At 44.5% G+C, this 61,086-nt stretch overlaps 2 protein-coding genes and 1 long non-coding RNA gene across 4 annotated transcripts; 2 read left to right on the top strand and 1 right to left on the bottom strand.

The window, feature by feature from the left end:
- Positions 1-1,415: 1,415 nt before the first annotated feature.
- On the top strand, positions 1,416-7,366 carry LOC120720800 (butyrophilin-like protein 1). 2 transcript variants are annotated; one of them, XM_040010578.1, is made up of 6 exons: positions 1,416-1,825; positions 1,885-2,237; positions 3,584-3,916; positions 4,260-4,604; positions 4,758-4,856; positions 6,494-7,366. In XM_040010578.1, exons 2-6 carry the CDS (start codon positions 1,916-1,918, stop codon positions 6,904-6,906), a joined length of 1,512 nt encoding a protein of 503 aa, XP_039866512.1. In that variant the 5' UTR covers positions 1,416-1,825; positions 1,885-1,915; the 3' UTR covers positions 6,907-7,366. The 2 variants fall into 2 exon arrangements, with proteins under 2 accessions (XP_039866512.1, XP_039866514.1); XM_040010580.1 differs by lacking the exon at positions 4,260-4,604 and having other exon boundaries at positions 1,419-1,825.
- A 7,261-nt stretch (positions 7,367-14,627) lies between these two features.
- Positions 14,628-38,781, bottom strand: LOC120720798 (myelin-oligodendrocyte glycoprotein-like). The gene is made up of 3 exons (XM_040010577.1): positions 38,636-38,781; positions 15,098-15,418; positions 14,628-14,989 (listed from the first exon to the last, which is right to left on the bottom strand). The coding sequence occupies exons 1-3, from the start codon at positions 38,778-38,780 to the stop codon at positions 14,928-14,930; spliced, it is 528 nt and encodes a 175-aa protein (XP_039866511.1). The 5' UTR covers position 38,781; the 3' UTR covers positions 14,628-14,927.
- Positions 38,782-46,560: 7,779 nt separating this feature from the next.
- Positions 46,561-54,379, top strand: LOC120720799. The gene is made up of 3 exons (XR_005693043.1): positions 46,561-46,571; positions 53,460-53,465; positions 54,195-54,379. It is a non-coding gene; the product is annotated as an uncharacterized LOC120720799 (long non-coding RNA).
- Positions 54,380-61,086: the final 6,707 nt, after the last annotated feature.

Genomic DNA, 61,086 nt, shown 5'->3' with positions numbered 1-61,086 from the left:
GGGGGAAGGACACGAGTGGATTAATTGGACATAACAAGACAAGGGTTAAGCAGGAAATAACATGAACACAGGTACACAATGCTAACACAGTACAGAGGGAACACAGAAACCAAACCTTAAGAACCAGAAAACCGTAATCAGAGTTAAATTGAAACAAAAGATAATAACAATCAAAGCAAAACCACTGAGTCCACACACTCAGGACCATGACAGAATGTTTTGTGTTAAAATTGTGAATATGTTTTACTGACACAGTTATATTGGATATCAATATAATAGTGACATCATGATATTTATTGCTTTTTTGCTTTATTGCTAATAATGATGTAATTTTTTTACTGTACAGTGATTAAAACCCAGGGAAAATCATGGAATTTGATAACCATGTTTATTTTGCAGGCAACCACGGAGCTTGTGAATCAGGTAAACTGTACTTTGATCAAATAATTTCATTTTCTGGGACATCTATCCATCACCTAAACTTATTTGTTCCACTGTGTCACATCATTTACATGCTGCTGAGAGTGGTCACAGATAAAAAAAAAAAAAAAGAGACTCTGCTCTTTTAAAAGGTTAAAAAGGTCATTAAAGTCTGCTTACTCAGCTCGGACTCCTGCGTAATAGTGGATGGGAGTCCAATTACGTACTGTAGGGCTGATTATGAAATTTAGAAAAACAAAACAATAGCATCAGGAAGTAACATTCAGCTTATGGTGTGAAAAATAACTTAAAATAATCTTCAGAAGTTTTCTAATGACTCTGCGGTGGTTGGCTGCATCAGCAGGGATGATGAGACAGAGTACCGGGCTGTGGTCGACTCCTTTGTCACGTGGTGTGAGCAGAATCATCTGCAGCTCAACGTGGCAAAGACCAAGGAAATGATCGTGGACTTCAGGAAGACCAGGAAACACTTGACCCCTGTTTCAATCCAGGGGGTCAGTGTTGAATTTGTGGAGGACTATAAATACCTTGGAGTACACATTTTACAATAAACCCCACTGTTGTGGGGATGGAACTGGACTCCCTCAAGGTGGTGTCGGAGATGTTGTCCAAGATAAAGACAATGTTGGATAACACCTCCCACCCACTACATGATATGCTGGTCAGTCAGGAGCTCGTTCAGTGAAAGACTGAGATTACAGAAAAGCACCACTGAACGACACAGGAAATCTTTCCTGCCTGTGGCCATCTCCCTGCATCCACCTAACACACTGTTTACTGCAACAGCTACACATGTTTTTTTTCAGCTATTTATTAATAGGTGACTTTTATGTATATATGTCTGTATATATTGTACTATTCTTAGTTAGTGTATTGTCTGTCTTTGTTAATGTTTGTTTATAATGGAGCACTGTAACGAAAAATAATTTCCCCTAGGGATCAATAAAGTATTCTGATTCTGAAAAATAACAACAGCATTGAAGCAAAAAAAAAATAAAATGGAAGACGCTTTTACTAATTGAGTTTAAATAAACTACAGCTGTTTTCTTTTAAATTGATGCCAAAGACAAGAAATGACCACCAACATACTGTGATTTTCCCTTTGCACAACAATGAGTAATTGTTGAACACAAAAAGCCCCACACCTTTCACCACTAATATCCAGGCTCCCTCTACCAAACGCATTATCACTGATATCTGCGACATACGGAGACTTCCTGTTAAAACGAAAGTAAACTTTGTGCGTGGGCGTGTTTGGGAGCTGCAGGTGTGTCCAGGTGTGGGTTCGTTGGGTCAGCAGAGGATTTAACGGGACTTTGTGTCGGTTTGAGTTGTTTTTAAAGGAGGATGAAGACGCTGGTGGTGTTCCTGCTCCTCATGAACGGTAAGAAAGTCTCTGTTTAACCTGCAGCAGCTCCGCAGACAGTCCTCTGTGACCGGAAGTGTTACACTCAGGTGCAGCTCGCTCCTCTGTATGAAGGTGTATGAAGAGGAAAACTCTGTAATGTTGCCTTGTCAGTTCTCCAGTTATATACCTATACACCCAACAGTGATGTGGAATCGCAATGACATTGATCCCAAATCTGTCCATGTGCAACGAGAACGAGGAGATGATCTTAGAGGACAAAACCAGCATTACAGAGGACGCACATCAATGAAGCCTGATGCTATGGACACTTCTGATTTCAGCCTCACTCTGAGAAAACCAACAAAAGCTGACAGTGGCAACTACACCTGCTCCATCACAGATGGGAGCGAAGAAACAAGACTGGGAGATATACAACTGCAGGTCAAAGGTCAGCAACAGACCACAACATCTGCTGTAATTTCAGATTACATTCAGTTCTGTAGATAAAAGTCAGATTCAACATTTGCTAAAGTGTTCTGAAACACCTGAAGAAATCAAAAACAACATTTCCCACAGATCTAACCTTAGAGGAATTAGCAGCAAAGCTGAATAGAAGAGAACCTTACTGCTACAGCATTTGGAGTGTTTATTAAACATGGAGGGTAGATTGAGAACACTTAGAATGTTTTATTTACTCTAAAACGCGGAGCTACCTGGACTAATTGGACTGATAAAATGCAAGTCCTGTAGGTTTTTAACTTGTCAGCAGAAATGGATCATCACTTTTCATCCATTTAGATATGATGTGACTGAGACTTTTAGGTTGGAACCACTGTCTTAGGATATGTCCATTAGGGTTGGGCGACTGGACGAATATATCGACTTTCGATAGTTTTTACAAGGGCTATTTATTTATTTACCCGTGAGTAAGTTTGCTAATAACGATGGAGCTAATAGAAGCAGTCAACAGAAAAAAAATAATAGCGCTGTTTTAACAGCACCCTCGTTCATCTGCGAGCAGATGCACCTCTTCACCTCCTCAGAGTGCCCCCAAGTGCTTGTCGATGGAGCTGCAGAATCTGGTGATAGCTTAGCATACTCAGCCAGATGGTGGGCACCTACATGCTCGTGCAAGTTAGTTGTGTTTGAGTGCTTTGCTCGCACTATATTTCTGCACAAGTGGCACACCGCTTTGATTACATCCTTAGGTTTAAAGCCAAAGAAATCCCAAATTGGCAGCTTTATATTTTTTTCGTGCTGTCAGCGTTAATGCGCCGTCATCACGACTAACGCGATTAACAATTAATCCATCTGGAGCGCGTACTGAGTCAAAACCCCTGAAATGTCTCTGTCAATGCATTTCGGCAGTTTGTCCATTCTGTGCTCCAGATAGTTTGAGAGTGTTAAAAATGTTAATTGTGATAACCACGTTAACGGGGGGGGGGGATTAGTTTGTCCATGTTTGAACTTCTTCTGTGTTGTAAACGCACAAATCAGTCCGCGCATGCTTACATTGCCCCGCCTGTTTTTCCAAAGATTGAATTTGCAGAGGTTCTCCACTCAGGAGCCTCAGCAAACACACCCCTGATTTCGCAGTAGTTTGTAACTTTAGCAGCATTTTATCACTTTCAGTTTCCATTCAAACAAAAATGATCCAGAGACTATTATTGTATATGATTACTGGTAACAGGTGAGTCAGAGGTCAGAAATGTAGATACTCAGCTCTGCTTCAGTTACCATCAGTATGACTACAACTACATCTACTGCTGATACTTTGGTTTATTGTCCTCTCAGATAAGCAGGTGGAGGTGAGTGTGGGTGAAAGGTCAGAGTCTGTCATCCTGCCCTGCAAAACAAAACCTGACCTGCCTGAGGACGCCACAGTGGAGTGGACTCGCTCTGACCGAGAACTGAAGATTGTCCGTGTCCATGCAAACGGAAGGGACCGCCAAAATAACCAAAATGACCTTTACTGTGGCCGTGCAAAGATGAATGAAGATCTGCTGAGAACTGGAGACCTCAGTCTGACCCTGAAATACCCCACAGAGAGAGACAGTGGAGGATACATCTGCACCATCTACAGGGACAAAGACATCCTGAGACAGAAAGTCGTGCTGCAGGTCAAAGGTCAGTGCTGTAGGTCATAATAGACCTCTGGTACAGAGGAGAGATTTCCACCTCCTAAAAGACAGTTGTCTTGAGGTACTGTAGCTGTTGTTATTTGGCACTATATAAATAAAATGTAATTAAATTGAATTAGAAAACCCTGATGGGCGGTAACATAAATAAAATCTCAGATTTCCTGCTAGGTCTCTGTGATGTTGATGATGATGCTGGATTACAGAAAAACCTTTGGGATTTCAATGATCATTGAATGTTGTGTCAGTGATTAAGGTCCTTGTATTTGAAAAAAAAAACTTAGAAAAGCTGTCTTCAAACATCAGCAGTGTGTGTATGTGTGTCTTCACAGTTTCCCAATACACCTCAATTATCAAGCTGCATGTAGGGCACCCACTTGTTATGCTGCCCTGTGAGTTTCACACTTTTGAACTGAGGGACGCTATAGTGGTGTGGAGTCGCTCTGACCTCAGTCCTCCAACCGTCCACCAGCGTCAGCTTCAAGGAGACAAACTGAAAAATCAAAACCAGCGTTACAGCGGCCGAACATCCATGAAGACTGACGCTCTGGAAACTGGAGACCTCAGCCTGAACCTGACCAACCTCCAACTGTCTGACAGCGCCACCTACACCTGCTCTGTCAGAGCATTTGGGCTAGGACACCACACACTGAGAGAGGTGCAAATGCAGGTCACAGGTCAGCAACAAACAGCTGCTGTAGATACATCTCACATCATTAATATAAAATATTATATTAACAATGTTAGAATAACCATACTGGCTCTTTGAACAAGTTATAGGGCTGTTCATTAATTTTAGTTTGTTTGCTGTTTTTTGTGTTCCTCCACAGAACCGTTTCCATCCTGGGCCAAAGCTCTCCTGGTTCTCCTGGTTCTTCTTGTGGTTTCTGGAGGTCTTTTATTTCATTTCCGGCACTATTTCATGCCAGGTGAGTGTCTCAGAAAACCTTCAAACTCATTGATCAGTCACCATGTTTCTGAAGTTTTTGGCACTAAGTACAATGAACTCACTTTATCTGAATTTAGGAGAAGAAAATTGTCGAACATCCAAGCCTTCGTGTCTTTAACACATTCCTGTAGTTTAAATCATTGATTTGTTTTCATCTGGCATCATAGACAAATAAAACGGGATATCATCTGCATAGAAATGAAAAGTGTGTATAGTGTTTTCTAATATTATTACTAGGGGTGCAACAATACTCGTATCGATATTGAACCGTTCGATACAGTGCTTTCGGTTCGGTACGCATATGTATCGAACAATACAAAATCTTTTATTCTTCTGACGATGCTGTCTGTGTTGAGCGCTCAGTGGATCTGCGTTCGACTACTCCGCCTAGGCTGCACTGTCGAGCGCAGATCCACTGAGCGCAGCGCAAGCTAGCAAGACAGAAGCTAAGCTCGTTGCAACATGGCAACTGCCTCAACGCTACCCGAAATTGAACCTCCCCGACCCTCATTCAGATCTGGCGTTTGGAACTATCTTGGTTTCATCATTTCATGTGAAGTATGACCCTGATGGTAAGCGCGTCATGGAAGTAAAACAGTATGAGCATTGCGTGGCACATCCAACAATTGGTGGGAACTAGTGCATTAGTGCAGTTTGCTTGTTAGCGTGTTGACGCCGTCCAGCTCCACACACGGGGCGATCCGTGGTAACTCGTTAACGGAGATTTGCTGTGTTATGGCGTTAATGTCATTTTAAAGACATTAACGATGACAGCGCTACTGGGAGCACAACGAATATGACTGCACATTTATGCGGACATCATCCTAATGGAAGCAGACAAAAACAACAAGCACGCATGCTACAAACTTTGCCCGAGTCATTTAGACAGCTGTTAGCACATGATTCTCCTTATGGGGACCTGATATGTTTAATGTGCTGCTGAGAGTATACCCCAGAAGAAGCGTATAGTATAGCTTTTATTTTGGAAAGAGCCATTTCTCTGTAATAAACTCATTTCCAAAGATGAGGGATTTCTCGATCAGAGATTTATTTTTTTATTACTAAATTTAAAAACTGTACTTTTGAGTTGACAAATGACAAATTAAAAAAGCATGAACATTTATTGTATCGAAAAAATATCGAACCGTGACACCAAAGTATCGAACCGAACCGAACTGTGAATTTTGTGTATCGTTGCACCCCTAATTATTACCTAAGAGAAGCATGTATAATGTAAATAGAATTGATCCCAACACAAAACCCTGTGGAGCTCCATAACTAATTCTTGTTTGTGAATTCTTGTTTCCGTTACATGGAAACTGGAATCTATCAGATAGATATGCGTCAAACCATTGCACATTGTCCTCTGGTGCATTCTGGCAATATCTATAGTAAATTACTGTGATAAATGGTATCAGATACTACAGTGTGGTCTGTCAGAACAAACCACACTGCCTCATTTCCTCCTCTCTTTCTTTCCCTCCAATGTCCTGTCAGTCTTCAGTACATCTTATAAAGCCTGAAAAAGGCCAAAAAATATTTTTTTAAAAGTCTACTGTCCGGAAAGACTATTAGTAACTTCACTACAGCTCATGTTGTGCTTTGTTGTCCTCTCAGTCCCCCAGGTGGAGGTGGATTCAGGGGTGGAGTCTGTCCAGCTGCCCTGCAAAACCATAGTTTGCCTGCCTAAAGATGCTAAAGTGGAGTGGAAGGACAAAGACAACAGGAAGGTCCACGTGTATGAGAATGGCTCTGACCAGCCTGAAGAACAGGACGATAAATACAAGAACCGAACCAAGATGAAGAGAAACCTACTGGAACCTGGAGACCTCAGTCTGACCCTGAAATACCCCACAGATAGAGACAACTCCACCTACACCTGCACCGTCTACAGCAGGGAGGGAAACATCCTGATGGAGAAACAAGTGGAGCTGAAAGTCAGAGGTCAGTGCTGTAGATACAGGTCAAAGGTCAGAAGTCAGATCCATTTCATGCACCTTATTCCACTTATTCAGTCTGATGTTCTCTGATCTGTTTCTCTTGTTTAGTGTCTTAAATGCTGCCAGTGCCTCTCTTTGCTTTAAACCAACCTTTCTCTTTATTTCTGAGCTTTTTAAGGACTTTAACTGATGCATCAACCTTTATAAACCCCACAGTTGCATAAGTTGTTATTGGTTGTTAGTGAGACAGTGTATTAAATTGCTTTTCTAACTACTGCAATTTTTTGACCTTTCTGGTGGCTCTATAATGTGCGTATAATATCCTTGTAAGCTCGGGATGATCCTAACTCCAGCTCAGATCCATTTCACGCAAAAAACGAATTCCAGCATTTTTTCAACAACTCAAATCACATAGCAAGGCATGAGTTTGTTTCAGAGAAACAGAACCTCATTTATCTTTGGTCACATGATATTCTAAAGAACGATATAGGTCTAAACACGGGCTCAAATGTCTCACCAAGCTCAGTTTGTGTTTTTGTGCTACTCTCAGTCGCCCCAGGTGGAGGGTGGATTCAGAGGTAAGAGTCTGTCCAGCTAGCCCGGCAAACCAGCACTTCACCCTGCTGAGAAGCCGAAAGTGGAGTGGATGGACGTAGCTATGTGTCTCCCTCCTGTTTCTCATTCCCTGATTTAGGTTATCTTTAGGCTCCATCGCCACTTCTGTTTGTATTTCCACCGTTTAAATAAAGCTCACTCGCATCTTAAGCTGTGACTGCATCTTGGGTCCTAATTCTCACTCTTCACACCGCTTGCCCCGGCAAACCTTGACACATTAATTTCTATCGTATGAATAAATGGGGAAAAGTTGCCACCAAGAGCCCTGCAACTTAAAAACAATATGAGATCTGGACATTAGGAGGACAGGAGCTAAATTCTTGCACGCTACTAAAAGTTTTATGGGGAAAGAAATTAAATGCATGTGGGCTGTACGCATGTCCAAAACAAGTAATAACCTAATGTGAGCAGATGTATTTATGACCTGATTAACAAAACATCTTGTTAATTTATTCTGTAGGTTAAACTTACTTTAAAAAAGGAAACATCAAACCTAAATCTAATCATAGTTTACAGTGAACACTGAAGAAAATTAAACAAGTATATAACAGTGCATCAATGTTAATTATTACATTGTTTAATTTACCAGTCCTTTGGTTTGATTTGATTTGATTTTGATTTTATTGATTAGCATTCAAATTCAAATCTCAGTGAAAACAGTGAAAAAAAACAAACAAAAAACAAAACAAACAGTGAAAACAGAACAAAAATCTACCAGAAAGAAAGAAAGCATGAGACAAGGCTAATCAAAAGGTGTTGGCTGAAGCATTTGCTTATTACGCCAACCCTTTTCACAAAATATCTTTTTGTATGCAGCTCCTGTACACAGGGCTTGAAGAAAATAATAAAACAAAGCAAAAACCAAACAAACAAACAAACAAACAAAAAAAAACAAAAAAAAAAACTTTCCACCTTAGATAAGTAACTACATCAAAGCAAAAGAATCAAGAGGTTGTTTTTTTTTTTCTCCTTTTTTGCTCTTTTCATTCTTGATTTATATATTTTTCTAATACTCTATTTTTAAACATGTTTTTAAACAAGGAAAATGAACTACACCTTTTTAAATCACTGTCATAACTATTCCACAGGTTAACTCCTCTAACAGAAGCACATCTCTGCTTTATATTTGTCCTTATCTTGTTTTTTTTAAAGAAATCTGTTCCCCTTAAGTCATATTGACTCTCTCTGACTTTGAACAGCTTCAGAGTACTGGGGCAAAGCAAGTTATTTTGTGCTTTATACATTATCTGTGCCATTTTATATTCAACTAAATCATAAAATTTCAGGGTATTCAGATTAATAAACAAAATGTTAGTTGGTTCTATATAGTTTGATTGGTTTTTTTCTTTTTTGTAACTTGAAAATAGGAAGAGTGTTCGTTTTATATGCATTACCCCATATCTCCAGACAGTAAGTCATATATGGAAGCAACAGAGTACAATAAAGTGTGTATAATGTTTTTTTGTTCAGGACATGCTTTGTTTTATAGAGAATAGCAATGGTTTTTGACATTTTTGTTTTCACGTGGTTTATATGAGACTTCCAACTCAGCTTATCATCAATTATCACTCCAAGAAATTTATTTTTGTACACTCTTTCAATTTCAATTCCATTAACCCTGATTTTAGATACATTTTTCATTGGTCTAGTGCCAAAAATAATCAGTTTTGTTTTCTTTATATTTAATGATAACTTATTTACATCAAACCAGTTTTTTAATATATTTAACTCCTTTTCCGCTGTAGTCAGAAGCTGTTCTAAGTTTTTACCTGAGCAGTACAGAGTGGTATCATCAGGTTTACATTCTAGTGTCAAATTATTTTTGCACTGTCAATGTTTTTTCATAATGCTCGTTTGAAATGTGCTTTAACTTGGGAAAACTCTCCTTAGATCATTTTTACCTTCTGGCAAGAGCTCTCCTCACAACAGTACAGTTGACATTTCCTGACAGTAGTTAGTTTTATGAAATTCTTAGTCACAAAATTAAAAACTTTATTTTTATTTAACTTTCATGCTGGATTGAATGAAGCCCAGCTGAAAAATACCAGCAGCTCAAACTGAATGTGTCACATTATCAGAGGATACTCATTCATTCAATGCTGATGTAGAAAATGTACAAATGTTTTCACGCTTTGTCATAATTTGCTAAACCTTTCACTCTACTAGAATTAGAGGTGATAGGTCACAGATTAGAACACTAGTCAGTTACATTTGTGGGCTGTTCATCCGCATGAGTATTTATTCAATCAGTAAAATGAATTTGGCTCCGACTAAGAGACTAAACCTGTTCCCAACCTCATCCTGGTTCCTGCAACACTCCATTTACTGTGAACCCCAGGAAGGCGGCCAGTCCAGATGAAGTACCTGGCAAGGTGCTAATAGCATGTGCCCACCAGCTCACTGATAGGTTTGTAGCTTGAACCCATCCGCTGGAACGTTGAGGACAACATAATTACACAGCAAAGCAAGACACGAGTAGGCAAAGTTCTTCATGGTTCTCGTGCACGGGAGAGAACCGGACAAACGCCGTTCCTTCGCTTGACCCCAGTTGCTCTCGTCCGTTCTCCCGTAACACTGCTCTTTTATTGAGGTTACATGAATATGCATAGGTTCATTAACATATGACGTCTACATACAAACAAAGAGTACTTTGCCTGTGTGTGTGTGTGTGTGTGTGTGTGTGTGTGTGTGTGTGTGTGTGTGTGTGTGTGTGTGAGAGGTCCAGATGTGACCCTGTGAAGACTCCCCAAAGCTGGTGCCAGGAGCTGGTCCATCTGAACAAAAGGCTCTTATACTTAAACAGATATACGTGTGTTTGCTAAACCATATATCAGCAAGAGAAGATACGACCTCTCCTAGGAGGTGTGTGATCTATGCCAGAACAATCTGTAAGAGGAGTGAACGCACTCCCCTCCATGCTACACAGAGTTGTTCCAGACCTCCTAGGATGAGACATTCTTTCAATCTACAATTGATTATACACCTCTAAGCATATATGGTTGAATGTTTCTAAGCATAAATGACAATCAACAATACAAAACCTAACACTCACCCTCATCTTCACAAGAATCTTCAATCTCTCACAGGATCAGGCAGCCATCCCATCCTGTCTAAAATCAGCTGCAATCGTCTCAGTGCCGAAGAAGTTTCCCTTCACTGTGTCACTGTGATGGGACTCACGGCGGTAATCATGAAATGCTTTGAGAGACTAGTCCTTCAGCACATCAAGGACTACCTCCCCCCACCAGTTTGCATACCGCACAGACAGGTCCACTGAAGACGCCATCTCCATAGCCCCCCACTATGTGCTGAGTCACTTAGAACAGCATCAGAGCTACGTCGGAATGCTCTTTGTGGACTACAGCTCAGCCTTTAATAGAGGCATCCCGGACATCCTCTTCAGCAAACTGGTCACTCAGCAGAGCAGCAAACATCATCAAGGACAGTTCCCACCCTGGTTTCAACATGTTCAGCCTGCTTCCCATTTCCTCTATGAACCACCACTGTACAATACCAAATTCTATGTGAAATAACCCAACTGTATATACATAATACTATTTATTTATTTATTTATTTATTTATTACTGTGAAATGACGTGAGCATGCTCAGAGCCTGAAGGAGAACAGGTTAAAAATGAATTTAGGCTATGTGAGTGTTGAATTTCCTTTGAAGTACACCTCTCTGAACGTTCTCACAGTCGTGCCTGTTGTAGATCCATCACTCAAATTTCCTGTGGACTGCAGGAAAACACCACACATCAACACCTACCTGCTGTCTGCTGCTAAAATAGTTCTTGTACAGTTTTCTTTAACCAGTTTGTATATTTGTTTATTTGCAAATTTTAATACTGTTTCTATAGACACTAACAAGAAGAAGGTACTTAGCTTTGTTGCTGTTGGCAAAATGATTGTTCAGTGTTTCAGGAAAACAGAATTAAAAATTACATTCATGTTTTATGTAATGAATCATAACAATTATTCAGGCCACAAAAATTCACAGAGCCTACATGGTGTAACCTTCTCCTATCAAATGCTGATTTTTGGTAGTTTTTGATGAAAAATCCTAGTCAATTTAGTAAAAAAAAAAAAGGAGAAAAAAAAAGGCTAGGATATGTAAGTACAGAGTCCCAGCATTTTGTTTGTTTCTCTCAGATGCCACCACACATTAAACACTGAGGCACCAACACAAGCAGAAATGCCACTGACGATGTCAGACACTTAGTGTGTTGAGTGCCACAGGGTTCTGTGCTAGGACCAATTCAGTTTGAATTGTACACGCTTCCTTTAGGGTTCTGTCATCCTTTCCTCTGTGGTCTGAGCTGTGTTTGTGTTTCCAGGTAATCAGCGATCCACCTGTTCCACAAAGGCTCCACCAACAACGACACCAACGACTCCTTGGAGTCAACATCACCGAGGACTTCTCCTGGACCCTTCACACAGACACTGCTATCAGGAAAGCTCGCCAGCGGCTTTACTTCCTGAGGAGGCTGAGGAAGTTTAGCATGAACGCCAACATCACCTCAAATTTTTACAGGTGTGCGATCGAGAGCTTGCTGACGAGCTGCATCACAGTTTGGTACGGAAGCTGCTCTGCCAGCAGCCGTAAATCACTACAGAGGGTGGTGAAGGCAGCAGAGCACATCACTGGCACGAGGCTTCCTGCCATTCAGGACATTTATCTCCAGCGATGCCTCCGTAAAGCACACAGCATCATCAAGGACCACAGCCACCCAGCACATCAGCTGTTCTCCTTGTTACCATCTGGCAGACGTTACAGGAGCCTGTCTGCTCGGACTACAAGACTCAAGAACAGTTTCTACCACCAAGCCATACGACACCTCAACCACAACACTTAAACACACACAACACAGCACTCAGAAGCTACCTGCAGCTTCACAAGTACTCTGTTTAATCTGCACCGATCACTCCACTTTATTGTCATTGATATTTATATTTAAAAGTGCAATACTGTAATTTACTGCTGCTCATTCCTGTGCAATATCCCATCTGCCCTCCTGTCATATTTCTTTTCAAGATTTTCTTATTTAATCACTAGTGTACATATATTTATATTTATAGATACATATATATATTTAGTCATCTTTTCTCTTTGACCATGCCTCTCTAATATTTAGCTCCTTACTATTTTTCTATTTTTTTATTACTTTATTTTCTTTTATTATATTTTCTTCTACTGTATCATGCTGCTGAGTGACTGCTGCTCGTCAAACACATTTCATTGCAATGTTGACCCTGTGCTAACTTGCATATGACAAATAAAACTGAAAACTGAACAGGAAGTGAGCTCATACCTGCTTGACCCTACCATTTCCATGGAAATAGCCTTAAAACTGTTACTGCAAGGTGATTGGAGGCTTTTAGATGGCATCACACAACAAGAAAAGAGAAGCAGAGTCTGACAGCAGAGCTCACTGCTGGTTGCAGACAGCAAGTGACACTTTACAAGATAATTTTCTTTTAAAAAATAAAGCAAGTGAAGCTGAATCTTTCAGTTAATTAAATTATTTAAAAACAGTCTTGAATTGGTCTAATTAAATTAAAATGTCTTAAATCAAACCTTCAGAAACACGAGAAGTCAGATCTCTCTTTCTTGATGTCTGCTAGATGGCAGTCAGACAGAGACAGTTTCATTGTTAGTGACATTAAAAAGTCTTAAATCTAATTTCAGAACATGTAGGATCGCTTTTATCCTCAAACACATCCACCACAGAAGAAGAAAAACACTGGATCAGATTAACGGTTAGCCAGTTGTTTTTATTTGGACTTTTTCCACAGGGACAGTGCACATTCATGAACAATGGAGGAGCTTAAGATTGCTACCAATAGAAATCCGATAGTGTTTTTTATAATCAATGAAACTGTTTTTATTTTTAATATCTTGCTGCATTTTGTATACGTTCATACACAAGTTTTAAAAAACAAAACACTAAAGCTATTCTGTTATACCTGTATGCAAAAAATACACTGCACCCACAATATTTTATAGTTCAGCAACACTGATCCATCTAATAAACTTAAACCTGCACCATCCTCCATATTCTGGTATTCTAAACAGTACTTAGCAGAAATATTAAACAACCTAAATAACAGGGTTGCCATCTCCCAGCAAAAAAAAAAAAAAAAAAAAAATAGGGAACAGCCCCTCTGCCACGTAATTGACTTTAATTTAATGCATGTGTAAAACAAATACAAAGAAATCATTTTTTCTACAATAATTAAATAGATTCAACATCTTTCATTAACAGAATTGCAGACTGCACAGATGGTACCTTCCCAAAGGAAAAAGTACTATAGCTTATTAGGGTATATATAAGACTTAATAGTTACTATATACAATAATGGATTTCTATACATTTAATCAGATGATCACTTTGGTTGTAAGATTCAGATAATTATTTAATAAAAGCGAGACATTTTAAATGAGAATAAGAAAGAAATTTCTTTGTGCCCCCCTTTCCCTGTTAGTGCCCTACCTGCCCCCCTGGCAAAACTTTCCTAGACCCGCCCCTGCACAGCTATCAGCTGTCAGCTACATAGAAAAGGATCCTGGTGTTATTTGTCTCTCAGAAACAGTTCATAACTTCCCTTCAACTCATCCATGTCACCTAAAAGGTAAACCTGTTTCTCCATCACAGCTCTGATGATTCAGTAAGGACATCTCCTGGTTTCATCTTCATGTTTCCCTCTCACCACATATCCAAACCATATCATGACCAGCAGCTTTACAGCTGTGGCTCCAGCAAACATCAGCTGATACTAGAAAGTAATATTGAGTAAATTCTAGCAACAGTTTATCAAGCTTAAACGTGCTGTAGTTTATCCGCTGGTTTCCTCCTTCTGGGGCAAAGTGGGCGATAAACAAACAAGAGAGGAAAGCCGATCAGCTGATCAGTTTGATCAGTTTCATGATTGAAGTAGCAACAGGAGAGAGAGGGGGAGAGAAGAGAGAAGAAGCGGCAGCTGTGCAGCGTAAAGACACGGAATACCTCCAGCTTTGTGTCTTTTTTTCCATTCTAGCTGAAGTACGGGACAAATCATGTTCCTTTTTACCTCAATATGGAACTTTAAAGTTCGACCTCCTCGGCTGTAATTGGTCCAGCCCAGAGTCCAGAAGTCCAACTTTTTGTGCAATGGTTAGCATCTTTGTCTGCCTTTTGGGTGCTACCGCAGGTGCCTTTGATGTCGACATTGCTGTGTTTGTTGTCTTCTGCTAGCCAAGATTTATGTATATTTGAGAAGCATTTTGTACTGGACGGGAGACACGGCACAAGATTGATTGAGCATGCATCAAGACATTGATTGACAATGGTCTGCAGCCAATCAGGACGCAGAACACAATGCACTGTACAAAACAAAGAAAAAAAAAAGCATGCAAAATTGCACCCCAAAAAATCAGCGAAACAGTGAGGCTGCGAAAAGTTAACCCCGTTATAGCGAGGGACCACTGTATAAAGGTTTTGCACATGATGTCAGGCCTAAGCTGACCGAGGAGTCTGATCAATGCAGCTGTTTCTGTTCATATTGTCCCTTGTTTGACCTGCAGAGGAGACAAAAGACAGTCAGACACACGAACGATTGCCTGCCCCCCCCCCCCCCCCCACACACACACACACACACACGTGCAAACAAACACAAACCAACAAACCTTTGACTTTGAGCAGCACAGTTTTCTCTCTCCAGATCTTCCCATTCACTATACATCTGTATTCTCCACTGTCACTCTCTTTGGGGGTTTTCAGGGTCAGACTGACGTCTCCAGTTTTCAGCAGGTCTTCATTCATTTTCGTTCGGTCTCTGTAATCCCGGTCCTGTTCTCCAGGCTGGTCAGAGCCGTTCTTATATACATGGATCGTCTTTTTTGGGTTATAGCGTACCCACTCCACTTCAGCATCTCTAGGCAGGTTCTGTGATGTTCTGAAGGGCAGCTGGACAGACTCCGCCCCCTCCTCCACCTCCACCTGACAGACTGAGAGGACAACAAACACAACATGAGCTGTACAAAGTGTGATTGGTGTTCAGAGCAGCATCATGTGACTCTTGTTCTGCACTAAATGAAGCGATGGAGTGGCGCCTCCTTCAGACACACAAACAGCTCATGGAGAGAAATAATTCCATCCATCCATCCTCTTATCTGGGGCCAGGTCGCAGGGGCAGCAGTCTATGCAACAAAGCCCACACCTCCCTCTCCAGCCACCCCCTACAGCTTTTCCAGGGAAACAGCAAGGCGTTCCCAGGCCAGGTGGAAGATATGATCTCATTAGCATGTCCTGGGTCTACTCCAGGGCCTCCTTCCAGTGGAACATGCCTGGAACAACTCAAATGTCTTGATGCATGCTCAATCATCCAGGTAAGTAAATTCCAAATTCTGTTCATCTGGACATAGTGTTTTCAATGGGAAAAACGTTTCATCATCATCCAAGTGACTTCTTCAGTCTCAGCTGACTGCAAGTTTCCCCAATCTTATAAACAATACATTTGCATTCTGAGGAGCTTGGCCCATCTTCAAGAAACTTAAAGGAGTCCAGACACTTTTCTTTCCAAGCTCCTTAGAATACAATGACCTGGATGACTGAGAACAGTACAGTACATTTGCATAGTGACTGAAACTAGCACCACTGAATGAACAAGGGGCTGAGAGGTCAGGTTGTTTATTTGCAAGTTGTCATGACCATTGATCAAAGCTCACTGATCAAAGACTACTGATCATTGGTCATGAGTACCACCTGTGTTCCCCATGTGCTCCCACTTCCCTCGTTAACCCTCGGTGTATTTATGTCTGCGTCTCCCTCAGTTCTGTGTCGCGTTCTCCCTCATGCTGCGTGGATTTCCCTGTGTCTCTCTGCGAGTGTTAGTTATTGTTCCCAGTTTAAGTTTTGTATTTCTTGTGATCTGCCTTCCAGCATTAAAGCTGTGATTTTGAGTTTATCCCCTGAGTCCGTGAGTTTGCATTTTGGGTCCTCATCCTGCCTGCCACACAGCTATCATGACAGAAGAACGCGACCACGACATGGACCCAGCAACTCACAACCCCTCCGCTGAGCTCCGGGAGGATTTGATCTATACAGTGGAGTACCACTATCAGGAGTGGGAGGCGCTGCCAGGAGACGAACACCGGGAGGTCGTAGCCGTCCGTCTACAGCGGATGATGTCCGGACTCCCGTGGCTGTTCGGCGCGCTGCGCCCCCACATCCGGGACTTTCTCGTTTCCACTGTGGGCAGCTGTTCCAGCATGAAGAACCGGAAACGGTCAGAACCGGAACTATGAGGCTCACCACCGTTACACCGTCTGTTCACGCTTCGTCGGCTTCCATATCTTCGCCACCGCCTGACTGCACTACGCGGCGCACGGAGATGCCAGAGGCTAGTGACTTCAGTGAGGAGGAGCGGCAGCAGGTGTTACGGGCATATCGGGAGGACGAGCTCCGTTGGAAGCCCTGGCTCATCTCCGAGGAGGAGCTCTCGTCAGCCGCCCCACCTTGGACCAACCGTCCACCCTCGCCGCCTCGATCGGACTACTCGTCTCCTGCTTCCTGCCTGGCACGGATGTGGTCGGAGGACGAGGAGCCGGTCGCCACGGAAGGCCAGGCTTTGCCCACGGCCGCTCCAAAGAGAAACCGGCATTCCCGCCGCCGTCGCGCACCGCCACGGCCTGTTTTGCCCTCCACTGAGCAACACGAGGAAGCTGTGGGGGGCATGGATTCCGACCTCGAGGAGCGGCAGTGCGCCGCCTGCGCGCAACTGGAGGAAGAGCTACGGGAGGAGCCATGGCTCGCTCCTCACTACGGTGAGATTTTCCGCGGGACACGCCTAGCCCTTGGGGGGCCCCCGGAGTTACCTGGAGCTCCCGCCTGCCGCTCCGCCAACACTCGCCTCCTCGGCCTCTGCGACGCCACAGGAGGCTCCACCTTCCTCGTTAACGGGGCCCACGGCCAAAAGGAAACGGCGTTCGCGTCGCCATCGCATCGCCCGACGCTCGGAGGTGAGTGAAACCGTCAAGTCACTCCAAGTTACCGCTGAGCGGAAGGCATGTGAGGTGGCTACAGACTTAGGCGGTGATATGGCTAGCAATGAGCTATTCACCAAGCCGCAGGCTAGAGACAGTTCTTCTCAGTCAATCACGACTAATTCACTCACTCCTGCAGGGACCTCAGAATCCACACATAGACTGAGAGAGACTTCCACTGCTTCTCATGTTGATAGTGGGAGGGAGGTATTTCCTTTTGTGTCCCTTTCCGTGTCTGCAGTTCCAACCAAGTCTGAGTTGCCGGTGGCTAATTTCTTCCCTCCTGAGCCGGCCCTGCTCCTCCACCAGTCTCTGAATGAAGGTAACGAAAGCATAACTAGTGCTCCGGTTTGCCCAGCGACACTTGTTTCTCACGAACTGGAGACTGTGAACGCTGATCATGAACCCATATTATGCCTTCAAGATGCAAACATAACTGCAGATCATGGTGACCTGGACTTTGTAATGTCACAACACGACTTCTGTCTTCCTGAAGGTAATAAACAAGGTGATTTTGAACTGTTTTGCTCCAGCACCATTACCTCCACTCAGGAGATGGAGGCTGAGATCAGGGTTGATGTGACACCATTTTCTCCTGCCTCTATGAACTCGTCACTAGATAGGGTTTTGGCCCCGAACAATGTCGTAACCACCCTCTCTCAGCCTGAAGTGTCACCTGCTTCAGTTAATGGTTCACGTACCGTTTCACCTGTATCTGTCTCTCCACTCAATATAGTTATCACTCTGAAGCCACAGATCACTGCAGGTGCAGGTTCCAACAAACACATCCATCCAACACACCACAGTCATGCTACCACGGTGCCATTGGTTGGGTCCATACCTGTGTATTTACTGTTTTTCCAGGAGTCAGCTCCTGATGATCTAAGCCTTGTTTTTGTGGATCGAGTGGCAATTCTTGTTTTCCGTATGGTTGAACCAGCTCCTCTGAGCCGCACACTACCATCTCTTAAGTCCAACCAGCTTATGTTGACCTCTCCTAGGATCACAGAGACTGGACCAGTAACCTGTGAGCCACTTTGGACTGATGCAGACTCTGGGAACTGTGGGGATGAACAAAAAGTATTTTACCCGCATAACATAATCTGCAGTATGATCGTTGCTTTAATAATGTAACAGATAGCTTTAAGAAGGCCTTAAGATGTTATGCATACAGTTATCATGTTAACTTTGTATAAAACATTTATTTAGTAAGAAGACATACACATAGTCTCGGTGAGCCTCTGGCCTGGTAAAAGGTCAGAAGTACAACAGGCGAATTGAGAAAGAGCGTTTAAGGACAAGAGACAGTTAGTAGGTGAAGAGGCGACACAAGGAGCATGTGAGGTCAACACACACACACACATGAGGTAGAATTATTTATAGGAGAGAGGCTAGGTCATGTCTGGTTCTAACTGCAAAATTATCTCGGTAGAAGAGGAACCGGTCCTCATTGTCTCGGCAAGAAGAGGAACAAGACGAGAATTGAAAGGTGGACAGGAAGGGCCAGCCATGAAAATAGAAAATGATGTTCTTTCAAATTGGGTGAAAAGTCATTGTGGTGTTGATTTGACGTATGTATAAAATGTATCTGTGACGCATGAGGGGGCGTCAGTAAATCAAACCCTGATGCTATAAAAATCTGTTTATGCTTTGATTAAGTTGAAGATCAATTGCTGTCTGCGTACAGAGTTGTCTTCCCACGCGTGTATTCATTAAAATCATCGTTTGACTTCACCCGGCCGGATCAGTGTGGTTATTCTTCGATCACCTCTTGTATCCCTCCTCGAACTGTCTGAACCTTAACATTTTGGGGGCTCGTCCGGTGGTTGAGTGAGGGGGAGGATTGGAGAGGTGTGAACGGTGGTCCGAGGTGGTCAGACGGGCAGACACTTGGCCAGTGGTCAAAAGTGAGTGGACGCACGCCGGCGCATCATATCTAAAAAGGTAAGACACTGCCTGTTGAATTATTTCCAAAAGGTGTCAAATTGGGCTGTAAAAATTAAATGTCCGCTCACTGAAAGTACTGGTGGATGTCTGTTTTGATTTTGATTAGAATCTCATGACAGAACTGAGGATTTAAAGCAGTTGGACTGCTGAAAATGATTTAATACGGTTGGACCGTACAAAGCAGTTGGACTGCTGGAAATGATTGAATGCGGTTGGACCGCTAAAATGATTTATTGCGGTTGGACCGCGGAAAGGAAAGCAGTTGGACTGCTGATTTTAGTAGGTTAGGGAATGTGGTTATTGTTTGGATATAAGGTTGGACCTGCTTCAGTTATACACTTGTTTTGGGTGTTGATTGTTGTTTTAAAGTATTACAAAATTATTATAGGACGCCAGTTGGACTGGTAAGAAGCGCAGAGCCCGGAGTTTACGCTCCCTCCTTGTCGTGGACGCGCGACATTGACCTGTCGGCGAACAGGGTTAGTTCAGTTTGGCTTAACTGTGGGGTACAGGGCATCCTGGAATAAGCTAGTGGTTGGACCACTCTACCGTTTGGAACGGTAGCCTGCGCTTTTTTGGGCAGCAAAGGTTGGACCTTGGGTGTTGGACACTCTTAAATTGAGTTAGGTACTTTAGAGATGAGGCCAGAAACTGTTGGACAGATACTGGTTAATTGATTACAAAAAAGTTGGACTTTTTCGGTTGGACCGTTAATCTTAAAGTTTTCGAAATTGTTTAGGCGCTAAAGCTGACAGATCTGACAGTGGTTGTAAATATAAGACGTCTTTGTAATATAAAATAAGAGAATTTGGTGTGAGAGGAGGCTGTGTGTCGAGTCAGTAATGCACTGACTGCATGGTGGTATTTTTAGACGGTGTGTGTGAGCATGCAAATGAGACAGCTGATACGGAGCGCATGAGAGGATTGTGCTTTCGGTTTTGTGTGTTATGAGCTCGATAACTATTGTTTGCAAATGTGGTTAAATGTCTGTGACTAAAATGCTGGCTTAGTACATAACAACACTGTGAATAGAGTTTAAATAATTGTTGTAAATTTATGAGTGGTGACAGGGTTTCTGAGTAGAATATAAGAATAGTTTGTGTTTAGAACTAGCGTTCAAGCCAGAAGATTTAAGGTGGATTTGAAGGTTTAAAAATAATAATAATAATAAAAAGGCGTGAGGTTAGTAAAAAGGGTTACAGCCAGAAAGTGCTGTTAATTTATGAGCTGTCTGGATGCAGAGTAAATGGAGTGGTCATCCTGAGAGGATTGAATGATGCTCTAACTCTGTGGTCAAGTCAGACGTAGGCTTTAAAGCAACCATGAGCCACTAATAAGCGTGACAGATAAATGAGTATGAGTAAATTGAACTTGTTAAATAGCCTTAATAGAAGTAACTCAATGAGCACGCAATAAAGTGGACTTTTGTAGTTTACCTTACCACCGATGCTATAAAATGAAACTTAATTAGTAGCTATTTTAGAGATAACCTTTGTGATTTGAGAAAGAGAGAAAATTCAGGTTACATGTAGTAAATAAATAAGGGAATGTTAATCTCGGCGTCATTTCACACTGAAATTTCAATTGTAGGGGATCATTTGGAGGTGAATTGTGTAGGACACGGGGAGACAGAAGAATCTCCCCATGAATTTTCGGTGTGCATAGAAATTGAGGAGGCTGAACTGGAAACCTGCCTGTGTCGTTGTTTTCTTCTATTTGAGGGTTTGCTTGAAGGTTGTGAGAACGACCACCTTGATATGTGGGAGCCTTCTCGGGCAGCGCTGTTTTTGTTAAACATGTGGGAGGTGGTGCGAAACGGAGAAAGATTTGATATAATGTAAGGAGATTTCTTGGTTTTAGATTTATTAGTACGGGGTAAGCTGAGAGACGCCGGAGGGTGTGTTGCTGTAAAGTGTATAAGGGACGCACAGCGCCGCTAATGAGGTTAAAAAAAATGAAAGCACTAACCAGGGAACTTTGGGAGAGAGGTAAGTATATGGAAGTGAGCGCATTGCGCATAAGGGTTGCTGGTTTCATAAAGTAACACTTTGAGTGATTAAGTGTCAACGCTTGAGAACGCGAGGACAGCGTATAAAGTGCTGGGTTAAACTTTGTGTGTCACCGAGCAGGAGAAGAGGAGCCAGTGATTGCGAGAGCAGCGAGACGGATTCTGAAACCGAAAGTTAAGCGTGTTTGGGTGACCTAGACCTAGAAGGTGGAGTCGACCAACGTCATTTGAAGAGGTAAGTTTGTGTTTCAGAGAATGGCTGACAGCTCGGGTGCGACACCTTGTGGGAAAAGGGGATACAAACCTCTGAAGGATCAGCTTGAACAGCTTAAGAAAGCTATTCGTTTGGCTTCCCCTGGAGCATTAAAATCAGCGGAGAAGGAGTCCCAAGCGATGGAGGTTGAGGTAAGCAATCTCATTACATTCCAACAGCAAGGGCTGGGTGACAAGATAGCTCTGAGCTTGGTGTTAAAAACTGAAGGAGAGAGATGTGAACAGAGATTGAAACAATTAGAAGAGGAGTCCAAGGGACGTTCAGTGAACAGGAAAGCCAGAGGAGAAATTAAGGACCTAAAAAAAACGCATGCCAAGTGTTGTAAGTGGCTGTTCCTGTGGAGGGCAGCCTCTTCTTGGATGACAGAGGAGGAGGATGACACAGGAAAATCAGGAGACATGGTGAGTATAATGGAGTCTCTGAAACACCTGAAGGAGGAGAATAAAAAGCTAGAGGACCAAATGAAGGATTTGACTCCAAAGGTAGAAGAGGCTAACAGGTATTACACACTGAGACTATATCCTTGGGCCGAATTGGCACGTAGTGCACCACCACCACCATATGTCATGCCTGTAATGACCCTTGAAGGGGGACAAGTTCGCGGTCCAGGCGGACAGACTGGAGCTGTCCTTGGAGGAGGAGTAGATGTTGAGTATACTACTACAAGGGCAGTAGAGTGCCAGTCCCAAAATGTGGGAGAGAGAATGATAGCCTCAGCTGCAGATGAAGGCTCAACCTCGCCTCCCCGTTTGTTGGGTAGTGGAGACAGGATACGGGCCGCAGTGTCTACAGTGGAACAGCCAAAGCAGGATAGAGAGGCCGAAAGGACGTTTAAAATGGAGGACAAGATGCCACCAGGGGACACCACTAAGGGAGAACCCTGGGAAGGAGAAGTGTATGGACAAATGCATGACGCCCCACGTGCGCTTTTAGAGACATTAAAGGCATTGGATGTCATAAAGCAGAGAGTAAGGAAGAAAGTGTCAGAAGAGGAGAACGAAGACGGTGTGACTTCACCAGAAGAAGAGGACGATGAGGAGGACGAAGACGCAGAAGGAGCTGAGTCACAACCAAGTACAAGCCTAATTTTGAGGAAAAGAATGGTGAAGAGAGACCAAGCGCAGAGACGGCCCTTATTTAAGAGCTCAAAGGGAAAAGGAAAGTTGAGGAAGAGTAGAAAAGTGAGTTTTGAACAAGGAGCTGCTGACCCTGGTTTTAATCTGCCTTTAATAGCAGGCCCAAAGAACGAACCAGTCTATCGCGCATATAAGGTAAGAGATTTGGAAGCATTGGTTAAACAACTTCCACCAATAACTGAGGGAGGAGCTAGCTGGTTAAGAAGGCTGGGCGCACTGACCGAAGGAGAAGAATTAGCGCTGGGCGATTTTCGCGCTTTGGCCGGACGTTGTATGCTGGGTGGTGGGTTAGTAGATGTTGAGCAGATAGCTCGAACAGTCAGATATGCAAATGACCAGCCATACCATGAGGTGCAGAGTGACTTAGCAGATGCAGTCCGGGAGAGATACCCAACTCCTAACACTGGAGCCATTCCAAAAATTATTTGGGATCCCAAAACCACACCCAGAGAGTTTTTAGCTAAAGCAAAGGAACAATGGCTGTTAGAAACAGGAATACACCCAGGGAAGGAGGGCGAAAGTAGAGCATGGTTCCGTTCGGCTGTGCTGGCAGGGCTGCCCAACCAGGTTGCAGTTGACTTGGAAAAGAACCCAGATTTTGCCGTTGCAGACTCGGTACAGTGGGAGAGACATGTGACCCACAGACTTCAGCAGGAACAGGATTTGGCAAACAAACAAAAGAAAGAGTTGGAGGAGGCACAGGCGCAGCTGGTAAAGTTACAGCTGACAGAGGCGAGAAATAAGGTAGGCGACAGAAAGAAAGAGGATAAAGAAAGCGCAAAGAAAATAATGGTGGCAAGGCCTCAGCCTGATCCTGTGCCTGACTGGCCAGATCAGGGTCCGGGTCTCTACTCTGATGATCGTTGGCCCGCCAATGCACCAAGGCAGCGTCAACCCATAGGGAATTGGGGAACCGGTGGACCGCAGAGAGGGCGTGGTGGATCCGCGAGGGGAGGACAAAGGGCTCGGAATCTGGGGAATCCTGGCAGTGTGTCGAGGACTGCGTGTCTGAGATGTGGAGCAGATGGACACTGGGCACGAGACTGCCCTGAACCGCCGCTAAACTATCAGGGGCGAGGCTATCAATCCCAGACACAAGGAGGCTCAAGACAAAGAGCTGCTTACAGGGGAGCACATCAAGCTCCAAACCCGAATGCAGCACCAGTCGCCCAGTACCCAGTAGCTGACTGGGGCTGGGAGCAATACTGACGGAGCCCGGAGAGACCGAACAGCATGGGCACGGCAGAACCCATGCTGTCAATGACCGTGGAAGGCACTGAATTGCCCTTCCTGGTGGATACTGGAGCAACATACTCAACACTGAGAGACACACCAGACAGTGCGACACTCTCCTGTCACACAGTTAATGTGGTGGGCTTTTCCGGGATTCCGATGACTCTGCCATTGACGGATCCGGCATTGACAAAGCTGGGAGAACAGACTTTGAAACACCAATATGTGGTGTCCTCACAGGTGCCTGCAAATCTCATGGGCAGGGACCTGCTTGTGAAGCTGGGAGCCACGATCATGTGCTCACCAGACGGACTGACTGTTACTCTGCCTGGAGGAAAAGAATTTCCGTGTCTGGGATCACCTTCAAAGACTCAATATCTAGTCCAGAACTCTGAACAACCCACTGCCGAAATCTACTGGGGGAGGCTAGTGGAAGAAGGCATTCTGAGACATTATCAGCTGTGGAAACCCTGGATAATGAGCCTGGCCGTCTATACCCTGCCGCGAGATCCTTTTCACGTTACACTCTTTTATGATAGGGAAGATAACGATATCTATTGGGAACGGTTCCAGTCTGATCTTGAGGGACAGACGTGGAATGTGCGAACACATAACATTTATGTTGGACCAGAAGGTGTGGCCGCGGCTGTGAAATTTACTGATGAACAACTGCCCTGGTACAATGTGGGAGAGGACTCAGCCCCCCACATTACATTGGCGGTCCACGAGGGTCATGGGCCAAGAGATCTGGGACCGATGGTCAAGCGGGCGCTAGACAACGCCAGCTGGCAAAGCACCCAAATTCCAAATGTCTGGTATGCACCAAAATGTAAAATATATCGCATAACTTGTCTGTCCAGCGATGCAGTGATTTTAGAACAAAAAGAAATCTCCAGAATGCATGGCAGGGAAAGAATGGATCATCCTGATGCAGTAGCTGAGCTCTCAAAATTGCCTGATACTTTGTGGTCCACAGGGCCCACAGACGTAGGTTTAGCTAATTGTTCGCCTGTCCTGTTCCAGCTGAGGTCTGACACACCAATTAGTAAACCACAGTATAGGCACAAAACTGAAGCAGAGGAAGGTATAGCTGAAACCATTGAAGGGCTGTGGGAGGCAGGAGTGCTTGAGCCCTCATGGTCTTCTTGGAACACACCTATTCTGCCAGTGGAAAAACATGGGACAGGAAAGTACCGCATGGCACATGATTTGAGGGCAATAAATGCCATACTGAGGACTGACACGGTGCCTGTACCAAATCCCTACACAGCTCTGACCGCAATTACTGGGGACCAAAAGTGGTTCACATGTATTGACCTAGCGAATGCATTCTTTTGTCTTCCACTGCACGAGTCGCTCAGAGACATTTTCTCATTCACATACAGAGGCCAGAAATTTAGGTACACACGCCTACCACAAGGCTTTGCACTCTCACCAGGCATTTTCAATCAGGTGTTAAAGGAGGCATTGTCCCCGTGTCAACTGCCGGAGGGCTGTACATTGATACAGTATGTTGATGATCTTCTTATTGCAGCCCCGTCAGCAGCGGCCTGTACGGCAGCATCACTCGTGGTGTTGAACAGACTGGCGGAGTGTGGCTTCAAAGTAAGTAAGGCAAAACTGCAGTTGGTCCGACCAGAGGTAACATCTCTGGGCCGGGTGATCGCACACAGATCAGTGGGGTTAATGAACACACACAGGGACCAGATTCTGACACATCCAAAACCAAGAACTGTGAAGGAGTTGCTTTCCTTTCTTGGCTTGACAGGTTACAGCAGGCAGTTCATTCCGAACTATGCTGGCAAGACTGCCCCTTTAAGGGACCTGATCAAGAAACTAGGCGTTCGAAATCTGAAGGCGGAATTGCCTTGGACGCCGGACACAGAGACAGCGTTCATTTCGCTAAAACAGGATTTGTCAAGAGCTGCAGATCTAGCCACACCTAACTACGACGAGGCATTTTATCTTGATGTTTCAGAAACAAATGGGGTGGTAAATGGTGTGTTGTTTCAGAAAAAAGGGGGAGGTAGAGATGTGCTTATGTATGTCAGCATAAGATTAAATTCAACAGAAGCAAGGCATCCCACATGCACACAACATGCAGCAGGAGTAGCAAAAATAATTCAGAAAACAGCACACATAGTGAGGGAACACCCACTGAAAGTGCTTACCACACACAGTGTAGTTGCGTATGTGAACTCACAGGCATTCACAATGACCCCACTGACGCAACAGAGGTTGAGCAAAATTTTAGATGCGCCAAATCTGACATTCACACATAAAGGCATCAATATGGCAGATTTAATGGGGTCAGGAGAACCACATGACTGTGTTAAGAAAGCTCAAGTTGAAGCAAAAATCAGGGAAGACCTGAAGGCAGAGCCCATACATGGAGCTGAGGACTGGTTCACAGATGGATGCTGCCACAGAGATGAAGGAGGATTGAAAGCAGGCTATGCTGTAGTCTGTAGAGTAGGAACTGAGTTTCAGGTGAAAGAAGCAGGAAAAATTGAGGGACAACAGTCGGCCCAGAGAGCTGAAGTGATAGCCCTAACTCGAGGCCTGAGGTTGGCTAAAAACATGAGAGTGAACATCTACACTGACTCAGCATACGCGTTTGCGTAGCTCATGTGGAACTGGCTCAGTGGAAGAGAGCCGGGTTCAGAACGGCTACCAATGCACCCATCTGTCACAAAAAGGAGATGGAGGAACTGGAAAAGGCCCTGGAGGACCCAGACGAGGTAAGTATCATAAAATGCAAAGGCCACTCACAAGCAGACAGTATGGTGGCAAAAGGAAATCAGAAAGCTGATGAAGCCGCGAAGGAAGCTGTAGGGTACGAAGGACAAAGACAAATGGTGCAGGTGACCCCAGAAGAGGAGGTGAGTACTAACAGCATGGAGGAAGTTAGACAGGCTCAGGAGGAGACATCCCCGGAGGAAAAGGGGGTGTGGGAAAACAAAGGAGCCTGGCAAGATGGTGGTTTGTGGAGGGGACCAGATGGGCGTCCCGCTTTAACGGCCAAAATGGCGGAACAGAAGGTGAATGAGGCTCACGGGCTTGGTCACGTGGGAGTGAAACAGATGGAGAGAAATTTGTGCCGATGGTGGCATCCTGATTTGAGAAGGATGATACTGGAAAAGGCCAGAACGTGCCTAATTTGTGGGGCACACAACCCAAAGCCAGCAGTAAAACCTGAAGCCGGTAAGTTTCTCATGCCAGAAAGGCCAGGAGAAGAGGTCGTGATTGATTATACCGACATGATTGATACAGGCCCAGGTGGTGTGAGGTATTTGTTGGTGTGTGTGGATGTTCTGACTGGATGGCCCGAAGCATGGGCGACCAAACGTGAAGACGCGAAAAGTGTGATCAAGTGCTTAATCAATCATTACATTCCAAGGCATGGGTTTCCCAAGAGAATTAGATCAGACAATGGCACTCATTTCAAGAACAAAGATTTGCAAGAGGTAGAGAGGATGTTGGGAGTGCAACATAAGTTCGGGACGGTCTATCATCCTCAATCTCAGGGAAAGGTAGAGAGGATGAACCTAAATTTGAAAAACAAGTTGGCTAAAATCTGTGCGCAAACAGGGCTAAATTGGGCCGCAGCCCTGCCCATTGCTTTGATGACCATAAGATGTTCTGTTAACCAATCCACAGGTTTCACCCCTTACGAGCTGCTGACTGGGAGACAGTTTCCAGCACCCTGGACAGTGGTCCCAGTGGAGCAGCCCAGGACAAGCAACAGGTCTCATGCAGAATATTTTAATGAGTTGAAAGCTCTTGTGTCCAGCTTTACAAAACAGGTCACTTGTGAGAGACCCACGGGGAACGGAGAGGTCCCGGACGCAAAGGCGGTGTGGCTAAAGGTCATCAAGCGAAAGTGGAAGGAGCCCCGCTGGACTGGTCCGTATGAGGTGACCGCCCGGACGGCCACAGCAGTCCAGCTGAAAGGGAAAGGCGACACCTGGTACCACTGGTCGCAGTGTGCACCCGCACACGAGAGCGTGGTGGAGGAAAACTCATCTTCAAAGGACACAGGTGTCAACAAACAGAGGCAGAATAAACCCTCTCACTTGTGCAACGAGCCGACCAATAGTCCACCTGGAAGGCTGAAGAAAGAAGAGCAGCCTAGGAGGAAATCGCCTCGTCTACAGAAAGGAGTGGTAACAAACTGAGAGTTTGAAAAGGGGTGGTGTAAAGAAAAAGAGGAAAAGGGAAAGAGGAAAACAGAAACAAAGTTTTAAAATTTATGCTAAGTACAAATATACATAACACAATGCCATCCCGCGAGCCGGAGACTCGTGAGGAGAGAGGACTGATTAAAATGTTGCTTGTGATTGTCAGTTTGATGACTGTAATGATAATGATAATGGCCCTATGTTTGCTTGTCTATATTTTGCAGGGAGGCCCCCGCGAACTGTCTGAACACAGGGGCCAGTTGAATCCAGCACCAAAAGAGAAACTGTTTATTGAAACAGGACTAAAAAGGAGATCAAAACGCGAGGTTTCGGGTAAAAGGGATGAGTGCCTCAGTACATATGGTGGTTTAGAGTTGAACTATGTTAATGGGTCCACAACTTCATTCACATTTGATTTATGCGATGTTGTTAAGTGTAAAGGAGCAGATAGTGGTTGGAGAGGATATAATGTGTGGGTTTGTTGGGATTATGCAGTAAGTACACATTGTGAAAGAGGGAGTAGGCCCTTTGCAAACTGGTGTCGGAACTGGAATCAGGTAAAGGGTTACACTGGGGAAGATGGGGAAGCGTCAGAACAAGGGTCAGAGAACGTGTTAAAACTCCAAAGAGATTATAGCCCATCTAAGAATCCGTTGACTATGTCGCTGGGCAATTGGTGGCGTAAAAATTCTGTGTATTTAGTCTTGGGTGTGGAGACTGTGGGAACTGACCCGAAGGGGTTAATTAAAGTTAATTTTCTTGAAATAGCCGATCCCGTAAACCCCGTAGAGCTAGTTAGAGAAGAAAAGGAAATACACATGATTAACAACCCAATAAACGCTGGTGTACATTTTACAGGGAAAAGGGGAAACGGGTCGTCATATGGGGTACCAGAGGAACAGGAACCAAAGGATAGACGAGTCCTGGCGGTGGACTACACTAGACTGAAGCCTCAAGATTTAATTGAGCGCGCCACTGGGTTCAGTGACAGTAATCTCTGGCTGGACTGGATGGCTCTAAATGCTAGGGAACAGGAGCTAACTAACTGTGTTGCTTGTGCCTCTGCTAGACCACGTTTGTTCACAAAGCCCGCTCCACTCCATTCGGAGGACAAGTGGGGCCATGATTGCCTGTTGCGAATGACTAGAGGAGCAGTGAGTACTGGAGACTGCACTGTGTTGTCCAGTTTGTTTCCGCCAGTTGACAAGCGGACAAAGCCAGGACCATTTTTGCCGAAAAAAGATAACTATACGTGTTTTAAGTTCTCCACAGATAAAGTAATATATAACGTGGGAGAAATCGACCCAAGCTGGTGCGCTGTTACCCAGACGGGAAGAACCACAAACAATGTAAGTGATCCCAACACTTTAATTGGGACTTGGGCTAGAAGTGGACTTTACTATTACTGTGGGCACAAGACTCTTTTGGCTCGTGTTCCTCTGGGAAGTGTGGGGACGTGTGCGATGGTGAGACTAGGAGCACCTCTTATGCTAATTGGAAATCAGGTAAAAAGCATTCCACAGCACGACACACGCACATTGGCAGCGAGGCGGAAAAGACATATCCTGTCCAAAAGTGGGATTGAGGGAACACACGCTTATGACCCTAGGCTGAACTCGCCAACTTGGATTGACTCAATAGGGGTCCCCAGAGGAGTTCCAAGTGAATATAAACTCGTAGACCAAATAGCTACTGGTTTTGAGAATCTTCCAATAATTTCTGCTCTCTTTCCAGTGACCCCGAACAAAAATGTAGACAGAATCAATTATGTTCACTATAATTTGTTGAGGCTCTCTAACCTCACCAGAGACGGGATGGAAGGGTTAGCGGAGCAGATGGGTCCGACCTCATTAGTGGGGGTCCAAAATAGAATGGCCCTTGATATGTTGTTGGCGGAAAAAGGGGGTGTATGTGCGATGTTCGGAGACCAGTGTTGTACTTATATCCCGAATAACACTGCTCCGGATGGCTCAGTGACGCGAGCTTTGGAGGGGCTAAAGAGTCTCTCTAGAACCATGCACGACCACTCGGGAATTGACAACTCGCTGGAGAGTTGGATGACCTCAGTGTTCGGACGGTGGAAGGGGTTCGCTCTGTCAATTATGTTTTCTCTATCTGTATTGGTGGGTATTTTGGTGACCTGTGGGTGTTGTTTCATTCCTTGTGCCCGAAGGTTGGTGGAGAAGGTGATTGTAAAGGCAGTGGACCCTGGGGCGGTGGCCCCTATGTCCATGATGCCGATGATGGATATGGAAGTAGTTGAGTGGACTGAGGAGTGAACCGTAACATATGTATCGACCTCTGGTGTGGCATGACATAATCTGCAGTATGATCGTCGCTTTAATAATGTAACAGATAGCTTTAAGAAGGCCGTAAGATGTTATGCATACAGTTATCATGTTAACTTTGTATTTCAAGTGCAGTTATAACTATTTTAGACATATTGCATATCTGTGCTGATTTGAGTTGATGTTCAGGTTCTTTAAAGGTTTGAAGCTTCACCAGGCGCGACTGTCCAGGTGATACATGTTGAGGGAAAACTAGAACATAGAAGGAATTGCAATACAGGCTTACAATACATTTATATCAGGTTATTTTAATATCGTTTATATGCTTCATATTTTTATATTAAACTTTTAGTAGAGGTTCTTGATTAAAACATTTAAAACATTTATTTAGTAAGAAGACATACACATAGTCTCGGTGAGCCTCTGGCCTGGTAAAAGGTCAGAAGTACAACAGGCGAATTGAGAAAGAGCGTTTAAGGACAAGAGACAGTTAGTAGGTGAAGAGGCGACACAAGGAGCATGTGAGGTCAACACACACACACACATGAGGTAGAATTATTTATAGGAGAGAGGCTAGGTCATGTCTGGTTCTAACTGCAAAATTATCTCGGTAGAAGAGGAACCGGTCCTCATTGTCTCGGCAAGAAGAGGAACAAGACGAGAATTGAAAGGTGGACAGGAAGGGCCAGCCATGAAAATAGAAAATGATGTTCTTTCAAATTGGGTGAAAAGTCATTGTGGTGTTGATTTGACGTATGTATAAAATGTATCTGTGACGCATGAGGGGGCGTCAGTAAATCAAACCCTGATGCTATAAAAATCTGTTTATGCTTTGATTAAGTTGAAGATCAATTGCTGTCTGCGTACAGAGTTGTCTTCCCACGCGTGTATTCATTAAAATCATCGTTTGACTTCACCCGGCCGGATCAGTGTGGTTATTCTTCGATCACCTCTTGTATCCCTCCTCGAACTGTCTGAACCTTAACAGAACCTAATGATTGCTGGCTCAGAACTGGTGGTCACTACCACTGCTCACTTTATGGTCTTTTGTGCCAAGATATTAAGCCCTACAGACTGTTTTTCACCCGCTCTCTCTCTCTCTGGGATCGTGCCTCAGCAGCCTGCGTTTCCTCAGCTCCTAGTCCAGCCAGGGGCCTCCATAACTGTTTGTCCTGCGTCGGCTGTTGAACTCCCGAGTGTGCCTATCCGGCACCCTGCGGCGACACCACCGCTTCACGTCACGTCCGCTGGAGGGTCCGAGGGGCCCGTTCAGCCACCCGTCTCCGCTGGAGGGTCCGAGGGGCCCGTTCAGCCACCAGCTGCTCCACCGGCAGCCTCGTCCACGTTTGCAGCAGCCGTGTCTTCATCCACGCTAGCTGCGGCCTCCGTGTCTCCGTCCACGTCGCCGCCTGGTCCAGCTTCATTTGAGTCTTCATCCTCGTCTGGTCCAGCCTCCGCCTCTGCCACGCCTGGTCCAGCTTTAGCCTGTGCTTCGCCTGGTCCAGCTCCAGCCTGTGTTTCTCCTGGTCCGGCCTCAGCCTCAGCTCCTGCTTCACCGTCGTCTGGTCCAGCTTCGACTTCGGCTTCTGCTCCACCTGGTCCAGCTTCAGCCTGTGCTTCGCCTGGTCCGGCCTCAGCCTCAGCTGCTGCTTCGCCGCCGCCGGGTCTTCGTCATCGCCTGGTCCGGCCCCGTCATCCTCTTTGCCTGGTCCGGCTCCGTCGCCTGTGGCTGCCACGCCACCGTCTGGTCCCGCCACCGACCGGTCCCGCCTCGACTGGTCCTGTGCCCACCGGGCCTCGGCCAGTACGCCTGACACTGGAGAGCCGCCGCTGCCTTCCGCGCGGCCGGCCCCCTGAACTGCTCCGTCTCCTTCGCCGCTGCCGCTGCCTTCCGCGCGGCCGGCCTCCTGAACTGCTCCGTCATCTCCTTCGCCGCCGCCGCTGCCTTCCGCGCGCCCTGAACTGTTTCCACGTCGTCGCCGTTGCCTTGTGCACGGCCGGCCCCCTGAACTGAGCTGTGCTCTTCTTTTCTTTTCTGTTCCCCAGCCCGTTATGTCTGTGTTCTCCCCGTGCTCTCTCTCCTCCTGTTTGAACCTCTGTACTTCCTGTTTTACTTTGGGACTCCCGCACCTGTATACGTCATGTTATGTTCACCCCGCCCTGTCTCGTTATGATTATCAGTGTCACCTGTGTTCCCCATGTGCTCCCACTTCTCTCGTTAACCCTCGGTGTATTTATGTCTGCGTCTCCCTCAGTTCTGTGTCGCGTTCTCCCTCATGCTGCGTGGATTTCCCTGTGTCTCTCTGCGAGTGTTAGTTATTGTTCCCAGTTTAAGTTTTGTATTTCTTGTGATCTGCCTTCCAGCATTAAAGCTGTGATTTTGAGTTTATCCCCTGAGTCCGTGAATTTGCATTTTGGGTCCTCATCCTGCCTGCCACACAGCGATCATGACAATGGTGACAGATGTACCCTCCTCGATTCAGAGATGGTCTTTCCCTTTTCATGTAAATGGCCTCCTTGACTTTGCCCTATTAGCACCTCGTCCTTTACTCTTGCGCTGCTCCGTGTGGCAAATCGAGCGCACCTCTCTGCGTTTCAAACACGCGTCACAACAATTAAGAGGACCCGAGGCAAGCTCGGAAGGCCAAGCAGAAGTTATTTGTAGAGATGAGAGGATAATGGCTGCTGAAGAAAGAATGCTGTTGTTTGAAAAGAGAAGTAAAACAACTTCAGTGGTGTGGAAACATTATGGGTTCGCGGAGTCAGATGTGGATTAAGCAGACATAGTGTGTAAACTTTCCTACGGTGTTGTAGCTGCACCACAGAGCAACACTACAAATTGACATACCTCAATGTCAGTTTGATGCAATTGTGCATTGTGTGGCTACACAGCTTGTCTTGATGTTTGGTTATTTGTATGCATAAATATTATGCAGTATTTTGAAGTTCACTAAACATAGATGTTTACATTTTTCATTTATTTTTTTATATCGCAAACATTTGCACTGTTATCAGTATTTGCACACTATTTTATATGATTTTTTGACAATCTTTAAAGCCATTATTCAACACATTGTTGTTGTTTTTTTGTTTTTTTTGTTTTTTTGGCCTGTCCCGTTTGGCTCTTTTGCCATCAGAATTGTTGTCTAAAGGCAAAGAAAGATACCCAACGGATTTACTTTACCAAACTGACCATCCCAGCCTTGCCGTAATGGTCCATTTGATTCACCTTTTATTGTTTATTTTATTTTCACTTACTGAATACGGGACAGACTGGAGGAAAGAAGGGGAGAAAGAAAGAGGGAAAGAGAAACAGCTGAGAAGAGGGACGGGGGGAGAAGGGCAAAAGACAAAAACCAACAGAACGGGCAGAGAAAAAAAAAAGCATATATCAATCACCTGGATCACCTGCTGAGAAAGAAAAAAGAGAGCAAGCAGAAGAGAACAAGAGTAATAGAATAAACAACATCACAATGATATATGGGAATATGACAGTAAATACTAAATGTTAAACATTATTGTGCAGCACATAAGATCAACAGAACACAGTGTGCTTTGAGGTAGGAGCCAAAAAGGGTGTAGTTTGTGGGTGTGATCACCCGTGTGTACACCTGTGAGCATGGACGCGCTTGTTTTTTGTTTTTTTAAAAGGTTCCTTCATGTAATAATCTGCTAGAGGGTGTGGGGGGGCCACAGCCCCGTCCTCCAGGGCGTGAAGCAGGTGTGGAGGAGATCAAAACTCCAGACATCCAGAGGCCCCCAGAACACAAGAGACCAAGGAAGACCAACAGAGGGGCAGCTGCGCCACTGTCCCGGAAAGAGCTGAGGAGAGTCCCAGATGAGGGCTCACTCAGCAGCCGCGGAGCAGAAGCCAGGGGGAGTTGCAGTGACGCGCCCGTGAGCTCCGCCAGCAGCCAGCTGCGCCTGAGTGACCGAGCCCCAGGCCGAGAGGCCAGGGGCACCCCACCTCCGAAGTGGCCCGAGCGAGCCCCAGGCTCCAGGCCTCGATAAGCGGCCGCCAAGGAGTGAGCCGGTGTGTACCTGGACGCCCATCCCCGGACACAAAGAACCACCAACGCACCAATGTCTGAGGGGGTCCGCCACTGGCAGGGGAAGTGGTGGTAGGGGGAGATAGGCCTCCAAACCTTGGAGGGCCTGAGATGTCCCCAGAGAGGTGGCGCCTGACACCCAACCTGACATATAAACACAGACATACAGGCACACACATATACAAACATCCATTCCCACCCTCATGCTCTCATATGCACTTACTCCACACTCAACCAACGTGGAGACAGACATAAAGAGACGTTGTACACACGATCACACTCCCCAAGCGTACTCTACAAACCGGGTCTAGGTGCCCCCGCCCCTGGAGGGGGGAACTGCACCCAGACCCAGGTGGTGTTACCCTTTTCCCTGCGGTGGGGGGAGGCAGACCGCCCCGACTCCGCAGCAGCAGGAAGGCTCCACACTCCAGACCGCAGTCGGACGGCCAACTCCTCCTCCTAGCCCCCCTGCTCCAGCAGGTCGCAGAGAACGGGGGTGAGAGAAGACTCCAAACCTCCCTCCACCCGCTCATTGTAATGTTGATGTATGTGTGTTCTAAGGTGCATTTAAAACCCAGGAGGGCATGGAGCTACCTGCCAGAGAGCAGCAGGTACGCGCATGGTCCCTCCTGCTAGCCCTCAATGTCTACGTGTATTTAAAATTGAGAGGTGGGCAACGATGCCAGGGGTGGGGTGTACACCCTGATGGTACTTTGGACTCCGTGTATCGTGCCCACCCCCAAGACCCTATATGTATGTGTAATGAGAGTGTGAGTAATGTGAATGTCTAAGTTGTGGGATAAAATTGAGGCAGAGGCAGCCAGAAGGGGACAGAGGGGGGGGTAGCCTCCTCTGCACCCTGGTGACATACCCCTACTCCAAGGCCCTGCATGTGTGGGTGGTTGTGGTGGAGCGGGAAGAGGGAGGCAGCTGGAGATGGGGAGGGAAGGAAGGGAGGGGCAAGTGACCCCTCCCTGGGGCCAGCTCCCCCGCTGACCCCAGTAGGCACCCCCATACTCCGCGACCCGCCAGGGAAAGGGGGCCCAGGCCCATCCAGACCGGGCCCAGTGCAGCAGCGCCGCCCGGCCCCACAGAGCCCGGGACAGTCCACCCAACCCCACCACAGAGAAAACTGCACCCACCCCACCATCCACTCATCTTCCAGACTACATAAGACAATAAACACCCAGGCTGAGATCTTCCTCCACCTCTCCTGTATCTCCCCCTCCTGCAGAGGGAGCTCCTGGCGAGAGGAAAGCTCCTGCAAGATGTGACAATCTCCCCCACCAGTTGAAGAGCCCCCCAGGTGGCTCGACGCACCGGCGGCACCCTGCTCCAGGCCTGGGCCCCCATGCACCCACCCGCCCACAACCCCGGCAACACACCAACCGGGACCCAAGCCCCCGAGGCCCGGTCCGGGTCCCAGCCCAGAGACGGAGCGCCCCCAGAACCTCACGCCCATCCCGGACCCACCCAGGGCCAGCCAGGCTACCAGGTCAGTAACCCACGTCCGTCAGCACAGACCCTCCCCTAGCCCCGCTGCACGCAGCCGCGAGGAAAAAGTCACCGGAGAGCCAACAGAGCCCCTAACCGGACATGACCGCTACCCCGGGTTGAGCCCCCCAAGGAAGATGCCTCCGGGGAACCCCCCGACGCCCTGAGCCTGTCCCTACCCCCACACCAATCACAACAGTGAAGGCGGGACCAAACTATGACCCCCCACCCCCACTAGGTGATGGAGCTGATCAAAGGAGCCCAGAGCAATTGATCTGATGTGGTGGCAGAGGCTGTATCAAGACTAATGTAATCTAATAGATAATTTCTATATTGGTTAGAATTAAGATTATTTTTATTTTTCCAGTTCATGAGGACTGTTTTCTTGGCTATGCATAGGGCAGTGAAAACCATATGGGCGATATTCTTTTCTGAAGTGACATTATCTAAGCTGCCCAACAAACACACTAAGGGGGAAGTTGGAATGTTACATTTCAGACACTTCGATAAGTCCTCACATATCTCGCGCCAAAACTTCTGAACTGGTGGACAGAACCAAAGAGCGTGGATATAATTGTCCGGTGAATTGGTTTGGCAGTGTGAGCAGTTGTTGGTAGACGTAAAGCCCATCTTGAACATCCGATGACCTGTATAGTGCACTCTATGTAATATTTTGTATTGAATTAATTGAAGACTGGGATTTCTAATTAGATGAAAGGTTTTTAAGCAAATCTGAGACCAGAAGTTTAGGTCTAAGTTAACTGATAAATCCGCTTCCCATTTTGCAATAGGAAGTGATATTGATTCATCTGTTTTAGAAAGCATTCTGTATATTTTGGATAGTAATTTGGGGGGTTTAAGAGTAAGAAATTGAACCACACTTGGTGGTGTTTGTAGTTCAACTTGACCCGGTTTAAATTTCTTTTTTACTATGGATTTAATTTGTTGATATTCTAAAAATCTTTTCTTGTTGATCCCATATTGTGTAACTAGTCCGTCAAATGAAATAAATTCTGTTCCTTCTAGTATATGTTCTAAATATTTGATTCCTTTATCACTCCAATCTGAAAAGTTTATCATATTATTGTTTTGTAATATGTCAGGGTTGTTCCAGATAGGTGTACGTTTGCATGGGATTAATGAAGACGCCGTCAATTTTAGAAACTCCCACCATGCTGTCAGAGAAGAGCTGATGTTGATGCTTTTAAAGCATTCATGTCGTTGGATGTTTGAGCTGATAAATGGTAGGTCTGAGATCTCTAGATTATTGCAGAGTGCTTGTTCTACATCTAGCCAAGGTTCATCTAAGAGGGTGTGTTTTAGCCATCCTGAGATAAACTGAAGCCTGTTGGCTAAGAAGTAGTGCTGAAAGTTAGGCAGTTCTAGTCCTCCTTTATCCTTGGTCTTTTGTAGTGTTTTTAAGCTTATACGTGGGGGTTTATTTTTCCAAAGGAATTTGGACATACATGAATCTAGAGATCTGAACCAATCTTGTGGCGGTTTAGTTGGGATCATTGAGAATAAATAATTTATTTTTGGTAAGACCATCATTTTTATAGCGGCAACCCTTCCCATGAGTGATATGGGTAGACATTTCCATCTAGCCAGATCATCTTCTACCTTCTTTAAAAGTGGGATATGGTTTAATTTAGTTAGATCTGCAAGCTTGGGAGAAACATTAATACCTAAATATTTTATATTTCCCGATTGCAGTGGTGTAGAAGAGGAATAATGGAAGGAGCAATTAATCGGTAGGACTGTAGATTTTGACCAGTTAATTGAGTAATCTGATATTCTTGCAAAAGAGTTTATCAATTCAATCACCCCAGAGATATTGGTTATTCAACACATTGTTATTGTTAAATAAATATCATCAAATAATCAAGATCTCAATTCCAGTGAAAACAATCGTGATTATCATTTTTGCCATAATCGAGCAGCCCTACCTTGAGGCGACTGTTGTTGTGATTTGGCACTATATAAATAAAACTGTATTGAATTTTCATTTACAGCTGTAAAGTACCTCTACATGATGCTGTGGTGTCAAACTTACTGCAGCAAGTGTGGTTCTGTTTATTGTCAGTGAGTCAAATTGCCAATTTAAATAGTATTTTATCTGTATTAACTTAGAATCCATGGACACATCATTTTCACTCTTATTATCTTTCACTTCACAATAAAAGCCTCATATTTATGGCTGCTACACCCTGACATTTGACAACACCCAAATGACTGGATCATGGTAAATGGTAAACTGGTTCTCATATAGTGCTGACAATCACATGCATTCATACTCTGATGGACAAAACTAACAAAACTACTGATTTGATCCAAACTCAATCATACCAGAGGCTTTTATTTTGAAGTTAGGATAATTAAAACTTCATTTTTAATCGTCTTCTTAGTCTGTTTATTTAAATGGACAGTTGCTCCACCTGACATTTTTGGCTTTTACATCAAAACATTAAAGATTTTATATAATTTGCATAAACTAAAAATAGATTAAAAAGCTTTTAGAAAATAAACTCCTACATGACCTCTGACCTTCAACCTGTATCTACAGCACTGACCTCTGACTTTCAGCTCCACTTGTTTCTTCAGCAGGATGTTTCCCTCCACGCTGTAGACAGTGCCGGTGTAGATGGAGTTGTCTCCATCTGTGGGGTGTTTCAGGGTCAGACTGAGGTCTCCAGTTTTCAGCAGGTCTTCATTCATCTTCGTTCGGTCTCTGTAAAACTGGTGCTGTTCTTCATGCTGGTCAGAGCCGTTCTTATACACGTGGACCTTATCATCATCACTGTCCATCCACTCCACTTTAGCGTCTTCAGGCAGGTGAAGTGTGGTTTTGAAGGGCAGCTGCACAGACTCCACCCCTTCCTCCACCTGCACCTGGGGGACTGAGAGGACAACAAAGCACAACATGAGCTTGGATGGAGACATTTGTGTTGCCTCTAACAGGCTGAATGCTGCTGCTTCACTGGGAGCTCACTGTTAGATAGAAAGTGGTCAGTGTGAAGAGGAGACGCAGCAGAAAGATGAAGACTGACAGGAAGAAAGCAGTGAACAGACTGTTGGAGCTGCTGTTAGTGGGACAGGACTTTATTCAGTCTCTGAGGACCAGATTTGACTTGATGAAGCAGAGAAACACAGTCTGAGTGTTTCTGTCACACTCACTTCATCACACAGCTCAGTTTGACAACATGTGGAAGAATTTGATAGAAGCCTTCCTTTAGTAAAAGCACCAAGAAAACACCATGAAAACACCTCACTACACACTAAACTGCAGTACTGGCAAATTGTACATAAAGTATGAAAAGTCAAAGTACTTATTGTGCAGAAAAATGTTCCCATCAGTGTCTGTGGATCAATATTACTGCTGCACATGTTTAAGGCTGAGCTCATTTCAAATCCTTTCTATTGTGTTGAATCTGCAGTAATGCATCATATTCTATAAAATCATATGTTTGTAGTGGCTGTCCTGTGAGGACCACGTCTCTCTAAACAAACAGCTGTTAATGAGCTCACAAACACAGGCCTACAGCTGGATTTGAAAAAGTCCATTCAATAGAAAATCAACAGTCACAGCTGGATTCAAAGGCTTGAGCTCTGTGTGACATGGTTACCTGTCAGCATCTACAGGGGGATTCAAATATGAAGGAAACATGAAGGTGGTGCATTAGAAAAACTGCTGCTTTCAAGCAGAGCAACAAACTGTTTGAACTGATCCAACTTTATTCACACAGACAAAGATTTGTGCATCAGCTGCTGTTTGCTGCTATAGATATAATCCAGCTGATGTGGAGAACTACATGTGACACTGGATGCAGCCATGAATCTGACTGATTTCTTTCCATTTTCAAAGGTTGATGCATCAGTTAAAGTCCTTAAAAAGCTCAGAAATAAAGAGAAAGGTTGGTTAAAGCAAAGAGAGGCACTGGCAGCCTTTAAGACACTAAACAAGAGAAACAGATCAGAGAACATCAGACTGAATAAGTGGAATAAAGTGAAACAGAACTAACGCTCCCTAAGAATGGAGCTGTCAGAGGAAGAGAGCAGCAAACTGAAAGTCTCTGTTAGCTGCAGAGCTCTGAAACTTCACACAGCTTTGGATGATAACATGGAGAAAGGATGTGGGATGTTCACACTTCTGCTAGAAATCATCTTCTAGTTATTGTGACTCAGATATGACTGATTATAGATGAGGACCAAAGAAGGTTGTTACTGAGATTTGAGCTGACTTAGCTTAGCCTGTGTTTCAGCCACATGCTAAACAAACACATGTTCAGAAACTAGAAGATGTTACCTTTCAGATGAAGTCTCACACATGAACTTTGCTCCTACAGTTCATCTGCTGAAGCTTTTACATTTGGCTGGAAATCAAATAAAAACCAAAACAGCCACAAACATCAGACATGCTAACACTGTAACATTATTGGATGGAGCCCACTGAGACTGAACCACCATCATGAGTCTGACCTCTGACCTTTGACCTGTATCTACAGCACTGACCTCTGACTTTCAGCTCCACTTGTCTCTTTAGCAGGATGTTTCCCTCCCTGCTGTAGACGGTGCAGGTGTAGGTGGAGTTGTCTCCATCTGTGGGGTGTTTCAGGGTCAGATTGAGGTCTCCAGTTTTCAGCAGGTCTTCATTCATCTTTGTTCAGTTCTTGTATTCATCGTCCTGTTCTTCAGGCTGGTCAGAGCCGTTCTCATACATGTGGACCTTCCTGTCGTCTTCATCCTTCCACTCCACTTTAGCATCTTTAGGCAGACAAACTGTGGTTTTGCAGATCAGCTGGACAGACTCCACCCCTGAATCCACCCCCACCCAGGGGACTGAGAGGACAACAAAGCACAACATGAGCTGTAGTAAAGGTTACTAATGTTCTCCTTATGACCTGTTACAGAGGACTTATTTCTGTTCTTGTCCTGTTAGACCTCAGTGTAGACCACAACATTTTACTACAAACACTAGAACACACCAGAGTTATTAAAGGAAATTTACTGCAGTGGTTTGAATCACATCTGATAGATTCCAGTTTGTTCATGTAAATGAGGAGTTTTCTTCACATAGAAAATTTAGGCATGGACTTCCACAGAAAGGTCACCATTTCTGCTGACATTATACTTGGTTTTCTACAACATAATGTAAAGTTATTATACATTATTCACGTTTCTGTTCAGTTGTATTGGTTGTTTTCATTGTAACTTCTGCTGCCCTCCGCTGGTCTCTCTTGTAAAAGAGATTTTAATCCCAGTGAGACTTTTACGTGCATAAATAAAGTACACATGCAGCCTTTATGTAAGATCAATGCAGTGAAGCACGTGTGTGTGCTTCACTGCATTGATCTGTTTAGTAAAGTCATGTTGTGGAGCTGTTTCACTGATCAATGACTGAGTCTGAAGGAGGTTTTCTGACTTCTGGAACAAACCTGGAAGTTTCTCTTCAGCTCTCTGTATCAGCTGTTTGTAACTCTCAACTCCTTCAGCTTCTGGAACAAGTTTGTGTGAGCCGCAGTCAAGGAGCCACCAGAGGACACCTGCTGACCATCGGCATTATGGGTAGTGTAGTAGGAGACACTCACCTGACATGAGATAGTGCCGGAAATAATATAGAAGACCTCCAGAAACCACAAGAAGAACCAGGAGAACCAGGAGAGCTTTGGCCCAGGATGGAAATGGTTCTGTGGAGAAACATAAAACAATATCAACATGACTGCTGAACATTGACCTCAATTTCCTCCACTAACACCTGGTGTTTTTCTACATCTCTGTAAAAACTGTCCTGGTCATACAGGTGGTTACTTTTGTTTAGATACACATGAACCACCATCAGTTCAGGGTCAGAGCGAGTCCACTCCACTCTGGTGTCCTGAGGCAGGTCAGCTGTAGTTTTGCAGGGCAGAATGACAGACTCTGAGCCTTCCTCCACCTCCACCTCCACCTGGTGGTCTGAGAGGACAATAAACCACAGTATCAGGTGTAGAAGCAGCAGCAGTCACACTGATGGTAACTGAAGCACGGCTGAGTATCTACACAGCAAATCTCTGGAGTTAAATATCCTGGAGTTTATTTTTCACCTTATACTACAGTCAGTGTTGGGGAGTACTCTAAGTGGTGTAATATTTAGGTGTTCATTCACTGGGTGCTAAGGAGTCTAATTTAACACATTGCTGGTGTTGTTTGTCTGTCGACCGTTACCCCGCCTATCTGTGTTTCTTTCTTGGACTCCGACATGTAGGAGGTAAAAATACTTTATTTACTTTGGGATTTTCTGAGAGTGTAGTGATGTTATTTGTATATATTTGGTTGCATGTATGCATAAGTAAAATATAAAGTTAACTAACTACACTACATGTGTTTTCTGTATGTTATGCTGATTTGGAGATGGCAGCTAGGCTAACGCTAGTCAAAAGTTAACTAACTAACTTATCTTACTGTATTTTAAGATACACATTTCACGTTGTCAATGAAAACATTTATTTCTATTTCTTAATTTTAACACTAACGTTTAATTTAACGTTAGCTACAGTAATATTCTGTTTAGACTCATGGTAATGGCCGTATTTAACCAAAGAGAGGTGCAGCCTGCACTGATGAGATGTTGAGGTACCATTAACATCAGTTAGTTAGTCCTAAGGTGCAATTAAATTTAATTGCACCTTAGAACACACATGCATCAACACTACTATGAGCGGGTGGAGGGAGGTTTGGAGTCTTTTCTCACCCCCGTTCTCTGCGGCCTGCTGGAGCAGGGGGGGCTGGGAGGAGTTGGCCGTCCGGCTGCGGTCTGGTGTGTGGGGCCTCCCTGCTGCTGCGGAGTCGGGGTGGTCTGCCTCTCCCCACCGCAGGGAAAAGGGTAACACCACCTGGGTCTGGGTGCAGTTCCCCCCTCCAGGGGCAGGGGTACCTAGACCCGGTATGTAGAGTACGCTTGGGGAGTGTGATTGCGTATACAGCGTCTCTTTATATTTGTCTCCACGTCGGTTGAGTGTAAAGTGCACATGAGAGCATGAGGGTGGGAATGGATGTTTGTGTTTGTGTGTGCCTGTATGTCTGTGTCTATATGTCAGGTTGGGTATCAGACGCCACCTCTCTGGGGACATCTCGGGCCTTCCAAGGTTTGGAGGCCTATCTCCACCCACCACCACTTCCCCTGCCGGTGGCGGACTCCCTCAGGTGTCGGTGCGTTGGTGGTTCTTTGTATCTGGGGGTGGGCGTCCGGGTACACACCGGCTCACTCCTTGGCGGCCGCTTATTGGGGCTCACTCGGGCCATTTCGGAGGTGGGGTGCCCCCGGCCTCTCGGCCTGGGGCTCGGTCACTCAGGCGCAGCTGGCTACCGGCGGAGCCCACGGGCGCGTCACTGCAACTCCCCCTGGCTTCTGCTCCGCGGCTGCTGAATGAGCCCTCATCTGGGACTCTCCTTAGCTCTAACTGGGACAGTGGCGCAGCTGCCCCTCTGTTGGTCTTCCTTGGTCTCTTGTGTTCTGGGGGCCTCTGGATGTCTGGAGTTTTGATCTCCTCCATACCCGCTTAATACCATAAAGGACAGGGCTGTGGCCCCCCCACACCCTCTAGCAGATCATTACATGAAGGAACCTTTGGAATGCAAGCATGCTGATCCACACAGGTATGCACACAGGTGTACACATGGGTATTCACAGACGCGGACTAAAGCTTTCTTGGCTGCTGCCTCAAAGCACACTGTGCGCTGTCTATCTTGCGTGCTGAACAATATCGTCTATTATTTAGTAACTATTGATATTTATGACTAGGTAGTTTATTGTGATGGTGCTTTTTTTTTTTTTTATTATGTTGCTCTTTGTTGTTTGCTGTCTCCTCTGTTTGTTTGTTTTTTTTCTCCATACAGGTGACCCAGGAGTTTGTTTTTTTTGTTGTTTGTTGTTTTTTTTTCTCTCTTCCCCCCCTTCTCACCGTCTCTTCTCCCCTTTGGTTTTCTTTCTTTCTCTCCCCCTTTCATTCTTTCCCCCTGTTCTATTAAAAAGAAAAAAAAGATGAAAAAGGATGAACTGAAGCTCCGCCATCACATGATGTCACATGCTGCTGTTTCTGATGTCACTTAAAAAAAAAAAAAAAAAAAAAGTTAGTTAGTCCTGCTGCACACTGAGATGTGCACACAACCCTGTCTCCAGAACTGTAAAGACAAGGACACAGCAAACATGAGGTCACATTGTCTGCTAAACCTAGCCTAGCTAAATAGATTTTAGCCAGTTAAAGTTAAAGTATTTGATAAACTCTTCGTCTTCGAGCAGTGATGTATTAAATCTCCAGTTTTTTCTTGGTGTAGTATTATTCATCTGTATTAGTGTTAAAGATACAGGAGCATGATCGCTGACAGCTATAGGATGAATCTCAGTGTCTGAAATGTCGTTCAGCAGTGAGCTGCCGACCAAAAAATAATCCAGACGAGAGTAAGAGTGATGGACATGTGAGAAAAAAGTATATTCCTTACTGGTGGGGTGAAGGGAGCGCCATGCATCGCAAAGACCAAAGTCGCTCATATATTGTTTGATTATATTTGTGGACTGCCAATTACGCTGAGTTCCCGCTGTATTGAGCCTATCCATGTCTTCATTTAGTCCAAGGTTGAGGTCGCCTCCAAGAACAAGTGTGCCATCTAAGTGTTCAGAGAGTGCACTGAAAAAACCGTGAAAGAATGAGGGATCATCAACATTTGGACCATATACACTTGCAATACATAGCTTTTTATCAAGTATAGATAGTTTAATGATTAAGAATCTGCCCTCTGGATCTATAACTGTATCGAGTACTGTGAAATTAATATTTTTATGTATTAAAATTGCTGCTCCCCTTTCTCTAGAATTATAACAAGCTGAGAACACATTAGGAAACTCAGGTGTTTTAAGTTCATTCGAACCTCTAAGAGGTCTGTGGGTCTCTTGTAAAAGGACAACATCTGCCTGTAGTTTTTTGAGTTGGTTAAATATTTTTAACCTCTTTTCTCTGGAGCCAGCTCCATTTATATTCCATGTAATGAACCTCAGTGCACCCATAGATGTTTGTGTATAACTAGGGATGTATGCTGTGTGCATCGCTTAGACAGGTGGAGAGAATACGTCACTTGTTCATAAATCAGGAGAAGGAGAGAGAGAAAAAATGTGTGGCGAGATGATCCCTGAGTCTGACTTTGTGTATGCATAGTTACTAATATGAGTAGGCTTGGCTTAAGTGTGTGTGTATCCTAAACGACTGTGTGCGCTGTCTGACTGATGTAAATGTGCTGCCGTTGAGCGCATGGTGCGTATGTGTCAAAATAAAGGATGTTTGTGGATGAGTGTCGAAGCAGGTGATCGAGGCAGTGAAAGGAATAAAGAAAGAAACCAAGGACAGGGGTGAGCAGCATAAAACCAAGAGGGGGAAAAGAGAGGAGGGGAGAAAAAAAAAAAAAACGAGAAGAAAAAAAAACAGAAACAAAACGTAAACATTCCAATTAAATCACTGACGGAGAGTGACGGTGTTAATTCTGCTATGAAATCACACTTTAAGATGCGATTTGATGCTGGTAAGATAAACAGATGTTAATGCAAGTTAGTGTGAGTGGATAGGGAAATGGTGTAGCTGATTCTTATCTGGTGTGAGGTTAATACAGCCACGGAGTGATGTTGGGGTCGCGGTGGAGCTGTCCGTCCACGTACAGCCGGTCCACAGCGATGACAGCGCGGGAGCCCTGCTGGATGAAGCCGCGTCGGATTGGGAAGAGGACCCTGCGTCGTTCCAAGATCTCTTTGGGGAACTGGTCGTTCACACTGAAGTCCGTTCCTTTTAATTCCCTGCCGCGGCTTTTCACATGTTGCTTTGTTTGAAGTGGCCGAATTTGGCCACGATAGGACGTGGTCTCCCGGCCGTAGCCCGAATGGGGCCGAGGCGATGTACCCGATCGAAGACGATGTTCTTCACAGTGTCCTCCGGCAGCTTCAGGTGGGTTTTGATGAAGCTTTTTACCGTGGTCTCCGCGTCCTCTCCAGCGGCTTCTGGAATACCAGAAAATACCAGATTATCACGCATGCTACGAGCTTGTAGATCAATAACTGTTTCTTTTATTTTTTTATTTTCTCTATTGAGCTGGGTAACATTTTCTGTGAGACATTTCACCGACTCCCTTAGCGTGGCATTTTCAGCAGCAAGCTTTTCCACCTGCTGCTGGCTGAACTCCAGGGATTCTCGCAAGCATTTAAATTCTCGGTGAAGAATCTCCACCAAGGACAGCCTTGCGTCAAAACTGGACAATCGCTTGTCGATTGACTCCAGTATGTCGACAATATCTTTGCCGGCTGGCGATGTTGTGCCGGGGGAATATGCCAGGCGTTGTCTTTTCGACGACGGCGTCTCAAGTTTGGCCGGGGAAGCTGCACACTGGGTCTTCTTCATCACGAGATCCTGAAAGCACTGATCAATATAATCTTGGAGAGTCTCTAAACTCTCCCCGTTGTTCTCCAGGGTGTTGGAGATTATTTAGACAAATGTTGTTAGTTATAAGACAATTGATAAGTGTATTTGGTAATACTGAAGCTTAAAGGAATTTGTTCAAATCTAAACTACCATTTGCTTTAATTTTCCACCAAAATCTCCGGCGTCTGACGTCAGTTACAACATGAGTCGCTTACCTTGTCCGTCACTTCCGTCACTTACCTCCGACGTTATCAAATGCACTACAGAAGTTTGTATTTGCACAAGTCTGTATATGTTTGATGGCTTTATTATTCTCTGTTCAAAGACAATAAATGTGGAAAATGTCTGATGTAGTATCAGCTTCATTTAAAAATGACTGCAAACATTTAGCCAACATGTGCTGCTGTTTGTCTTACATTTCAACACTGAATGAACCCTGAAAACGTGATGGCAGCTGGCAGGTTGGAGTTCACATGAAATATCGGCTGTATGAAAACTGGAAAATATAGATGATAAAAATATGCAGCCAGACATTTGTGGACATGGATAAACTATCTGATCCAAAAAGCAGGAAGTGACACAGCTAGAAAATGAAAGTGTGTAACAGTTGAAGTCAAATGTAATGCAGAGTTGAATTTGCACTTGGATCCATCTGTGAAAGGTCCACATGTAGGGATCACATGAGTCCTGATGTTTGTCAGTCAGCTTGAAAACTCCATCTACTGTGGCTACATATACTGGGCTGGTAGCTCCATAGTGTTGGAAAGAAACTATTCAATGTGCAAATTTAAAATCATCGTCTCTTCTAACACAGGAGCCATGTTGAGTTTAGATCACAGCCGACCACCAGCAGTCTGAAATGGAAGGAAGCCCATTGACAGCCAGCAGGTCTAAACAGGAACACAGCCATTTGTATGCAATGATGTGGCTGCAGCTGACACAGGATTGGTTCAAACTAAACATCAGACGCATTTCACAGAGTTCACAAATAAACTCACGTTTTTATCTTTGAAGATAATCATAAAGTAGAATTTATGGTCCAGTAGAAACAGGAGGTTTGAGCCCTTCTGATGCAGCAGAAACAGGATTTTGAGGAAGATGTTAACAGATCAGAAAGAATTGTACACTGTGAATCAATGCAAGTCTTTCTAGATAGACAGATCTTTAATAATCCTCAGGCAGGTTCCTCTGGGACAGTCACAGATAGAAACACCGATTCTGACGTCCTTTGAAAGCCTGACTTTGAATTTTCATCACTCGTCATGTGCACAGATGTTAATTCTACATATTCCTAGTACTGAACTCTACATCAATATGAAGAAAATGCTCCTACTAATCTGCATATATGTTGATATCAAACCTTTTCCAGCACATGGATAAATCTCTATAAATCTTTCAGTCTGATCAGAATGGGCTCAGTGTTGTTATTGCAGCTCCCTGATGTTTGAAAAGCTAAATGTCCATTTTAAAGTGCTTGTGTGTAGGATTGTGTTTTCCTTCCTTTGTGCAGTTCTTACAGTTGTTACGGATTCAAAATATTGGGGATGGATACAAGAGGAAAACCAAAATAACAACACTGGTCCGGCCGGATTGAGTCAAACGATGATTTTAATGATCACACGCGTGGGAGATGGACACCGTACACAGACAGACATCATCAGATCTCAAAATGGTGGAGCATTGATCAAACTCTTATAGCCTCTGGTGCCCCCACCTTATCATAAAAGCCTAAACATTCACATGCTTTCTCTCACACAGCGCCTAAGCTACGACCTTGGCTCCCCGTTTATCTGCTCCTGCTGAGATGGGGCAGAAAACTCCAGCATGTTCTCTTCTAATCAGACAAATAAGGCGATGACTTTCTGCAAACAGTATTTCTTATAACTCAGCAGTATAATGCATCATAAAACAATATCATTCATTCACAATAAATCAGCAGTCTAATGTAATGCAAACCAGTTTAACAAATGCAATAGTTATCAGCTTCTTCTAATTCAGGAGAATAATGCAAACTAAAACTACATAATAATTCACAATCTTTAATTAGGGGCATAACATGGCATAAAATAATATTATACTCCCACACAGTAAACATGTTTGAATGTTTCCTGTTCCCCTGATGCTTCTTCCTGTTGGATAAAGTTGGTTTGAATAACATGTTCTTATAGGTTTAAATGAACTTAAATGAACTGTAATCCACTCACAAAACTGTCTCATGTTATTGGAACGATCCACATTTGCATCCATTCACGGTACATTTGACATCTGAACACGTTTGTACACATGATGAAAGGACAGATGGTGTTTGTGTGTCCTTCTTAAACTTAGTGTGGATGTTTCATCATGTAGAACGACTTAGAACAAAGTCTTTGGAACATTTGGAGAACACGTTTAGGAAAGTAACATCCTGGTAGAACATTTTCTTAAAGCAAAGCAGAGCTGCAACATGACTGTGAGGATTCAGAAGAATAAAGTCAGAATACTTTATTATTATGAAGACTAAAGTGCACCTTAATGCTGCCGATGAACACACATGTTCTTTGTGAAAGCATGTGTGAGCACAGCTGACATGCACCACACTGACCCCACTCGCCCCGTTTCTTCATCCACTTCTTGCTCTTGTGCTTGAAATGAGACGCAGCAAAAGTCAGAGGCTCTAAAATCCACACAAAGGGGGCTCGTTAGATCAGGATACTGGATGTGATCCATAGAAAACATGGAAAATACACCACTTTATTTGAAGACATAGCATCTGTGGCACTGCCTCAGTTCTGGATGTTTCCACAGACTCCTCTGTGCACCTAAAGAAAAGGTCAAAGGTCAGCAGCACATGTAGTTGGGACAATTCTTCATTTACAAACAACAGTCGCACAAACTATACTATTATTTTCCTCCAATGACGACTTTTCACTTGCAGAAATGGTCCTGTGTGATTTCCAGGCTGTGATATAAAAACTAGTTCCTAATGGCAGCGATTCACTCAGTAAACATGCGTTTCCTTCACCAACCTCACACACAGATCCAATAAGATCAGGAAGTGGGCAGTATAGTACAATATGTGTTATTTTGTGCTGCACTGCCCAAACTAAAGATCTGCTGAAGTGTTGGAAATGATCCAGATGTTTATTTTGAACGATACAGCAGAAGATCAGACATGAAAGTGGAGATAACACAGAAGACCTGCAGCAAAGGGTCAGAGGTCAGACTGGGCCCCTGGATTCAACAATGAGCCAATGATCATCAAGCAGTGACTGAAGCAGAGCCCTGACGTTCTGACATTCATCACACAGTCAGAACAAATGTCTGCTGATGACTTCATCTCATGAAACGACTGATAGATGTCAGTTCATTGATCAGCTGAGCTGCTGATCTTCATCGTCACAGAAACATTCAGCTTGTTTCAATCAGTAAATAACTCCCACTACTCCCAGTTTGAACTGTTCCCACTCAAAATGCTGTTAGAACAATGATCATTGTAGAACTTCACAAACATCACGTGTTGTTTTCCACATGTAAGATCAGCAAACATACAGAAACTTCCTGTTGCCACACACGGCCTCTAAAATCTCTTCCACAGTTTCTGTCTGAAGTCCACTCTCTGTGTCGGATCCACAGGAAACAACAAGATCTTATTAACATGGTTTTCAATGTGTCTCCTTACAAAAAGTTCAACCAATGAACAAATGTGTGTATTTGTGGAGGCCGAACAAAAGCATGACACATTTCTCTGTTTCTATAAACTGGTGTCAAACACAAATATGAAGCGTTTCATTGACAGACTCCAAAATGCCCCCACAGTGAATCAATGGGAAATCCCACAGTGTGGCAAGAGAATCTTAATGGCTCCAACATCAACACATCCACAATGTTGGATCCAGTTCTGCCTCACAGAGTTACTAAGACACACCCTCTGCCAGCATCACAACAGCTCCACTTGTTTCACCTGCCTCCTCAGCATCTGTACACCTGAAGAGAAAAGAAAGGCTCCAAAAGCTAAAATCTACAAAGGATTCATGAATTTTCATCAAACAATAACATGTTTGCCTTCCACAGTGTGCTGTTAGACACCACTGTACCTTTCTGATGGGTTTGTAGCATAAACCCATTCGTTGGAATGTTCAAGACAATTTACTACACAGCAAAAAGCAAGACACAAGTAGGCAAAGTTCTTTGTGCTACTGATGCATGAGGGAGACCACTTTACCTCTGCCATTTCAAAAAGAACAGCTTGGTAACATTTTGGCTCCAAACACTTTGTGTTTAAGTTCCTAATCTTTGTTTTCTTTGTGAAGCCGACAACATCTGGAGCTTTTTGACTCATAGAAACATCATTTTGTTCTTTAGATGACAGCAGATTGGGACTGAATAATCGATCACTATTGATTGATTGATTGAATCTTTATTTTGAACATGTTGAAAAAGTACAACAACATAGAATTAAAAGAGACAAATGAACAAAGCAAAACAAAAGGAAAACGAGCAACCACAACTACAAACTATCAAACCAATAAAGACAAACATGCTGATTTTACAGGAACTTTGTTGGAGAAGCTGTAAAGACATGAAACTGGTGGAGATCCCAAACCAGTTGATAGTGCTGGTTATTCCAAATAAAGCTGTTTCCATTTTAGATGAAATGACTTTCTGTCCTGATATATAATAAAGATGTTGTTGTTTTTGAGCCCCTGTATTAAAAGTAGATCCAGTTTAAAGTCAGCTTGAGTTTGATGTCTTTATGTCAAAGCTGCTCATGATATTGAGCTGCTGATGGAATAAAAACAGTGAAAAATCTCCTCAACATAAAAGCATGTAGTCCAGACTTAAATGTAGCCTGTTGTTAGCTGAGGTCCACACACAGTGTTTGACAGTGTAAACTGTGTGTAAGGGCTGCTGGTGGAGCTCACTAGGATGAGCAGGTGACCATGTGCCACGAGGTGGAGAGCAGCTGGCCTGGTTTGATTCTGACCCGGGCCACGCCCCCTTTCTCTCTGCTTTGCTGTCACTTATCTTCACTGCTCTGTCCAATAAAGCTGAAAAAGGCCCCGAATCAAAGAAATCTGCTGCAGCCTCTGAAATGTCTTGTTTCCTTCCCGACGGCTTTTTCACCGTCAGCCCATCAGACAGTCCAGTAGCATTTATGATGATGTCATTTTGATGAGACTGCTATGGTGGCCTCCCATGACCCCCAGCCTCATCACAGCTGAGATGCAGACATTTGAAGACATTCAGCAGACAACTGAATCACAGTACAACACAACAGTCTGTGTACAGACACACACTGACCTTTCATAGTCAAAGGAGTCAATCAAACACAGCTAGTTGAGTCATTTCTTGTGTGAGTAAAGTGAATCTAGTATTTGAAAGTCCACTTCCTGTACTTGTTGTTGAAGACTTCTTCAGTTTCTTCTCAAGGACATCAGCTGCTCGTTTGGCAGCAGAGGCAGTTAAGAAGCTTCCTGAAAAACACTGAACAGTGAGTTCACTGTGGCATATGACAGATTCAACTTTCTATGTGCAAATGTGTCTGCGTCAACCTTTCAAATGCTGTTGAATCCAAAACATCAGCGGCTCCTTGGCTGCTCACTTCATGCACTTGTAGAGGATCAAACAGCCGTCCACAAATGCTAAACATACATGAAACTATCAAAGCTGACAATCATTTCATTCCAATAACATCTAATGGTACATATATATAGACACAGGACTACCAGTAAATGGCTCTCAGCATCTGTAACAAATGAGTCCCTGTTTTCTGTAAGTGTTCAAATTGTGTGCATGTTTTAGACGTGTGTCACATGTAGAAACACAACAATCCCACAATGACACAAAGATTGGTTTGACACAACTGTGCAGCTGTAAGTTGTTTCTAATGATTCATTGAAGCTCTTCTAACATTCTGGAGACGATCAGTACATGAATCTGTTCAACACGACAACAATTTGACTTCAATGTGAACGTTTGCCATTAAATAACCTTCTTCATCCAGCTGACAGCATCCTTCATCCTATGATATGAACAGTTCCTCCTGTTGATGACAAACCTCTGACAGGATCTGCTTGAGGAGCTTTTTCATGTGCAGCTCTCTGAGCTCAGGGCTGAGCTGCTGTTTCATCTTTAAGAGCTGCTGCCTCCTCGCCGGACTTGTTCTTCTCTTCTTCTCCTAATGACACCATTTCTGCTTCATATCTTTCACTGGGCTTACAAACAGATGAAGAGTAGATCTGCTGCTGTTCACTATTTGTGTCAGTATTGAGTAATATGAAAAGACAGACACAGCACATACAGAGAAATGAAGACAGAATGTGCACCCAGTGCAGTAAATGGTCCAAATATCAGCTCTTTAGAAAATGATCCTGATTAACATGAAGCTAACATCAAATGAGAAACACAGCTTCCTTGTTTCATGTACAATAACAATCAATGAAGAGCTAATAAAGAGCTATTCTATTGTAAAATGTAAGCAGGACCCTGAACAATTAGAAAAAGCAGATTTAAAAACACTTCATGTCATCTATGCTCATTAACCTGACATTGTGCAGTTCATCTTCTCACCATCAATTAAGAGTCCGAGGACATGTTAGTGACATCAGAGCTGTACGTATTGATCTGATCAATATGGAAGTTCATGTTTCTTTGATTGATTAGTTTTTAAAAGCAGCTGTTTTTATAGAATGACAGAAACATGAGAGATGCTGAATGTCTTTAATATTTGATACACTTTGTAGTCTAAGGAGCTTGCAAAGAAAAGCGTCTGGACTTCTTTAAGTTGCTTGAAGACGTTTCACCTCTCATCCGAGAAGCTTCTTCAGTTCTAAGGTCAAATGGTGGAGAGTCCCAGATATAAACCTAGTGGGAGTGACCCCCCACAGAGGGACAAAAGGACCCCCTGATGATCCTCTAATCACCTGAGCCAAGGTGTGAAATTGGGTGTGGGTCACAATCAGCAAGGATTTTGGGTGAGCTCATTGTGAAACCTGGCCCCACCTTATCATGTGATTTCCTGAGGTCAGATGGCCCAGGATGTGAAGCGTTAAGGCATCTGGGAAGGGATCTCAAAAACTGGATTACAGATGGCAGACAGTTGGTGTCGTAAACCCCCACCAAAGATGGTACCTGCTTCATGCTGTAACAGTCACAATGGTGTGGTGTCTCTCTAAGACAACCCAAGTCGAGGGTTAATGTTGTCATCCGTATGCGCCACTGTTCTATCTATGATTGTGTGGACATGTGCTTGCATGCTAGTGCATGAGGAGGGACACCTTTGTTCGCAACGTTATGGGTTGTACGAACACTGCACTATGTTTGTTAAGCTGCAGCCGTTCAACTGAGCTTATATGGTTGATGAAGAGAAGGTATATTAAAGAACACACTGCAGAATTCCCAATGCCAGTGTGAGTGTCTATTCTTTTGGCTACCCTGCTAAGTGTTTTGCAGCCTCCTCTCAACCACTAAATGCAACCCGACGTTACAATGCCCTGGAGGACGGGGCTGTGGCTCCCCACACCCTCCAGCAGATCATTACATGAAGGAACCTTTTAAATACAAGCGCGTCCATGCTCACAGGTGTACACACGGATGCTCACACACACAAACTACACCCTTTTTGGCTCCTACCTCAAAGCACACTGTGTGTTGTCAATCTTACGTGCTGCACAATAATATTTAATATTTAGTATTTACTTTTATATTCCCATAGATCATAGAAATCAAATATTTGGATTCATTTTAATGAGCTCAGACTTGTTGGAAATGCAGAGGAGCTGGTTGTGAACTGAGCTTCAGAGAAACACAATATACTGATATTCACTGTGAAGCTTTGAGTGGAAAAAGACAGAAAAACAACATGTGGATCCTGTAATAATGGGAGCTTCCATCTTTAAAGGACTGAAGAGGAAGAACAAAAGATGCTGAAAATAAATAAAAAATACAAAAATAAGTTGACCAATATTATACATGTATGTAGAAAGGAATATTATAGTAAAACACTGATCAACAATAAACATAATATGAAGGGAATATGGGATGTTTTAAACGGTATCATTATAAATAATTCTGGACAACAAAGTTATCCTCCATAATTTATTGACAATGACAATATTATGGAAAACACTGCTTATGTGGTCAACAGCTTTAATCATTATTTTTTAAATATTGTCTCAAATCTGGCAGAACAAATTCCTGAGTCACTGCCATCAGTAGACTGCTGGTGAATGCCTGATTGATAGGAACCCTAAACTCAATGTTTCTCACAGCAGTGAAGGAAAAAGAATTAACTAACATTGTAAACATGTGTAAATATAAAACATCTACTGATTGTAATGATGTTGACATGAAAATAATTCGGAGGTGGGGTGCCCCTGGCCTCTCGGCCTGGGGCTCGGTCACTCAGGCACAGCTGGCTGCCGGCGGAGCTCACGGGCGCGTCACTGCAACCCCCCCTGGCTTCTGCTCCGCGGCTGCTGAGTGAGCCCTCATCTGGGACTCTCCTCAGCTCTTACTGGGACAGTGGCGCAGCTGCCCCTCTGTGGGTCTTCCTTGGTCTCTTGTGTTCTGGGGGCCTCTGGATGTCTGGAGTTTTGATCTCCTCCATACCTGCTTCATGCCCTGGAGGACGGGGCTGTGGCCCCCCCACACCCTCTAGCAGATCATTACATGAAGGAACCTTTTAAAAAGACAAGCGCGTCCATGCTCACAGGTGTACACACGGGTGATCACACCCACAAACTACACCCTTTTTGGCTCCTACCTCAAAGCACACTGTGTTCTGTTGATCTTATGTGCTGCACAATAATGTTTAATATTTAGTATTTACTGTCGTATTCCCATATATCATTGTGATGTTGTTTATTCTATTACTCTTGTTCTCTTCTGCTTGTTTTCCTTTTTCTTTCTCAGCAGGTGATCCAGGTGATCAATATATGCATTTTCTTTTTTTCTTTTTTTTTCTGCCCATTCTGTTGGTTTTTGTCTTTTGCCCTTCTCCCCCGTCCCTCTTCTCAGCTGTTTCTCTTTCCCTCTTTCTTTCTCCCCTTCTTTCCCCCCAGTCAAGTCTGTCCCGTATTCAGCAAGTGAAAATAAAATAAACAATAAAAGGTGAATCAAATAGACCATTATGGCAAGGCTGGGATGGTCAATTTGGTAAAGTAAATCCGTTGGGCATCTTTCTTTGCCTTTAGACAATAATTCTGATGCAAAAGAGCCAAACGGGACAGGCAAAAAAAAAAGAAAAAAAAGGGAAGGGTCCGCTACCACAAAGGTAGGTAAGCTACACATACTGTCTCTCATCCCGCTCTGAATAGCCCCAGAAAACAAAGTCCCAGAATCTGGGGAAGCCAAAGTATCTCGCTCACTCACCACATCTGGCTGCTCGAAAGTGAATGCAGAAAGGGGGATGAAGTCCAAGATCCAAAAGGAGAAATTCCTGCTCCCACGGACATAGCGAGCCCAGAAGCCATGGGAGACCGGTCACCAGACGCTGTAGCCGCCTCTCTATAGCGCGACTGGAGCTGATTAACCTGACGAGACAGGGGAACACTAACACCAGGGACCAACAGAGGGAGCACAAACCCAGAAACCCAGTATCTAAAATCCCAAAACGCAAACCATCCCAAAACAGCCCACAAATAATAATGAAAAACCAATAAATACACCAAACACAAAATCCCTGAGTCACGGACTCAGGATCATGACATAGTCCATCTGCAGAACACATGATAGTGGCTCCCAGTTTCACGAGCAGATCCCTGCCCATCAGATTTACTGGCACTTGTGGGGATACCACATATCTGTGTTTCAAAGTCTGTTTGCCCAGCTTGGTCAGAGCTGGATCTGTAAATGGCAGAGTCATTGGAACCCCAGAGAAACCCACCCCACTCACCGTGTGGTTGGAGAGTGTTTCACTGTTTGGTGTAGATCTCAGGGTTGAGTAAGTTGCCCCAGTGTCCACTAGGAAGGTAAATTCTGCACCTTCCACGGTCATAGACAACATGGGATCTGCCATCTCCATGCTGCCTGGTCTCTGTGGGTCCCATCAGTACCGCTCCTCCCAGCCCCAATCCGCCACTGGATATTGGGCAACTGGCGCTGGGCTTGGGTTGGGAGCTTGGTGTCCTCCTCTGTAGGCACCTCTGCCTCTGGGAGCTTCACGTGCCTGGGGTTGGTAGTCTCGCTGTTCCAGGCTTTGGGCCGGTTCAGGACATTCCCGAGCCCAGTGTCCTTGAGCTCCGCATCTCAAACAGCTATTCCAAGATGGTTTTCTGGGATTCCCCGAACCACGAGCCCTTGGTCCTCCCTTTCCGTATCCACCACGCCCTCTCTGCGGTTGAGCGGTCCCCCAATTCCCTTCCGATCATCTCTGCCTTGGGGCATTGGCGGCCCAGCGGTCATCAGGATACAGGTTTGGATCAAGATCTGCCCATTCAGGTGCAGGATCAGCTTGGGGCCTTGCCACCATCATTGTTTTGTTTGCTTCTCTGACTTCCTTTTTCTCTTGCTTCATTCAGCTGGAGTTTCAATAGCTGTGCCCGTGCCTCCTCTATTTCCCTTTTCTGTTTGTTCGCCTCGTCCTGCTCCAGCTGCAGTCGGTGCACCACGTGTCTCTCCCATTGAGTAGAGTCTGCAACTGGAAAATCAGGGTTTTTCTCTAAATCAGTTGTCACTCTCTCAGGAAGCACCGCTGTGCGAAACCACGCCCTGTGCTCTCCTTCCTGGCCTGAGTGTATGTCTCTTTCTGACATCCATTGTTCTTTAGTTCTTTCTAAAAATTCCCTCGGTGTGTATTTAGGGTCCCAGTTTATCTTTGGTATGGAACCCAAGTTTGGGGTCAGATATTTTTCACGAACTGCGTCAGCTAGTTTGTTTTCCACGCTGGAATATGGAACATCATTCGGGTACTTGCTAGTTTTAGCGATTTCCTCCACGTCTGCTAAACCGCCGCCTAGCATACATCTGCCCCCGATTGCCCTAAAGTATAGGTGTCAAACTCTGGCCCGTGGGCCAAATTTGGCCCGCAGCCTAATTACATTTGGCCCGCGAAGCCATACCAAATTACTATTAGAGCTGGCCTACTGGTATTATACAGCTAATATATATATATTGTTTAGTATTAAGCTTTGCTTGTTCCATATTCAGTTTTTCAGCAAAACGTGTTTGAGTCCATTAGAAAAGATTCATTCTTTTATCTGGAGGAATAAATATATTTCAATAAATATTAACGTTAGCCCGCGACTTTGTTTCAGTTTTGAATTTTGGCCCACTGTGTATTTGAGTTTGACACCCCTGCTAAAGTCTCCTACGGTCAGTTCTTCTCCCTGCTCCTCTCTCTGTTATGGGTGGAAGCTGTTTAACCAGCGCTTCCAAATCTCTGACCTTGTACGCTCGATAGACTGGCTCATGTTTTGGGCCCACTATCAGAGGCATAGACAATTCTGGGTCATCTGGGCTGCCCTTGAAGTTCACTTCCTTCCTTCTGGTCTCCCTGATTTTAGGCTCTCTTAAGTTCTGGAATACTGACTGCCGCTGTTTTTGCCCACGTGGCTGCTTTCCTTTCCTTCAAGGAAAGGGGCGATCGTGGCTCAAGAGTTGGGAGTTCGCCTTGTAATCGGAAGGTTGCCGGTTTGAGCCCCGGCTTGGACAGTCTTGGTCGTTGTGTCCTTGGGCAAGACACTTCACCTGTTGCCTACTGGTGGTGGTAAGAGGGCCCGGTGGCGCCAGTGTCTGGCAGCCTCGCCTCTGTCAGTGCTGTGGCTACAATGCAGCTTGCCATCACCAGTGTGTGAGTGTGTGTGAATGGGTGGATGACTGGTTGTGTAAAGCGCTTTGGGGTCCTTAGGGACTAGAAAAGCGCTATACAAATACAGGCCATTTACCATTTACCTTGAATCTCTGTTCACTGATTTTCCTGAGCGCAAGGGCATTGTGTCTGAGTCTGACCCAAGTTCTGCTTTAGCGCCTTCAGCATTGTCTGTTCCTTCATCTGATGAAGTCTCCTTCTCTCGGTCCTCTTCGTCCCTCATTTCCTCCAGGGCTCTCTGCTTTACTGCTGTTATTGTCCGTCTTATTGCCAACAGAGCATCTCGATTCTCGTGCATTTTCCCATGCACTTCTCCTATTGGTCCGTTTTTGCACTTTTTGCCTTGGATGGCTGGAGATGGCTCTCTCTCCTCGGGGTTGACAGGTCGAGAAACGCTGTCCTTTTGATCTCGTCCCCCGGTGATGTCATCTCCTCTGTTCCAGGTGTGAGTGGAGTGTCATAGTGTGACACTTCCCGCCTCCCACCTGATTCTAAGCAGTGGCGGCTCTCAGTTTGAGCTCGTTCTCGATTCACCTCTGTGAACTCAGGGCCATGGGGAGGCGAGGTTGAGCTTCCAGCTGCAGCTGGGCCTTCTTGTGTCCCTCACCCAATGTCGGGCTGTAACTCCTCCGGGAGTGCCCTCTCTGTCTGAGTTGTGATGGGTATGCTGACGTATCGCACGTCTGCAATCCCCCCTATCACTGTGCCAGTTTGTCCATTTGGGCCTCTCACTTCCCCACCTTCAAAGGTCATCATAGGCATGGTGATATCGGGGTGGCGGAGCACTAGGTATCTGTGTGACACAGGGATATATTTGTGGTGTTTATGTTCTGGCAGCATCTCCCCTCACCTCCTTTTTCTCCTTTTTATTCTTAGGCTCAGTTTTCTCCAGGTCCTCTTTCATCCAAGAAACTGTCCCCTGGGTCATGATCATCCATTTGCAACACTTTCCATGGTTTTCTTTCAATGTTTTCATCTCTGTTTCGGTTTTTCTGTTCACTCAACGGCCCAGTGTTTCTTCATGTATTTGTTTGAGTCTCTTTTCAGACTTTTCAGCTTCATTTTTGAAAACCATGTGTAAGGGTTCTCTGTCATCCAAAGTGTTTTGTTGAGCCTCACAAATTCTCCACATATTCTTTCATAGCTCGACAGTCCTTCTCTGCTGCTTTTATGGTTCATGGGCAAGCCATGTGGATGGCTTTCTTTAATTGTTCCACTTGATCCTTTAGTGGCTTATACGTCTTCTGTCCACTGGGTGTCGCACTTGAATTGTCTGCCATTTTGTTTTCCTGCGCTTCACAAAATGGTTGCTATTGACTCTACCCGCAAAGTTCCTCGACGACACTTCCCCGTTTACTGACAGAAGCAGTCCAGCTGCTCCAGCAATCACCTCTCCTTTCACCCGCTTGGTGAAGCACCCACAAAAACTGTTAAAATGTTTTTCTGCATTTCATAAATTCACAAAACCAGCGACAGCAGCGCACAAGCAGTCACACACAAGAAAACAAAAAGCAAAAAACACTCAATCAAACGGAAGTAGGCCCCACGGCGGATGTGGCCTATGCAGCAGGAGAGAAATGGGTAAATATACGTCTCAGCCAACTCACAGTAAAGAAAAATCTCAAAATAAATGTTAACTATCTCACCGTAGACAAAAAGCTCAAAATAAATCACACCAGCTATGTATGTTACTTTAACAATCAATAGAAAATTAGTAAACATACCCCTCTCCTTGAAAAGGGGAATTTGACCATGCCCTATTAGTGCAGCCTCCACATCAAAGAAAAACCATTCAATCAGTTCTGGCCTTATACACCAAAATCAAAAATAAATCACACCAGCATTTCCTGGGCCATCTGATCTCAGGAATTCGCATGACAAGGTGGGGCCAGGTTTCACTATGAACACACCCGAAACTCTGGCTGATTGGATCCCACACCCAATTTCACACCTTGGCTCAGGCGATTAGAGGATCATCAGGGGGTCCTTTTGTCCCTCTGTGGGGGGTCACTCCCACTAGGTTTATATCTGGGACTCTCCACCATTTGACCTTAGAACTGAAGAAGCTTCTTGGATGAGAGGTGAAACGTCTTCAAGCAACTTAAAGAAGTCCAGACGCTTTTCTTTCCAAGCTCCTTTGACTACGATGACCTGGATGACTGAGAACCTTCACAGACACACCAGCATTTATTACTGAAATTTTGCCGAGTTAAACTTGCTATTCAAACAGATATTTGCCTTCAATGCCTCAGGTTTTAGACCACAACCTCTGCAGTTTGCACAATTCACTCACTATAAGCCCAGAAAATAAATCAGTTAATCACCATTTATTTAGACAAATCCAAACTTTATTTGTTATGTTCTAATATGCATAAGCCAGCATTTGAAAGCCCACAAGTTCAGCGAGGTTTACAACAATATATTTACAGAACCACATATTCACACATAGATGCTCTCATACTTTTCAGGAAATAACAGTTCAAAAAAAGGGAAGTAAACTGCACCCAGTGGCTGCGTACGTGACCTTAGTAAGAAAGAGAAAGAAGCATATATGAGGCAACTGTCTCCGAATTAGACAGAAACGTCACCACAAATCTCCTTGGCCAAGTAATGTTTTTACACAAAAGTTCTTCCCCTCAAACGTATTACGTTTTGGGATTATAACCACAGTTTAACTCCTCACAGCGCACAAAAATGCAGTCAAGTCTAAAGCTCAGTTCTTCAGACTTCTCCACAAAATTTGTTGTCTGTCATGTCTGTGAAGGTTCTCAGTCATCCAGGTCATCGTAGTCAAAGG

This window comes from Simochromis diagramma, unplaced genomic scaffold, assembly GCF_900408965.1.
Source record: "Simochromis diagramma unplaced genomic scaffold, fSimDia1.1 OVJJ01000599.1, whole genome shotgun sequence".
Taxonomy (NCBI): Eukaryota; Metazoa; Chordata; class Actinopteri; order Cichliformes; family Cichlidae; genus Simochromis; species Simochromis diagramma.
This window is presented reverse-complemented; position numbering and strand designations above follow the sequence as displayed.

What these genes read in the sequence shown, in the direction of transcription:
- LOC120720800 (XM_040010578.1), top strand. Translation starts at nt 1,916, where the DNA reads ATGAAGGTGTATGAAGAGGAAAACTCTGTAATGTTGCCTTGTCAGTTC. An exon ending in TATACAACTGCAGGTCAAAG is followed by an intron (nt 2,238 to 3,583) that starts GTCAGCAACAGA and finishes TTGTCCTCTCAG; the next exon opens with ATAAGCAGGTGGAGGTGAGT. An exon ending in CCGGCACTATTTCATGCCAG is followed by an intron (nt 4,857 to 6,493) that starts GTGAGTGTCTCA and finishes TTGTCCTCTCAG; the next exon opens with TCCCCCAGGTGGAGGTGGAT.
- LOC120720798 (XM_040010577.1), bottom strand. Translation starts at nt 38,780, where the DNA reads ATGAATGAAGACCTGCTGAAAACTGGAGACCTCAGTCTGACCCTGAAA. An exon ending in AGTGGAGCTGAAAGTCAGAG is followed by an intron (nt 15,419 to 38,635) that starts GTCAGTGCTGTA and finishes TTGTCCTCTCAG; the next exon opens with TCTGTCAGGTGGAGGTGGAG. An exon ending in TGTGCTGCTCAAAGTCAAAG is followed by an intron (nt 14,990 to 15,097) that starts GTTTGTTGGTTT and finishes TCTCCTCTGCAG; the next exon opens with GTCAAACAAGGGACAATATG.